This window comes from Apodemus sylvaticus, chromosome X, assembly GCF_947179515.1.
Source record: "Apodemus sylvaticus chromosome X, mApoSyl1.1, whole genome shotgun sequence".
Taxonomy (NCBI): Eukaryota; Metazoa; Chordata; class Mammalia; order Rodentia; family Muridae; genus Apodemus; species Apodemus sylvaticus.
Window position 1 is genome coordinate 42,352,539 of NC_067495.1, and position 72,089 is coordinate 42,424,627.

Sequence of the window (72,089 nt, forward strand, 5' to 3'; positions counted from 1 at the left end):
AATTGCTTTAATTGCTTCAAATGATAGAAGAGAGAAATGATGGCCACCGTTTTAAACATGTTTAACTATGCATGGATGAATAAATAAATCCAGTACTTTGATCTTAAATGTAGGAGATAAATGTACAGACACAGATAGAAACTGTATTTCAATAAATAATTGTATCAGATTGTTTTAATTGCTTTGAATTGTTTTAATTACCAAAAGGATGGTAATTATATCTTCAGTGGTATTAATGCTACTACAAATCCTCTCTTAGAAAGGACAAATTAGAGCAGGCGTAATGAAAAAAAAAGAGGCTGCTAAATTGAATCAATCAATTTTGGATTTCTGGGTTAAGGATTTGATATCTTAGGAGGGAGATTATGTATTTGTGTTAACAGGAAATGAAAAAAGTCATTGGACCCCTCTCAATGTAATATGGATCCAAAATGATAGGAAAAGATCCCTTGAATTTCTTGACTGCAGACCCAGAAGAAAAATTCAAGTAGACCAAACAGGACAGGTAATATGATTTGCTGATCTGTCTACATAATAAGAGCCCTCAAACTGGATGAAATATAAAACTGTCTGTAGCCAAAACTTCAGCTATACATAGCCAAGCCATACATAGTTAATTACAGTATCCTCAAAATTCATCATTCCATCCTTCCATACAGCAAGAATGAAGATTCATTTCAATTTGGTTATTGATCAAACTAACTCAAAATGATAGTTGTCTTTTATTTGTTCAAACTAGGAGAAATGGTAGCAAAAAATCATCCTTTACTGATATGAGCATCTTGCACAATTCATACAAATATCTTTATAGAGCTAAATATTCTTTATATGGTTTAAATATTACAGAATGAAATAAAGAAAATAAAGCTCTGTAAAGATTCATCTCAGGAGATGCTAAAAATACATGCTGTTCCTGCTTCCTCTGTATCTTGCCTCACAGGATTCTGTTTCCAGATACTTGCTTCCAGAACAGCTTCAGGACTGGCTGCTAAACCCCAATGATCTCTGTTCATCCAGCCTTTCAGATGGTTCCAGTCAGGAATTCAGTTATGCTCTGAAATTTCTCAGTATACAGAGAGTGGTCAACAAATGCTGTAACTAGCTTTCTTAATACTAACCATTTTTTTCTAATTTTCTTGCCCACCCCCAAATAAATTTTTCATAATAATTCAGCAGTAATATATAGAAAATTGTTGTCCCAATCCGCTAAGTTGGGGTGACTGGTTGTGTATATTTTGTGAATTATAGATATGTTGTCATTTTAAGGAATAATTTACAAATAATTATGATTTTGAATAGGGAGGAAAAAAATATAGAATGCTTAGACTCAGGGATTTCTGTCTTTCATTTCCCCTTTTCTCCTCCTCCTCCTCCTCCTCCTCCTCCTCCTCCTCCTCCTCCTCCTCTTCTTCTTCTTCTTCTTCTTCTTCTTCTTCTTCTTCTTCTTCTTCTTCTTCTTCTTCTTCTTCTTCTTCTGTAAAGGGAACGGGCTTGAAAAGAAAAACAGGGATGTGGTAATAAAGAAATTAGACAAATAGAGATGGGTTGTTAAATTTATACTTAAACATAGCATTTTATAACAATAATCTATATTGGTAGAAATCTTTATATTTTGATGCAGAATTGAAATTATATTTTCTTATATCAGTACAGAATTTGGGATATTGATACAGGTTTAAGGTATTCATTAATATAAATCTTTGTATATTGATAAAATATAAAATTACTTTTGTTACTCTTAGATAGGCATTTAGCAATATACAACTTAGACCCAGTCTTTTTAATAGGTAGTATTACAAACTGCTTAGGATAATTAAATAATGCAAGTTAATATTCAGATAGTAACCTCATGTTTATATAAGATTCTAATCTAGTTAATTAGAATAAAGTGTTTTTAGGGTTGATCAAATCGTAAATATCTAAAAATAATCAATGTTTAACAATTCAGTTATGCTATATATAGATATATGGTCTTCAAAAGTGTCAGAGATCCACAGAATATGGCATTTAAAACAATTTCATAAATAAAGAGTCTTTTGATCATGAGACTGTTCTGCTACTGACAATATTCCCTTTAAACTTCAAAGAAGATACTGAGCATCAATACCTTGATGTGGAGCTGCTTAAATTATGGTAAGCTAGCTCCTGGGCAAGAAATGGCATAATTTCATCTGTAGACAGAATGCTGTTGAAAAAGGACAAAGGGACACAGGATAGTCAACTGACAAACTCTTGCCAAGCCAGTGTAGGGTGGTCCTTTATAATTACTACTTCATTTAAGGTCTGTCAGATGTTCTGGGCCAGAGAATGAAGATAAATGTGCCAAGATTATAAGGAATATTGGGGACTGATGAGGCAGTCAATTTTCTCTTCCAGTTGTTTAAATTTTAGAAGCAACATTCCTCCAATATATATATATATATATATATATATATCTGACAGGGTTGACAGATAATCATAATTTCATAACTGAACTTAACATGTTCAGCATTAAAGAAGGTGTTCTAGATTTTAAAGGATGGTTTTCAGATGGCAATACAAGTTGAAATAAAGCATGATTTAGGTTCAGGATACTAAATTAAGTTAGGATAGATGATAAGATAATTTCTTTAAATTACCAAATATAATATACTGGATTTTATAAGTGTATATCATATATTCTATAATTTGCATAATTGTTATAATTGCATTCAGTTTATATCTGAGAGAAAATAGCCATTTATTGGACTGAAAGGGGGAATTGTTGAGGGTTTAATTATTACTGTCTGCTGTAATATTAAGTGCAGGACCCCAAGATCTGGGACCTTGCCCCCAAGTTACTTTGTATTGGTGAATAAGGATGCTAGATGCTGACAGAAAATAGCTGGACAGAGGAGATATATGTGAGGTTGAGGTCTTAACGAGTTTATGGGTTGATAAGGAAAGAAAGCCTCCAGGGAATAGAAGAACATGAAGGAGAAGAGAAAGAACTCCCAAGGTTTATCTCAGATGTTAAAACATGGCCATGTAGTAGACTGGCCATTTGAGGCTAAGAGCAGCCCAGATGAAGCACAATAAGTAATAAGAAGTTATGGATAGGGAGGTAGATTTATTAGAACATTGAGGGTAAAATGTTGTCAAGCTATTATCCTGCTTAAGGGATATTAAAATATAAAGGCTGTGTGTGTGTGTGTGTGTGTGTGTGTGTGTGTGTGTGTGTGTATCTTTCTTCCAGGAACATTAATGATTTTACAGCAGAAAAAATAGACCAGAGCAGGATTTGCTTTAATATTGCTTACTACACCCATCCCTGCCAGATTACAATTTCCATTTATTCTCATGGCCATCTGACTATGAGAATGTCCAAGGGACCTCCTATCCCTCACACTCCTGATCTTGTACTGTCTCATTACTCCATTTCTCTTTGCCTTCCGTCTCCCATGTATTTCTCTTCCTCCCTCTTCCTCTTATGACTATTCTAAGAGACAGCTAAGCATCCTCAATTGTGCCTTCCTGGGGAAGTATTGTAGGCACCAAAGGCTATAGGAACTGCACAGGAAGACCAACAGAGTCAACTAACCTGGACCCTTGGGGCTCTCAAAGTTTGAACCACCAACCAAAGAAGATCAAGGGCTGGGCCTACACTAGCCTGCACATGTGTAGCAGATGTACAGCTTGGTCTTCATGTAGATCCCTAACAACTGCTGTGGGTAATAACCCAAAAGCTGTTATATGCCTTGTCTAGCCTCAGTGAGAGAGGATGTGCCTAGCCTCTCAGACTTGATGTGTCTGGGAGGATAGGGGGGTGGCTCATACCCTCATAAGAGAGGGACAGGGGTAAGGGGAAGGGGGAAGGATTGTGAGAGGGGTGACTAGGAGAGGGCCAGTGAGGGAGATGGGAAATGAATAAAGTTTTTTTTAAGTAAGTCCTTACAGCAGAAAATGACAAAACACCACACTAATGAAATGTTGCTGAACTACATCACACAACACTATAATTTCTGAGGTTTAAATAAAAAGCTACTAGATTATCCCTAATTTTGAATGTTTCCTAATTTTGAAAGTTGTAGTGCTTCATTTATCAAGAATATTCAACAACATTTTTTAGCATAGGTCAACTATGAAATAAATGTTTAAAATTATAAGGTGTTAATTAAATGCAAATATAACTGGCTGTGATGATAACATTGAAATTTGATCACATGGCAAGAATTAAGGTAAGTCTGCTTTACTTATGTTTTTACATGCCTTTTCTAAATATTTGGTGCAATATTCAAACATAAAAAATATTAGATAATTATCTGTGAGTGCTGAATTCATAGTTGATAAAATATTTAAAACTTCTGCAAGTTCATAGCAGAACTTCACCAAAATTTACTTGTAAGAATCACAAGAATTAGGTATTAATTTTACAAATTCAGCTTCTTAAAATTGATGATGGTTATATATTTTTGCATGTAAGACTCATTTATTCATTTTCATTATGTCCAGGACCTCATATTAGAGTGAGTGAAGATAAAAATATAGGTGGGACCAACCTGTGATATTAGAGAAGTTAAGGTTAAAAGCTAATGGAGAGAACCATTGAACTCCAGTCTCATGTGTACTATATACACAGTCCTTATTTAAAAAATAAAATCAAATTATAAAATGAATCCAAAGCAAATATAACTTTTCTTATGAAGAAATCGTAATTTCCATGATACACAAAGTCATGTGTTCATAAGAAATGAATCATTTTAAAGTTTTTTTCACAATTTTCATCTTTGAGGGTCTTCTTTTCAGAGCTGTGAATGTGACTAAATAAGACTGCAGATCAAGCCTCCCAGTTTCTGTCTGCAACTAGAGACAGTCCTCTGCTGTAGGGTTCCATACCTAGGTGGTACAGAGACATAGCTAACCACCCAGGAATACAAACAAGCCTATAAGTAAAGGGAGAAGCACCACTGCTGCTCAGAGGAACCTGCCTGGAACCATCAGGACACAGGAACTAAGGGGTTGCTTGGAACAGGAGGCTCCCAATTTCCATCTGCACCCAGAGCTGATTCTGGGTCACAGAGCTACATATGTAAATACTACCAGGAGATAGCTGGTCTCCCAGGAGTGCCTACACACCTGCAAGCACAGAGCCTACCCTGTACCAGAGCTCTCCATATCTAAATACCTCCCAGAAAGAACTTGTCTCCCAGAAGTACTGACACAGACGCTTGCAGGACAGACAAACCACAGTCAAAGACAGGAAGACTGGCTAACACCAGAGATAACCAAATGGCAAAATGCAAGTGCAAGAACACAAGCAAGAGAAACTATTCTATTGGCATCTATTGGCATCATCAGAACACACTTCTCCCACCACAGCAAGCCCTGGTTACCCCAACACAACAAAAATCAAGACTAATTTAAAATCACACCTCATGGTGATGATAGAGGACTTTAAGAAGAACATAAATAACTCCCTTAAAGAAATACAGGAGATCATAGGTAAACAGGTAGAAGACCTTAAAGAGGAAACACAAAAATCCTTTATAGAATTACAGGAAAACACAATCAAACAGGTGAAAGAAGTGAACAAAACCATCCAGGATTTAAAACTGGAAATAGAAACAATAAATAAGTCACAAAGGGAGCCAACAGTGGAGGGGAAAAACTACAAAAGAGATCAGGAGTCATAGATGCAAGAAACCCCAACAGAATAAAAGAGATAGAAGAAAGAATCTCAGGTGCAGAAGATACCATAGAAAACATTGACACAACAGTCAAAGAAAATGCAAAATGCAAAAAGCTCCTAACCAAATACATCCAGGAAATCCAGAACACAATGAGAAGTCCAAACCTAAGGTTAATAGGTATAGAAGAGAGTGAAGAGTTCCAGTTTTAAGGGCTAATAAATATATTCAACAAAATTATAGAAGAAAACTTCTCTAACATAAAGAAAGAGATGCCCATGAACATACAAGAAATCTACAGAACTCCAGTAGATTGGACCATAAAAGAAATTACTCCCAACACAAAACAATCAAAACATGAAATGTACTAAAAAAGAAAGAATATTAAAAGCAGTAAGGGAAAAATGTCAAGTAACATATAAAGGCAGAACTATCAGAATTACACCCGACTTTTCACCAGAGAATATGAAAGCTATAAGATCTTGGGCAGATGTCATACAGAACATAAGAGGAGAAAAATGCTGGTGTAGACTACTATACCCTGCAAAACTCTCAATTACCATAAATGGAGAAACCAAGGTATTCCATGACATATCCAAATTTATACAATGTCTTTCAACAAATCAAGTCCTACTAAGGATAATATATGGAAAAGGCCAACACAAGGGGGAAACTACACACTTGAAAAATTAAGAAAGCAATATTATTTCAACAAACCCAAAAGATGATAACCACACAAACATAAAAATGATATAAAAAATGACAGGAAACAACAATCACTATTTGTTAATATCTCTTAACATCAATGGACTTAATTTCCCAATAAAATGACATAGACTAACAGATAGGATACATAAACAGGACCCAGCATCTTGCTGCATACAGGAAACACACCTCAGTATCAAAGACAAATACCTCAGAGTAAAGTGCTGAAAAAAAAATTCCAAGCAAATGGTCCTGAAAAACCAGTTGGCGTAGCTATTCTAATATCAGATAAAATAAGCTTTCAACCAAAAGTCATCAAAAAAGATAAAGAAGGACACTTCATACCCATCAAAGGAAAAATCTACCAAGACGAACTCTCAATTCTGAACATCTATTGTCCAAATGTAAGGGCACCTACCATCATAAAAGAAACTTTACTAAAGATCAAAGGACACATTGTACTTCACACAATATTTGTTGGGGACTTCAATACCCCACTCTTACAAATGGACAGATCAGGGAAGCACAAAATAAACAGAGACCTAGTGAAACTAACAGAAGGTATGGACCAAATGGATTTAACAGATATCTATTGAACATTTCATCCTAAATCAAAAAAATATACCTTCTTCTCAGCACCTCATGGTACCTTCTCCAAAATTGAACAGATAATCAGTCACAAAACAGACCTCAACAGATATAAGAAGATTGAAATAATCCCATGCCTCCTATCAGATCACTACATTTTAAGTCTGGCCTTCAATAGCAACAAAAAAACAACAGAAAGTCTACATATACACGGAAACTGAACAACACTTTACTCAATGATCACTTGAGTAAAGAAATAAAAAAAAAAAAGAAATTAAAGGCATTTTGGAATTTAATGAAAATGAATGTACAACATAAGCAAACCTATAGGACACAATAAAAGCAGTGCTAAGAAGAAAACTCATAGCTCTGAGTGTCTCCAAAAAGAAACTGGAGAGTGTGTACACTACCAGCTTAATGACACACCTGAAAGACCTGGAACAAAAAGAAGCTAATACACCCAAGATGAGTAAACAACAGGAAATAATAAAACTCAGGCCTGAATCAACCAATTAGAAACAAATAAATAACAACAACAACAAAACTATATAAAGACTCAGTCAATCTATGAGCTGGTTCTTTGAGAAAATCAATGAGATAGATATACTCTTACCCAGACTAGCCAGGTGGCACAGAGACAGTATCCAAGTCAAGAAAAACAGAAAAGTGAGACATAACAATAGATACCAAGGAAATCCAAAAATATCATTAGTTCCTACTAGCCTTTACTCCACAAAACCAAAAATCTGGATGAAATGGAAATTTTCCTAGACAGATACCAGGTACCAAAGTTAAATCAGGATAAGATAAATTATCTAAACAGTCCCATAACTTCTAATGAAATAGAAGCACTCATCAATAGTCTCCCAAACAAGAAAATCCCAGTACCAGATGGGTTCAGTGCTGAGTTATATCAGAACTTCAATGAAGACCTAATACCAATACTCTCCAAACTATTCCACAAAAAAGAAACAGAAGGAACACTACCCAATTCGTTCTATGAAGCCACAATTACTCTGATACCTAAACCAAACAAAGAGACTGAAAAGAAGGAAAACTTCAAGCAATTTCTCTCACAGATATTGATGCAAAAATACTCAATAAAATTCTCACAAACTGAATCCAAAAACATATCAAAATGATCATCCATCATGATCAAGTAGGCTTCATCCCAAGGATGCAGGGATGGTTCAATATAAGGAAATCCATCAACATAATCTACTACATAAACAAAGAAAACCACACACACACACACACACACACACACACGATCATTTCATTAGATCCTGAGACAACATTTGACAAATCCAACACACCTTCATGATAAAAGTCTGAAAACATCAGGAATTCAAGTCCCATGCCTAAACATAGTAACAGCAATATACAGCAAAATAGTAGCCAACATCAAACTAAATGGAGAGAAGCTTGAAGCAATCCCATTAAGATCAGGGACTAGACAAGGCTGACTGCATTCTCCCTACCTATTCATTATAGTTCTCGAAGTCCTAGCCAGAGAAATTAGACAACAGAAAGAAGTCTAAGGGATGCAAATTGGAAAGGAAGAAGTCAAAATATCATTATTTTCAGATTATATGATAGTATACTTAAATGACCCCAAATATTCCACCAGAGAACCCCTAAACCTGAGAAACAACTTCAGCAAAGTGACTGGATATAAAATTAACTCACATCGGTGGCCTTCCTGTAATAAAAGGATAAAAAGTCTGAGAAAGAAATTAGAGAAACATCTCCAATAGTCACAAATAATGTAAAATACCTTGGTGTGTTAATGATCTGTATAACAAGAACTTCAAGTCTCTGAAGAAAGAAGTTGAAGATCTCAGAATATGGAAAGATCTCCCATAGTCATGGATTTTAAGGGTTAATATAGTAAAAATAGCCATCTTGCCTAAAGCAATCTATATATTCAATGCAATCCCCATCTAATTTACACCTCAATTCTTCATAGTGTTGGAAAGAAAAATTCTCAAATTAATCTGGAATAACAAAAGAGCCAGGATAGTGAAAGCTTTTCTCAATAATAAAAGAACTTCTGGGAGAAATCAGCATCCTGGACCTCAAGTTGTATTACAGAACAATAGTGATAAAAAACTGCATGGTATTAGTACACTGATAGGTAGGTAGTTCAATGGAGTAGAATTGAAGACCAATCAATTAACCCACACACCTATGGTAGCCTGATTTTTTACAAAGGAATTAAAACCATTCAGTGGATAAAAGATAGCCTTTTCAATAAATGGTGCTCATTCAACTGGTGGTTTGCATGCAGAAGAATGCAAATAAATGCATTCTTATCTCTTTGTACAAAGCTCAAGTCCAAGTGGATCAAGAACCTCTACATAAAACCAGGTACACAGTAACCAATAGAAAAGAAAGTGGGGAAGAACCTCATGCACATGGGCACAGGGGAAAATTTCCCAAATAGAACACCAATAGTTTATGCTCTAAGATCAAGAATTGGCAAATGGGACTTCATAAAATTGCAAAGGTTATGTAAGGCAAAGGACACTGTAACCAACAAATTGGGAAAAGATCTTTACCAAACCTCCTTCTGATAGAAGGATAATAGCCAATATATACAAAGAACTCAAGAAATTAGGCTCCAGAAAGTCAAATAATCCTATTAAAAATGGGGTGCACAGCTAAACAAAGAATTCTCAACTGAGGAATGTCAAATGGTTGAGAAGCACTTAAACAAATAGTCAACATCCTTAGTCATCAGGAAAATGCAAATCAAAACAACCCTGAGATTGCATCTTTCATCAGTCAGAATGGCTAACATGAAAAACTCAGGTGAGAGCAGGTGCTAGCCAGGATGTAGAGAACGAGGAACACTCTATTATTGGTGGGATTGCAAGCTGGTGGGACTGTACTCTGGAAATCAGTTGTGTCATTCCTTAGAAAATTGGACATATTGCTATTGGGGGACCCTGCTATAGCACTCCTGGGCATATACCAAAAAGATATTCCAACACCTAAGAAGGACACATGCTCCATTATGTTCATAGCAGGCTTATTTATAATAGCCAGGAGCTGGAAGGAACCTAGATGTCCCTTAACAGATGAGTGAATACAGGAATGTGGTATATTTACACAATGAAGTACTGCTCAGCTATTAAAAATAATGACTTCATTAAATTCTTAGGAAAATTAATGGAACTAGAAAATATCATCCTGAGTGAGGTAACCACATTACAAAAGAGCACACATGGTATGCACTCACTGATAAGAGGATATTAGCCCAGATGCTTGTCCTACCCAAGATATAATTCACAGACAAAATAAAGTTCAAGAAGAAGGTAGTTGGATATTATGGTCCTTCTTAGATGGGGGAAGAAAATACTCATCGGAGGAGATATAGAGACAAAATATAGATCAAAGAGTGAAGGAAAGACCATCCATAGAGTGCCTCACCTGGGGATCCATTCCATATACAATTACCAAACCTAGATACTTTTGTGGATGCCCACAAGTGCTTGCTGACAGGAGCCTGATATATCTTTCTCCTGAGGGGCTTTGCCAGCACCTGACAAATACAGAAGTGGATGTTTTCAGGCAACCATTGAACTGAGCACAGGATTCCCAATGGAGGAGTTAGAGAAAGGACCCAATGAGCTGAAGGGGTTTGAATCCCCATAGGAGGAACAATAATATGAACCAACTTGTACCCCTAGAGCTCCCAGGGTCTAAACCACCAAAGTGTACACATGTACAACTTTTTTTTTTCATCTTCCGTAAAATTATGGCCTTTTCTTGGTCCCTTTATAATTTTCTGACATGTATTAGTATTCTAAATGAAACACACTTATCTGAAGGTTTAAAACTAACAACTACAAATGAATGCAAACAAAAGATATTTGTCTTTTTCAGTTTTATTTAACTGAACTCAGAATAATTATATCCATTTCCATCCATTTATTGAGAATATCATAATTTATCTTTGCTTAGTAGGTGAATAATAATCCATGTTTTAAAAGAACACAGCTATTCATCATTGGATGGACATTTATGATGTACCCACTTCCTGGGTATTGTGCATATGGCATCAATAAACATGAATGAGCAATAATCTCTGTAGTCCTTTGTATGAATACCCAAAGAGTGGTATACCTGAATAAAGTAGTAAATTATTTTCAACGCTTTGAGATTCTTGCTGATTTCCATAGTGAGATTCTTGCTGTTTGATGAGACAGGGTTTGCCCATATCTCCCAGAATTTGTTCTTACTTATCCAAGACTATTTTGCCCTAAATTTTGAGCTTTTATTCTTGGCCATAAAACCCATTTTTATGAGAGAATAATTTCATACTTCAATTACTTTTCACAAAATTAAAGTTATTTTACATTTCTACCTCTGTATTTCAAGAGGTAAGAAGTTAACTAAATATAAGACACACATTATTAAAAGAATGAAAAAAATATACTAGAGAGTTCTCAGGGTTCTTTATTTGAATCCACCATACTTAGGATAATCTATACATACAGTAGTGCAGTAGTGAAAGAGTTATTGTTATTTTAGCTTAATTTTCCAAACTCTTCAACCTTAGAGCAATAAATTATTTATTTGTTTGCCTTCGATTCTACTTACCAATTGTTTACCCGAATTCAAAATATTATAAAGATATTAATAAATTAATAAATGGAAGCAAACTTGTCTCTAGATTGAAATATGTAGTAACCAAAACTCTAATAACAAACATATTTTTTATAAATGGGAAAATATAAATGTTAGAATCACCCACAAAATACTATATTATACATATACTTGAAAATTTTGTGAAGGAATTTCTAGATATCACAAATGATGGTACTATAGCAGAAAAAAATATAAAAGAAGTAAATGTAGAAATCAAAGAGTTAAGGACTCACAGAGAAATAGAGGTGAGTATCACTACATGAACTTTTAGTGGTAATGTAACTTCTAGATAGTTTCAAGTATAATAAACCAGAAGTTTTAGGTGGTGGTAATAATATTTCTTGAGTAAGGGATTAAAGAAGGAACTACATTCCAAGTTGGGAAATGAAAAGTGATAAAGCAAAAGTGGAGAATTCACATTATTTCCTAAAGAAATTTGTGGAGAGCAAAAAAGGCCTTGTGCACACAGAAAAGCACCAGAGAAGACAGGAACATTAAACACAGCTCACCATTTCAACAGAATGAGATGTGTAGCTGTTCTTCCTAGAGTAACAAGAATGATGTAGGTTTACAACCTGGTGATTTTTTGCTGTTTGATGAGACAGGGTTTGCCCATATCTCCCAGAATTTGTTCTTACTTATCCAAGACTATTTTGCCCTAAATTTTGAGCTTTTATTCTTGGCCATAAAACCCATTTTTATGAGAGATATCATTTCTACTTTATTTCAGTCTAAGTGACTTCTATGTTATCATAAGGCCAGGCCAATTCTGACACCCACAGACATTATGCTTACGGCAGTCAATCTCCCTACACTATAAATTGTGGGTACTTTCTCAAAGTCAACAGGGTCCTTTCTTGTGAAATAAGGCAGATTTACTTTGTAATGAATCCAAATGTAAATATGTCTTAAATTGTTGTGCACTTGGAACTGAGTCAATTGCCATCTGAGTCAGGGTTTGTATTCTTGCACAAAAAAAATCATAATCAAGAAGCAAGTTTGGGATGAAAGAGCTTCTTCACAGGGCAGGAATTTGAAGGCAGGAGCTGGTGCAGAGGCCATGAAGGGGTGCTGCTTACTGGATTGCTTTCCCTCTCTTGCTCATCTTGAATTCTCATAGAATCCAGGATTACCAGACCAGTGATGGCACCACCCACAGTGGGCTGGGCACTCCTCCTTGATCACCAATTGACAAAATAATTTAGAGCTGGTTCTCATGGAGGCATTTCCTCAAGGGAGGCTTCTTTCTCTGTGATAACTCCAGCTTATGTCAAATTGACACACAAAACCAGACCATATAACTGGTATCTGATTTCATTATTCAAAATCATGATGTGCTTAAATACTGCTAAATAAAATGATCTAGGCCAGACTCTGGAAGTTCTGGTCCAGCACTGGTTAATTGCTGGGATTCACAGAGTTTCTTTCTTACCTCAGTCTAATTGCCCTGCCCCACCTGCTGCAAAACCTGCAATGAAATCACCACAGAAAGTAGAGATATAATAGACATGAAAAGGATGAGAACACTTTCTGTAATGATAGGGATAATAGTGGGACAAGTTCAGGGAAGATGGAAAATAGTTTTGAAGATGTTAAATCACTTAAGTGAAGATTTCTTGATATTTGGGAGGGGTTAAACAAGTAGTGTGAAAGTGACACTGTCATAAGAATCAGATGAATGAAGTTTTTGGAAAAAAATATCACAATATATTGAATGTATGGTTCAAATTGAAACATCATCATCCAAAAGGAATATTCTTTCAGTATGGCAGGAAGAACAAAAGCATGTATCTCAAGCAAATTATAGAAGGGTCAGGAAGATGAAGGACATTCCTGGTAGCTTTTGTTAATAAATGTCCCACAATCCTTACACAGGAAGTATTTCAAGGTTATCTTACATTCCTTTCCTAGTCATGTCATAACTATAAAATGTTAAAGAGAGTAGCCTGAGTTTTCATAATTAACAAAATAGACTTACCTTTTAAGTGGACTATATTTTAAAAATATCATTCATCAAAGATTTTTCTCATTCAGTACAATGATTAAAGCATCAATCAAAGTGATGTGTACATGAGACCTATTCCATTTGATTTTTGTCTCTCTTTTATGTTCATATATCTCTATTACTGACAGAACATTTGTGTTTGGACAGTATACATTCCATCAATCTACCTGTTTATTCTTATAGCAGTACTAACTCCTATCCCTAGGATATCTTCAAAGCAATGTACAATATATACCATGATGATTATTATAACTATTTCTCAAAACACTCTACTTTTTATTTTAAGATAGTTTCAGCATATATAATTGCATGAATTTGGCTTCAACTTTTATTGTTTCTTTGCCAGTTGACTTTAAGCTCTTGAAAGTTATGAAGAAAACATTTATTTAAGAATGAATACTTAGCTTATCATATAGAACATGTCATATTTTAAGATTACATTAAAATTCTATTGAATAAATTATAGAAGGATTAAAACAGCATGTTCTGCTTTGAAATTGAGCTATTTAAGCCCAGAAATTTGAAAAATTAGGGATCTATATGCGCTTAATTAATTTACTATAGTTCACTGAGCTGAGTTTTAAAGACAGGATTCACGTTGATAAATATTCATATTAGAATTTGAAATTCACAAGGTTTCTTTTAAGTCTATCTTTCTAGAGATCTTCGTGAGATTTCCCTCTTTCAGAACATCACCATTACCCTTTAGCCAAAGAAAGATGGCTGTAGTATACAGAAAGACTATTATAGCATTAATCTTCTGCAGTACTCAAATTTTCAGTGCTACAGTGAATTATCAAATGCTGAATATTTTACAATAAAAAGACATCTTGTTTATCTTATTTTTTGAGGCAGAAAGTTTAATATTTGGTGGCCTCGTTGAGATGAATAGTGGGGAAGGAACTTTTAAATACATTACTTCAAGAACGATAGCCACATGGCAAAAATTAATATTGAAAAAAGCGATATTCCCACTCTATGTACACAATAATATCCATTTTTTGTAATCTTAACAACAGAGGCTATATCACCACAGCTTATAAACCACAGAGGAAAGAGAAACAATTGATGACTAGTGGCCTGTTAATACAAAAAAGGAAACATATCCATTAAACTTTTAAAAAGCATTGGCAACATCTTATTGAGAAATAAAATTGATCAGTTCTTATTTTTCCACTCTACATATTTGGGAAATGGCATCATTTTTCCAAAGACATTAAATTACTTTATGTAGTTCACTTACTCTTTGTTAGTTAAAGAGAAGGAACACATTTGAGTACAGTATGCTTACACAGTTCAGCAAAATAGCAAACATGGAAAGAAGAGAGAAGTATTTTTAAATTAATTTTTTCATGTGTAACAGAGTTTTAGTTAAGTATCTAAACAAGATAGTAGTTGATAACTTTTCTCAGTAAAACGACGAGGCATTTGAAATGAAGAAAAGCTCTTTTTGTTCTTTTAGTTTTAAAAATTTCAGGGCAATATAAATTAATTTCAAGAGTAAGTGAAATGTAGCTTCGGCCACAGCGCCCCATTGCCAAGCGGTGCAGGAAGCCAGCTGTATACCCAGGGGCCAGCTAGGAGAAGGCAACTTGCACTAGTGGGTACGGCCCTGCAGAGCAAAGGATCCAGTCTGGAGGCCTCTGGTGGGAGCCTTCCTCTCTCCACCTCTGGATCCGTAACAGCCTTAGCCACAGTGCCCTGTCTCCAGGTAGTGCAGGAGGCCAACTATGCACCCAGATGCCTGCTGGGAGGAGGCAGCTTGCACTGGTGAGTCAGGCATTGACAAGACCAACTAACACCAGTGAGAACTAGATGGCAAAAGGGAAACATAGGAACATTACTAACAGCAATCAAGGAAATATGGCAGCATCTGAAACCAACTCTCCATAAACAGGGTGTCCTGGATACGCCAACACACCAGAAAAACAAGATTTGGATTTAAAATCACTGGTCATGATGCTGTTACAGGAACACATGAAGGACATAAATAAATCTCTTAAAGAAATTCAGGAGAAAATGGATCAAAAGTTAGAAGCCCTTACAAGGGAAACACAAAAATCATTAAAAGAAATTCAGGAGAATATGGGTCAAAAGATAGAAGCCAATAAGGAGGAAACACAAAAATCACTTAAAGAAATACAGAAGTTTGGTCAGCAGGCTGAGGTCATGAAAGAGGAAACACAAAAATCTCTTAAAGAATTACAGGAAAACAAAAACAAGCAAGTGAAAGAGCTGAGCAAAACCATCCTGGATCTAAAAACAGAAGTGGAAGCAACTAAGAAATCGCAAAGGGAGAGAACTTTGTAGATAGAAAACCTTGGGAAGAAATAAGGGGCCATAGATGCAAATATCAACAATAGAATACAAGAGATAGAAGAAAGAATCTCAGATGCCGAAGATACTATAGAAACTATTGACTCAACAGTCAAAGAAAATGCAAAATGCAAAAAGCTTGTAACCCAAAATGTCCAGGAAATCCAGGACACAATGAGAAGACCAAACCTAAGTATTATAGGCATAGATGAGAAAGAAGATTTACAACTTAAAGGGCCAGCAAATAAAATTATGGAAGAAAACTTCCCTAACCTAAAGAGAGAGATGCCCATGAATATGCAAGAAGCCTACAGAACTCCAAACAGACTGGACCAGAACAGAAATACCTCCTGTCACATAATAATCAAAACCCCAAATTTACTAAACAAAGAAAGAATACTAAAGGTAGTAAGTGAAAACGGCCAAGCAATGTATAAAGGAAGACCTATCAGAATCACACCAGACTTCTCACCAGAGACAAAGAAAGCTAGAAGATGTTGGGCAGATCTCATGCAGACTCTAAGAGAACACAAATGCCAGGAAAACTACTATACCCAGCAAAACTCTCAATCACCATAGATGGAAAAACCAAGATATTCCATGACAAAACCAAGTTTCCCAATATCTTTCCACAAACCCAGCCCTACAAAGGATAATAGGAGGAAAACTCCAATACAAGGAGGAAAACTTCACCCTGGAAAAACGCAAGATAGTATCCTTCTTTCATCAAACCCAAAAGAAGATAACCAATCCAAAATAAAAAATAACATAAAAAAATGACAGGAACTTATAATCACTATTGCTTAATATCTCTTAACATCAATGGACTCAATTCCCCAATAAAAAGACATAGACTAACAGACTGGATACTTAAACAGGACCCTACATTTTTCTGCATATAGGAAACACACCTCAGTGTCAAAGACAAACACTACCTTAGAGTAAAAAGCTGGAAAACAATTTTACAAGCAAAGGGTCTCAGGAAAGAAGCTAGAGTAGCAATTATAATATCATATAAAATTGACTTTCAATATAAAGTCATCAAAAGAGACACTGAGGGACACTTCTTGCTGGTCAAAAGAAAAATCCACAAAGAAGAACTCTCAATCCTGAACATCTATGCTCCAAATTCAAGGGCACCCTCATTCATAAAAGAAACTTTACTAAAGATCAAACCACACATTGCACCTAACACAATAATTGTGGGTGACTTCAACACTCCACTCTCCTCAATGGAAAACAGAAACTAAACAGGGACACAGTGAAACTAATTGAAGCTTTGGACTAATTAGATTTAACATACATATATATATAAAACATTTCATCGTAAAGCAAGAGAATATACCTTTTTCTCAGCACCTCATGGTACCTTCTCCAAAATCGATCATATAGCACCTCATGGTACCTTCTCCAAAATCGATCATATAATTGGTCACAAGACAGACCTCAACAGATACAAGAAGATCGAAATAATCCCATTCCTCCTATCAGATCACTATGGAATAAAAGTGGTCTTCAATAGCAAAAACAAAACAAAACAAAACAAAACAAAACAAAACAAAAATCAACAACAACAACACCAAAAAAACCTAGAAAGCCCATATACACATGGAAACTGAACAATATTCTACTCAATGATACTTTTGTCAAGGAAGAAATACAGAAAAAAATCAAAGACTTTTTAGCATTTAATGAAAATGAAGACACAACATACAAAAATATATGGGAAACAATGAAAGTAGTGCTAAGAGGAAAAATCAGCCCTGTGTGCCTCCAAAAAGAAAATGGAGAGAGCATACACTAACAGCTTAATGACACACCTGAAAGCCCTGGAGCAAAAAGAAGCTAATTCAACCAGGAGGAATAAAATACAGGAAATCATACAAAGACTCAACAAAACCAGGAGCTGGTTCTTTGAGAAAATCAACAAGATAGATAAACCCTTAGCCAGACTGACCAAAGGGCACAAAGACAGTATCCAGATTTACAAAATTAGAAGTGAAAAGGGAGATATAACAACAGAAACTGAGGAAATTCAAAAAATCATTAGATCCTACTACAAAAGCCTATACTCAACACAACCTGAAAATCTGGAGGAAATGGACAATTTCCTAGACAGATATCCGACACCAAAACTAAATCAGGATCAAATAGTTGAACTAAACAGTCCCATAACACCTGAAGAAATAAAAAGGGTCATAGAAAGTCTCCCAACCAAAAAAAGCACAGGACCAGATGGCTTCAGTGCAGAATTCTATCAGACCTTCCTAGAAGACCTAACACCAATACTCTTCAAACTATTCCACAAAATAGAAATAGATGGAATACAACCCAGCTCATTCTACGAAGCCACAATTAAGCTGATAACAAAGCTACACAAAGATCAAAGAAAGAAAGAGAACTTCAGGCCAATTACATTTATGAATATCGATGCAAAAGTACTAAATAAAATTCTTGCCAAGTGAATCCAAGAACGCATCCAAATGATCATCCACCATGATCAAGTAGCCTTCATCCCAGGGATGCAGGGATGGTTCAATATAAGGTAATCCATCAATGCAATCCACCACATAAACAAACTCAAAGAAAAAAAAACATATGATAATTTCATTAGATGCTGAAAAAGCATTCAACAATATTCAGCATTCTTTCATGCTAAAAGTCTTGGAAAGAACAGGAATTAAAGGCCCATACCTAAACATAGTTAAAGCAGTATACATCAAACTGGTAGTCAACAACAAACTAAATGGACAGAAACTTGAAGCAATCACACTAAAATCAGGGACTAGACAAGGCTGTCCTCTCTCTCCATTGCTTTTCAATATAGTACTTGAAGTTCTAGCTAGAGCAATTAGACAACATAAAGAGGTCAAAGGGATTCAAACTGCAAAGGAAGAAGTCAAATTATCACTATTTGCAGATGATATGATAGTGTATTCAAGTGACCCAAAAAAACTCCACCAGAAAACTCCTACAGCTGATAAACACTTTCAGCAAAGTGGCTTGTTATAAAATCAACTCAAGCAAATCAGTTGCCTTCCTATACTCAAAGGATAAGCAGGCTGAGGAAGAATTTAGGGAAATGATAGCCTTCACAATAGCCACAAACAATATACAGTATCTTGGTATGACTCTAACCAAACAAGTGAAAGATCTATACGTCAAGAACTTCAAGTCTCTGAAGAAGGAAACTGAAGAAGACCTCAGAAAATGGAAAAATCTTCCATGCTCATGGATTAGCAGGATTAATATAGTTAAAACGGCCATCTTGCCAAAAGCAATCTACAGATTCGATGCAATGCCCATCAAAATCCCAACTCAGTTGTTCACAGAGTTAGAAAAAGCAATTCTCAAATTCATCTGGAATAACAAAAACCCAGGACAGCTAAAACTATTCTCAACTGTAAAAGAACTTCTGAGGGAAACAGTATCCCAGACCTCATGCAAAACTACAGAGCAATAGTGTTAAAAACTGCATGTTATTGGCACTGTGACAGGCAAGTGGACCAGTGGAATAGAACTGAAGACCCAGAAATGAATCCACACACCTATTTTCACTTGATCTTTGACAAAGGAGCAGAAAACATCCAGTGGAAATAAGATAGCCTTTTCAACAAATGGTGCTGGTTCAAGTGGAGGTCAGCATGCAGAAGAATTTGAATTGATCCATCCTTGTTTCCTTGTACTAAGCTCAACTCCAAATGGATCAAGGACCAACACATAAAACCAGACACACTGAAACTAATAGAAAAGAAACTGGGGAAGACCCTTGAGGACATGGGCACAGTGGAAAAGTTCCTGAACAGAATACCAATAGCATATGCTCTAAGATCAAGTATTGACAAATGACACCTCATAAAATTACAAAGTTTCTGTAAGGCAAAGGACACTGTCAAAAAGGAAAAATTGGCAACCAACAAATTGGGAAAAGATCTTCACCAACCCTATATCTGATAGAGGGCTAATATCCAATATATACAAAAAACTCAAGAAGTTAGACCCCAGGGAACCAAATATCCCTATTAAAAATGGGGTACAGTTCTAAACAAAGAATTTTCACCTGAAGAACTTCGGATGGCAGAGAAGCACCTTAAGAAATGCTGAACATCATTAGTCTATAGGGAAATGCAAATCAAAACAACCCTGAGATTTCACCTCACATCAGTCAGAATGGCTAAGGTTAAAAACTCAGGAGACTGCACATGTTGGGCAAGATGTGGAGAAAGAGGAACAGTCTTCCACTGTTGGTGGGATTGCAAGCTGGTACAACCACTATGGAAATCAGTCTGGTGGTTCCTCAGAAAACTGGGCATAACACTTCTGGAGGGGCCTGTTATACCACTCCTGGGCATATACCCAGAGGATTCCCCGGCATGCAATAAGGACACATGCTCCACTATGTTCAAAGCAGCCCTATTTATAATAGCCAGAAGCTGGAAAGAACCCAGATGTCCCTCAGTGGAGGAATGGATACAGAAAATGTGGTATGTTTACACAATGGAATACTACTCAGCAATTAAAAACAATGAATTCATGAAATTCTTAGGCAAATGTTTGGAGCTGGAAAATATCTTCCTAAGTGAGGTAACCCAATCACAAAAGAATACACATGGAATACGGTCAGTGATAAGTGGATATTAGCCCAGAATTTCTGAATACCCAAGACACAATTAACATATCAAATGATTACCAAGAAGAAGGAAGGAGAGGGCCCTGGTCCTGGAAAGGCTTTATTCAGCATTGTAGGGAGTACCAGGACAGAGAAATGGGAGCAGGGTGATTGGGGAATGGACGGAGGAAAGTGGGCTTATGGGACTCATGGGGAGGGGAAAACCGGGAAATCAAAACTCATTTGGAATGTAAACATAGAATATAGAAAATAATAAAAAAATAATAAAAACTAAAGTTTCTTAACTATAAATACTTCTATGTACACACCAAATTCATTAGACATCAACTAGGAAAGTCAATATACTTAATAAACCATATCCCAACAACAGTCTGAAGACATAGATCAGTATAATTTGAGTTTCCATCTAAGGTTCAAAAACAAAAAACAATAAAACATGTCCTGAAGCTCAGACTGATCAAGAAATTGAAGCTAAACTTCATAAAAATCAAGAATGTGAAGAAGAATAATACTTTTGTCAGAATATACAAAATCCCGATAATCATGTGAGGACCAAATTGAATATAAAAATAATAAGATAAAAGTGTGAGATAATAGGAATCAATACTGGCTTTGGCTTTGTGAATTTAATGGGAGAGATGAGGTAATATAGAGGCAGAAAAATATTTAAATACATATCCCTTGGACTTTTAAAAAGAGAGTTTAGAACAAATGGAAGAAACAGAAGAATTATAAGCAATTAAAATGTTGAGCTGTCTCTTAATTGTATCTATCACTGGGAAATTCCATTGTATTATAGCAACAGTATTCTAGCTTTAGGAAAGAATAACTATGATTCTGATATAAAGAAGTGAGTGCTCTAAAGTTTATATGTAACACTGAGACCTTTGTTCCTAAGAATAAGTTCCTCCTGACATAATCCAGATCTCCTTGTTTATAAAGAACTACAGAGGAAGTATGAGATGAAGTATCAGTATAAAAACTCTCAAATCAAATAAGACAGTGTCAAAAAGATGCAGCAGACAGCTTGATCAGGATCTCAGTGTATGTTTGTGCAACAATGTGGGCAGCGAGGAAAATAATGAGAGCAGCTAAATTTTACAGTTTTTATGAGTGTAAAAATAAATCTATGATTTTCAAAATTGATTTAAGAGTTAGAAAAATAAGATCACTTTCCTTGACAGGTGACATGAAAGGTAATTTAGCATTATATACTATTTTCCAACTCCTATTATAAAAATGCAACAATGTCATTTGCATAGCAGTGGCATAAGCCATAGGCAAAAAATGTCTGGAAAACAACTAAATATATATTTTAGATAAAATTAGGAAAATTTTAATATAGTGAATAATTCCTCAATGTTAATTTCCTTATTAGGACTGTCATAAATATATTATACTTATACATAATATATAAAGGGAGAAATCATGAATATACAGGGATAAAAGATGATGTCTTTATTGTCACTTCATATTATTTTATTAAAAAGCAACTGCACTTATCTAATGTGACAGGGAAGAAAGACAATTGTGGTGATACAATGATATTTTGGATGTTCCATTATCAATCATATTGGTGTTTTAGATTTTCTTAAGGTTACAAGATTTTATAAGCATAAAACAAAATACAACTTAATATCTTTGTTTTGTTATTTCCAATTAAGTGTCCATTTATGAAGCATAGTAGGGCATAAAATGATTTACTTTCTAGTAGTCTTCAAATAATAAGGATCTATGAAATATACATTTAAAGATAATTGTATAATTTAATATCAATATTGCAGCTAATCTTTACTGTAAATTTGACCGGATTTAGAATCACCATGGATACACTCTGGATTTAACTCTGAGGTACATTCTAAGTTGTTTTATTTGAGAAGAAATGGCCTGTTCTGACCATGTGTGACAAAATTCTGTTAGCTAGTGTCCTGGACTAAATTAAGAAATAAGAGAATAGAAGCTGTGCAGTAGTACACATGTCCACTGTTTCCTGATTATTGGTTCTACTATTATGAATCTTGCACTATGGTGGGCTGTATCCTCACATTTTAAGTGGAAATTAATCCTTACTCAAATAGTTGTTCTCACTATTTTGGTGTAGCAATTGAAAAATAGCAAATATATGAAAAATGTTGCATATAGTGAACATCAGATCATGATATATATCTCATTTTTAGTTCTTTTCATTGTTTGAACTTTGTTTTGAGTATTTTTCTTTCCTTTTTATTGATTATTTTATTTATATTTCAAATATTGTCCCCCTGCCTGGTCTCCCCACTGCAACCCCACCACCCAATCCCACCTCTCCCCAACCCATGTACTCACTCCCACCTTATTTCTTTAGCATCCTCCTTTACTGAGGTAACAAGCCTTCACTGGACCAAGAGCCTATCATCTTATTGACATCTTCTGCTACATATGTAGTGGGAGCCTTTGACCCAAACATGTGTACTCTTTGATAGGTGTTTTAATCCCTGGGAGCTCTGCAGGGTCTGGTAAGTTGATACTGTTGTTCTTCCTATAGGGTTGCAATCTCCTTTTGCTGCTTCAGTCCTTCCCTATCTCTACCATTGGGGTTCCTAGGCTCAGACAAATGATTGACTCTGAGGCTTTGCATATGTTTTAGCCAGGTGCTGGCAGAACCTCTCAGAGGACTGCCCTGCTGGGTTTCTGTCTGCAAGTCGTTCATGCCATCAGCAATAGTGTCAGGGTTTGGTGCCTACAGATAGCATGGTTCCCAAGATGGGGAGGCCTATGTATTGCTTTTCCTTCTACCACAGCACCATTTTTGGTCATGTAAGGGATTTTCTATTGAGTTGATTTTGTCAAAGCATCAGCTCTTGATATTATTGATTCTTTGTATTATTTTCTTTGTTTCTACCTGATTGATTTCAGCCCTGATTTTAATTATTTTCTGACTTCTACTACTCTTCCTTGTGTTTGCTTCTTCTACTTTTTTCTTTTAGAGATTCCAGGTGTAATTTTAAATTGCTAGTATGAGAAATCTCTAACTTGTTTTTGGAGGTATTTAGTGCTATGAACTTGCCTCTTAGACCTGCTTTAATTTTGTACCATAAGTTTAAATATGTCATGACTTCATTTCATTGAATTCTAGAAATTATTTAATATATTTACTTCTTCCATGACCCAGAGCTCATAGAGCAGACTTGTTCAATTTCCATCAGTTTGTAGCATTTCTGGTGTTTCTGTTGTTGTATGTCCAGCTTTAGTCCATGGTGTGCTGATAAAATATAAGGCATTATTTAATATTTATGTATCTGCTGGGACTTTGTGACTGATTATATGGTAAATTTTAGAGAAGCATCTATGAGGTGCTAAAAGAAGGTATATTCTTTTGTGTTTGTGTGGAATAGTCTGTACATGACTATTAGGTATATTCTTTCATAATGTCAGTGTTTTTCATCATTTCTCTGTTAGTTTCTATCTGGATGATCTGTCAATTGGTGAGAAAGGGATGTGAAAGTCTCCCACTATTAGTGTGTGAGGTTTGGTGTGCAATGTAAGATTTAGCGATGTTTCCTTTAGAGTAGTAGTTGCCCTTGTGTTTGGGGCATAGATGTTCAAAATTGAGGATCAGCACAAAGATGTTGTGTTCTAAAGGCACCCAATATACTACCTTGTACTGGCAGCCAACCTTGTCACATATAAGAATCTACCAGGGGCTACCAGCTTTGAAGATATGAAGTCATCTTGGAGAACATCAGAGGCGTGAAACTGTGAGAAGCCATGAGAAGTCATTGGTGATGGTACAACTGAACTGTCAGTTGAAGTCTCAGGATTGATGGGATCATGAAGAGATGTTGTTGCCTGGGACCATAAAGAAAGCCCAGGATATACAATTGCTGAAAGTGAAGCCCAGTTCTAGGAGGAAAATTTGAATTTTTTGAGAAGCCAGGACCATGAAATTGCCACCAAGGAGAGGAGGAGTTATCAAATGGAACTTGCTGGAGCCTATGTGACAAATTGCATATGTTTTGGCAGGTCCTTTGTAGGAATCAATAAGATCTGGCATGGTTCCTAGAAGTCTGAAATATACAATGTTTGAGTTTGATTTTGCTTTGGGTATGATTGTAATTATGCCCTTATTTTTCCTTCTTATAATAAGAAACTATTTAGCTTATTTTAATTTTGTAAGAGCCCATACTTGAGAGACTTTGAACTTTTAAAGAGACTTTGGAGAGCTTATAAAGAAAATGATTTAAAATTAATTAAACTCTTGGGCTGATTCAGAAAGGAAAGGTATGTCTTAAATGTGATAATATTTTTGTGTCAAGTTGACAAAGCATTAAATTTACTGGATAGTTTTGTCTATGTGACATAAGCTAGGGTAATCTGAGAGGTGTAAAATTCTATTGAGAACGTGATTCTATTAAAATGGACTATAGTCAGGTTAGGCTGAATGGTATTTTCTTAATTGGTGATTAATGTGGGTAGGCCAAGCTCACTGAGTTTTGTGAAAGAAAAAAATGACTGTATAAAGAGGGAGCCAGTGAGCAACACTCACCCATGTTCTCTGAATCAGCTCCTGCTTCTGGGTTTCTGTCTTGTTTGACTATAAACCATTTCTCCCCAATGTTGCTTATAGTCATGGGATTTTTCAAACCATTTGAAACCCAAAGTAAGACAATAAATGAAAATCATCCATTTAATATTATAATAATTTATTTATCTGAGTTCCAGGAGTTAAAATAGAAATTCTGTGTCATCAGGATTTATTATATGTTTGCGACAAATAGGACAGGTAGAGTTGTCAGACAGCCACTGATCAATACATTTATCATGATATTCATGAAAGCAAGGTAGTACACGAATCTTACTGTTTTGTATATATGGTGTAAGACAAATACTGCAGTCATTTAATCTATCATTTTCACAAAACATTTTTACTGGTAAAGTATTAATCTGTTCTTTGGTAAGTCCTTTTGGGTGGTTATTATGAATATCATTGAAGTTTGAAAAATCAGGCAAAACTGGCCAAGAATCACTATCATTAGATATTTCTGGGCTTGTAACATGTACTTCATGACTGGCCTCAAAAGGTGGGCAATGAAATAAAATTAATTCATTAATTTCTTGATTAATGAGCGAGGTGTGTGGTGAATTTATACCATTGCCAATAGTATTATCACTAGTACTAGAAACAGGTAAAAACTGTTGACTTAAACTTAACAAAGAAAGCAGTGAGTAATTTGTATTAGATTTACTGGTATAATTTGAATTAGAGCTAGAAACATAACTAGAACTACAACTGGGACCAGAATGAACTGTTCTATTATTTTGACTTGACAATGAATCAAAAGATTCTAAGTCAGTCTCAGTTAAATTATCATTTACCTCACAAACTCTTGTTATGATTGTCCCTGATTCTCCACAAGGACCTATAGGTACTGAAAAATTTGAATTGGTATTTAAAGTTTCATCATCAGAAGTCATTTCAGAATTTGGTATACCTGCCTGGTTAGAATAGGAAGAGATGTCTGTGTGTTCTTTTTGATCATTTCTCACAGTGGTAAAGTTAGTTGGTGTTACAGATGTAGACTGACTTCTATTAGTAGTACTCCCTGTCAATATGTGTTCTTTTGTTGGAAAAGATGCAAAAAAGTATAGATTTTTCAACTCAGATATGGATAAATTATCTCTCAGTGGTAAAAATGTGTGGCTATTAGAAAAAATGTAAGCCTTATCCTTCCTAAGATCTTCAAAATTTTCAGGTGATAAACTATGATGAGGTCCCACTAGTGACACATCCTTGGTATCAGGAAGTAGCCTACTTTCAACTGTTTCTTCAAGTATCAGAACATCTTGACTCTTGCTTCTAGTGCTTATATCTTTACTAAATTTGTCTTCCATTAAAACTTCTTTTATATTTCCTTCTGGTAGAAATGGAATTATACATGTTGACTCAAGTTCTTGATGGTCCATTTGCTTCTGGATTTTCCTATTACTGTCCTGACAGCTAAGCCCTGAAAGGTCATTTTGTGGATTTGTGTTCCCTTTGTTAAAGGTGAATATCATTCCTTCAGTGATATCATTATTGCTTGGGTTACTTTGACTTTTTGCTGTTTCAAACCCACACTCCCTGTTCCCCATTTTTGTTCTCTTTTCAGATTGTTGAAGGGAGTTAAGTTGGTCTCTTTCAGAATTACCACTATGCAGAAAATATGCAGTATTTGCTCCACCTGTAAATATAAAAAGCACATTATTCAGAAAGAAATTGTCAAAGTTAGAATGTATACTTTTTTAGCAGTGCTTCAAAAGAGGGTGACAAGGGACACCTAAAGATTTAGGTATTTTAATCTGAATTTGATTCAGATTTTATATAGAATAAATACAAATACAAAGCATAAAAATCTAAATTTACCAGGAAAGAGAGTTTCAAAACTGCCTTTGAAATAACTTAGCTGATTTTAGATAAGATTATAAAAAAATTAAAGTGAATCAGAGGATATTTCATTTATTTTCAGAATTTTATATATCACCATGCATAGGAATAGAATAAAAATGCTAATATAACCAAACAAAATACCACTTACAATTCTAAAACAAAGAGTTTTTTTTTTTAAATTTTACTTATGTTATATACATGTGTATGCATCTATGTCTGTGTGTGTGTATGTATGTAGTAAATATGTTCAGATTCCTATTAAAACCAGGAGGAATCAGATCTAGGGTCCTAAACATTTGTGAGATACCGAAACTTGGGAAAGAAATTGAACAGAATTCCTCTGGAACAATTAAATGTTATTTTAACTGCTGAGTTATCTTTATAATCTTCTAAAAATTCTGTACTAGATAAAACACTTGCATCAAAGTTCAATTATTTTTTTAAAATATTTATTAGTGAGTACATTTATTTCTAGGCTCATGAATTACATGGTTTTATTGAAAATTTAAGAAGCAAATAAAGCATAATAGCAGGCATTAATTATATAGCAATACTTGCTATTGCTTCCTGAGGGAGAAACACAAATAATTGGTTTCAAGTAGAGTTTTAAGTGAAATGCCAACAATATTGGGAGACACATGATTGAGTTGGATGAGACTGTGTGGTTAGATGACTAGAAGCATTCTTAGCCTTGTCACAATGGATAGAATAAGCATATCCACAGGTACTAGCCATCATCAAAATCAAAATTGTTTTGCTGACATTAGTGGATGGCCCCAAGGAGGAAAATAGAATTATGCAAAATTTCCTTTGTTGTTATAGATGTTCTTTTATGAATTTTCAAAAGAAGTACAAGCAAGCAACAAATACATGGAAAATGATGAATATCATTTGCCATCAGGATGTAATTGAGTATTAAAATTATATTGAGATGCTCTCTTAGTTATTTCCAATAGTTTAGTACTATTAATAATTATAATAATATTTGGTTTCCAATTTACAATCAAGAATAGCTAAAATAATACAGGATTGTCTCTATATATCTTCTATCATTTATAATGTATGAACACAATTCTTGTTGGAAAAGCCAAAAAAAATTAAACCCTACAATTTGCAACTTAAATCTTCCTTTATGCCAAAAAAAGTTTGTCTTGCTATAATTTCACAGCTTCTTTCACTGTCAAAAGAGACAGGTAATATATTATACAGACATTTCCGTAATATTGAATTTGGAAAATTCAAATGTTACTAACATTTATTCTTCTCTGAGATGTATCATACACTGTCAGCATTTCAGGTTCAATTTCCGTTGATAAATATGATTTTATTATTGACTCAGAGTGTGGATGCTCCATTTGCCTTTTTTTATTTTCTATATATTTTCCTGTAAAATCTGTACAAATAAGTGTTTTGTGCAGGCAATATTGTACTCTACTGACATTGGGGATGATTGAATTATTGTAATCTCTTTCTGTCCAAGGTTGTTTTCTCAGTTCACTATCTGTCATCTTTTAATAATATAAAAACCAGATTAGCCAGACTCTTAAAAATATTTGCCAGAAGCTGGAAAGAACCCAGGTATCCCTCAACAGAAGAGTAGATGCAAAAAATGTGGTATATATACACAATGGAGTACTATTCAGGCATTAGAAACAATGAATTCATGAAATTCTTAGGCAAATGGATGGAGCTAGAGAACATCATACTAAGTGAGGTAACCCAGACTCAAAAGATCAGTCATGGTATGCACTCACTAATAAGTGGATATTAACCTAGAAAACAGGAATACTCAAAACATAATCCACACATTAAATGAGGGACAAGAAGAACGGAGGAGTGGCCCCTTGTTCTGGAAAGACTCAGTGTAGCAGTATAGGGCAAAACCAGAACAGGGAAGTGGGAAGGGGTGGATGGGAGAACAGGGGGAGGGAAGGAGGTTGATGGGACTTTTGGGGAGTGGGGGCCTAGAAAAGGGGGAATCATTTGAAATGTAAATAAAAGTATATCAAATAAAAAACATGTGAAAAAATAATATGGAGAACATGCTACAAAGGATTGCCTATACCTGTTACCATCAAATAGCACAAGATTGGAAAGGAGCTCCCAAATGGCGATAAATACTATAACTGTGCTTTGATATTTTGCTACAAAACAGTAATAGCAAGGGGCTAAGTGGATAGCAGATCATACTACATCAAGGCTTGGTATAGTTTCCAGAGTCTAACAGGGATAGTAGGAGAGCAGCTATCTGATAAAGTAAGCCATGGCAGTAAAACAGTTGTCAGCAACAACAACAACAAAAAGTGACATGTTTGTCCTGAAAGACTCATTATCACTAGGGGCTGTGAAGAGATTCAAACTTAAATGTTTGTAGATGAAACTGAAGAAGAACAATACAGTTGAAAAATTTAAACAGTGTACTTGTTACCAGAAATTTTGCAGGGGAGAGGTAGAGAAGAAAAAAATAGTCCCTTGTGGTAGCTACGGGAGCAGACAAAGATACGAAGACCAAAGAAAAAAGTAATAGAATATAAAACATATGTGTAAAAAGAGAACCCTACATGCATTACTGCACAAATTTCAAGTCCAATAAGATATAAATTTTGGAGTCTACATACTGTAAAAGTGTGCAAAGAATCCTTGATTTTTGTATTTTATAGGAATAACTGTAAGATGATATTTTCAATATGGATGCTTAAACAAGACTGCATAATTATCTCACCAGTACATATGTCAATATGAATAGGGTACATCTATTAAGAATCCACTCATACATGAAGAGCAATAGGCAGCCAATGGGTGCTGAGAGTATATGAATAGTGAGTTTCCTCTAGAGATGAGACTCTCACTATAGTTCATCCATTCTATAATTCAAAGTACATATATTTTTTTCATAAGCAACAATAACTTTGCTTAGCAGGTTATTATATCTACACTACAATATTTAAAGGAATAATCTTGAATTTGAGAAGAATTCAGAGATACATGAGAGGAGTTTCAGTAAATAATGATTGGTGGAAATGATTTATGTACAGTATACTAATGTACAAAATTGTAAAACTAAAATAAACCTATTAGAGGTTTATAAAAGAAGAAAAAAAAAAACAGACTCCTGTTGATGAAATAACTAGGTGAATCCAACAAAGGAAAATGCCTTCTTTCTGAACAATCTACCATGAGAACCCAAGGCAAATGACATGGTACTATTGCTTGGATCCTGGTGTTTAGACTAATTATACTTGGAGATATAATTCTGAATGACATTAGTGCAGTTTTCCATTTGGTTGAAATATAGACTGAGCTAGGATACAGTGAAACTAACTTCCCAGCTGAGTGATAAGCAGAAGCATTTGTGCAAAGATTGTAGGGCCTAACTCTTGCCAGAGTTAGCTTGATGATTCCATTTTCCAGTACCTAAAGATGTAAAAACACCTTTAATTATTAAGTCTACTGTGTAACTTACCTCACTGTTTGTGAGATGAGAATATAAGGGTTTTGTGATATTTTATTATGGAAGATACAACCAAGGTCAATTTCTTATGGGTTCAAGAAACTCATATGGTCAAGTAATGTGTATTATAGGTAAGATAGAATATTAGTTTTGTAATTCAACTTATAGAATTATGTAATTTTTATTATCCCATGGAATTATTTATAGGGTGCTGTCTAACATTATTTTCATATTTGTCATCTTCACAAAATATCGCTACTGTAGAGATTGAAAAATGAAGTAATGTTTATAGTCTTAAAATCATTTGACTATGTCATTTTGATAATGTTTTTAACATGAATTTGCTATAGTGAAATAAAAGTTAAAGTTCATATAACTATCTTACATTATGCACTGCAGATTTCAGTATACTTTTCTGGTTTTATTTTAAAGAAGAAAGAGCTGGATAGCTTACAATAATTGGTAAGCATATCAAGATATAAGTGGTAAACAAAGAATTTTGCTGTGGCTTGATTTTCAAAATTCCAAATCAATGTGATTTATGCAATATATGGAATCCTTGAAAAGTCAGTATATTTTAATATCCTGCAAAATAATGTTGCTTAAATTTGACATAAATTTAGGTTATTTTCTCAGTTAATACTTTGGTTAGTGGGATTTGTTGTTGATTTTGGTTTTTTTTTTCTTCTGTCAACTTGTCTGAAGCCAGAGTCATCTGGGATACCAAAAGGAGCAATTTCCTTTACTTCTGGCAAAAGGGGCATATCACTCTCCAATCAATATGTGCTACTGCTGATTTTCATTATATTAAGGTAAATGCTAACCTCTAGGATCCTTCATTGTCTATGGACAAATACGCAATTCTTCCGGTCCTTTTCTCCCCAGGATACTGATCATACTTGTAATCAGTCTATTCTCACTGTGCTGTGCATCTTCTTTAGAAATTCTCACTATGCTTTCTCTATTGTCTATCTGCTGCTATTTTCCCATCTCTCACAGATCTTTCTGGCCACGGCCAGAATGCTGTCCATGTTTCTTCTACTTTGCCTTTATTTCTCAGTTTTGTACTCCTCTAAATGCTTCTGACTCACTCTCTCTCTCTCTCTCTCTCTCTCTCTCTCTCTCTCTCTCTCTCTCTCTCCCATTCTCTCCCTCTCTCTCTCAATGAAATAAAAAAAAACTTTCCATACCATGAAACAATCATGTTATCACTTGATAAAACTTACTTTCAATCTTTGGACTTTGTCTTGAATTTTGTGGGGTTTTTTTACTTGTCTGACTTCTGGCAGTGGGACCTGCCATCAATGTATGAGTTGCAATTCCTTTTGATATATGTGGCTTTTCAAATGTAGAAATGTGCTGTACATTTTCCACTTGCCTCTGGTTGTTCTCCGTATTTTCTCCCCCAAGAAGTCCTACAAAATATAAATGGTCATATTTTAGAACTTAGGTCTCATAATTATCAATCCTGATATTATTACTGCAAATTTCTCAGGATTGTTTCAGTCCAAAATGGGCATTGTTTTTGTTTTTCTTCTCATATAACTTCAAACTGTTCTATAGTAATTGGCTGAAAATTAATAGTATCACTACTAAATATATCTTTATAGGATCTTCTTTACCTGTTATTACAAAAAGGGAAGAAGTATGAAGGAATTCTAAATATCAAACTCATCATAAAATATTTGTCAAAAGCTTTATTTTATAAACTACATGAACCAGGATCTCTGCCTATATTTTATGGCTGTTAGCTTGGCATTTTATGGGACTCTCAAGAGTGGGTGTAGGTGTGTCTCTGACTCTTTTTCCTGTCTGGAGAACATATTCCTCCTATTGGGTTGCCTTGTCTAGTCTGGATATGCGTTCTTTTGCCTTTGGCCTTTTCTTTTCATTTTAAAGGTATATCTACTTTTTGTATGTGAGTACACTGTTGCTCTCTTCAGACATACCAGAATAGGGCCTTTTTTTCTTTTTGTTTAAAGATATATTTAATTTGTGTATGTGAGTACACTGTTCCTGTCTTCAGACACACTAGAAGAGGGTAATAAATTCCATTGCAGATGGTTGTAAGACACCATGTGGTTGCTGGGATTTGAACTTAGGACCTCTGAAAGAGCAGTCAGTGCTATTACCTACTGAATCATCTCTTTGGCCCCTCTTTTGCCTTTTCTTACTATATCTCATTTTATCCTATTTGGCTGTTGTCTTTTGGAGGCTAACTGTTTTTTAAAGAAAAACAGAGGGGAAATAGATCTGGTAGAGAAGGAAAGCATGAGTGGAGCTAGAAGAGTTTAAAGAGGGAAAACTATGGTAGAAGTGTGTTGTATGAAAGAAGAAACTATTTAAAAAAAAACAGTGAAGGAGAACATAAAGAATTAGCTATGTCATGATTATGTAATACTTTCACAATCTAATTTGGCAATATTAACTGTATGTAAGTAAAGAGTAGGATAATACTAATTCATATTGGTAAGCTTAATATTTTCTTGGATAAATTTAGGAATTTCTTCAAAAAAATGAGAAAATATATTTTAAAAATATCCCCTTATGTATACAACTCTATAGGAATTATCAAAATATAATTTCTTTTAGTTAATGGTAAAGATACTAATATGAGCAAACAAATATATTGTAGTTAATATTTAAAACTAATATTTTAGTTCAAATTTTAATTTTATCTGATTTTCACTATTTATACTTTTATATTAGTTACATATATTTTTAATTCTAGTGTACATTTAATAATATATGTAATTTTGCTAATGCAGGAGATTGCTTTAAGTGTCTATTGTAGACACCAGAATTTTTAAAAAAATATCTCACATGTTTACTAGGGATTTGAAATTGTAATTCACATCAAATGAGTATGTAGATCAATTCTGATATATATATATCATCCTATTAGAAAATCAAGCTATTGGAGTAGACTAGTGAAAGCAAGTGTAAAGTTAAGCAACCACTGGAATGACAACTCCATACATGGGGAGAAGATAATTATGAAAAAAAGAATAGTCAGAAGAATCTGGAAGAATCAAATAGAATTCACCAGGGCAATCTCTCCAGAGAAGAGAAAATAACAAAAATAATTTAAGTCCTGATAGTTATAAGAGGTTATGCTGAAGCGGGAAAAGGTTTAGTTATCTGAAATTGCTTGGGAAGTAACATAGTAGTGAAATAGTGTGGGAGTAGAGAAGGACCAGAAGACTACTGTCGGGGCTGTGTTATTCATAATAGCTATAAAGTGCCAGAGAGCAGAGGAAGCCTAGAAGTTAATTTTAGGGTTTGACATGTAACCACATGTATATGCCAAAGGAAGTAGCCCTTTCTGCCTGATGGAAACTGATGCCTAAGGAATGCTAACTGTAGGTTTACATCACTCCTCTAGCAATTCCTTTACACTCTATCTTGAGTTAAGTCAAGACTATCATTTTGGAGTTTTTATAACATTTGAGGAATTTTGGTTCTCCTTGAGCATGAAAACTAGTAGTCTCTTCATTGTATGCATTTAAGAGCCTAGGCAAGGAATGAAAGTATTTTGCTTAACATTTGTTTGATTGTAAGATTTCCTTCTCACTGGAAGCGAAAAAAATCTTGAGGTTAGAACAAGTTTTCTAAACATAATAAATAACGACATTTTGTGTCAGATGACTTTAATTTTAAGAAGCCATTTCCTATGTCAAGTGATATTTGGTAGCACACATAGTCTCCACATTGTAATAAAGTAGTATCTGTACTAGAACCCTCAATTGTGTCAATACAATCATTTATAAAACATTAGGATATACCCAGTAGAGACAAAGATCATTGATCTCAACTGAGATGTACTAGTTAATGATATTTTATTGAATAATACTGTATTTATGACTTCTCAAAAAGTTAAAGGACAAATAGCATATTAAAATAATGAGTAATTTTAAACATTGGTGGGTGCATATTCAAAGTATACTAAAATGCCCTATCAAGCTATTTGTAGTGATTACCACATAAATATGATGTTTCCTTTATTCACATTAGGTAGTTATCTGGAGAATTTTCTACTGAAAAGACATTCTTTATTATAGAAAATTTAAAAATATTCCTGATTAGTAACTTACTGAATTTTAAGCCTCTTATTGTATAATTCTATCTGTAACACAGATAGAATTGTTGTGGTAACACAGAAATCTCATGTCATGAGACACAAAAATTTACAAAATAGTTCTATCAGTGAATTTTGATGTCACTTGTTTTCAGTCCATGTTCTATCAGTCAACAGTTTTGGGCTCTTATTTCTTTCATCTTTCCTTTAGTGGGTGCAACGGAAATCATTGATTTGGTTATATGTCCTTGTGATATGTATGTCTTTGAAAATTTAGATTCAGATTGTAGATTTTCTACTTGCGTTTGATTGGATTTCAAATTATGTCTTGTAAAATTACATATAAATGACAAGTGCTCACTTTGTGGGCATTGATTTTTTTGAGTAGAATTCTCACTATCTATATTCTTGACTTTGGGATCTAAATAACTATATTGGAGAGCATCGTCAATTATCGGGATATATTTCTAATCATTCTTTGATAATTGAGTATAAAATTAACACTCTTATCCATAAGTGACCCAACCTGCCAGTATTTCATAACTAACAAATTTGTCCCACATTTCAGAACCACTTGTTTAGGGTTTTTCAACATGTCAGATTGGTATTGATGATAAAAATGGAATTCTTCTATTTTTAAAATTATAATGCTGACATTGAAAGTCATGAAAATGGCAAAATTATATTATTAAATATAAAACATGTCAATAAATACTAAATGTTCACCTCATCCCATTTATAATAAAAATAAACTCAACTGATTAAATTCACAGAATCATTACATGCCTGGGGAATATTTTACTGAAAATATCCATAAAATATGCATCATAGAAGGAAGCTCTAAAAAGTCGAAATCAGGAGTTATTAGATGTTTTGTTAATAAGGTGGTGGTGCTAACCAGTTTGATACTAAGTTACACCCGTTACATCCCAGTTGAATCTGCCCACCATCCCACTTTGGTCTGATTGGATCACAGGCTGAAGAGTAGGATCCACCCAGGTGAGAACCTACAAAGTGGAATCTTCCTGAGGCACAGCCAGCAGAGGTAGATACCATGACCTTCATTGTCTGGGCCACAGCTCTTCACACTTTCCCAAAAAATCAAGCTGCTATCAGCATCACATAGCAAACACCAGGGAAAATAAGATGCCTAATGGACAGTGGAAGAACACAACGTGGCAGTACCAGAGTCCAAGTATCCTGCTACAATAAATACTGTATATCCTAATGAAGTTGAAAGAGAAGAAGAGGATCTTAAACCTTATAAAGACGATTGAAGCTATTAAAGAGTACATGAAACAGAAAGACATATTCAAGCATTTAGAGGCATTTGAAAGAGGAAGCAATATAAAGAAACTCAGAAAACAAAAACAAAACAGGTAAACGATAAACCTGTCTAAGAACTGAAAAAGGAAATAGAAACGATAAAGAAACCACACACTGAGGTAATCTGGGAGCAGGAAAACCTAGGAAAGAGAACAGGAACTACAGACATAAGCATCAGTAATAAAACACAGGAAACAGAAGATAGAATCTCAGGTGTATAAGATACGATAGAGAAACCAAGATATTCCATGTCAAAACCAAATATAAACAATAACTTTACACTAAACCATGCTTACATAGGATACTAAAATGAAAAATTCCAACAAAAGGAGGCTGACTATACTCAAGAAAACATAAAAAAATATTTCATTCCATTAAAACTAATTGAAGAGAAACATACCCACACACTTAGATACACACACTCAACCACCACTATCATCAAAATAACAAAAGAAGCAATCAGTGGTGATTAATATCTCTTAAAAATCATTGGACTCAATTCCCAAGTAAAAAGTCACAGTGTAACAGAATGGAGGTGTAAACAGTATTCACCATTCTACTGTATAGAAGAAACAGATCTCAGTAACAAAGATAGATCTCATTATAAAGGCCAAGAAAAAGGTTTCCTAAGCAAATAGACCCAAGAAACAAGCTGAAGTAGCCATTTTAATGTCTATTGAAGTAGACTTTCAACATAATGTAACAAAAAGAGAAAAAGGACAATTCACACTCATCAAAGAAAAACATCCATCAAGAAAACATCTCATTTCTCAACATATATACTTCAAACACAATGGTATTTGTAAAAGAAACATTAATAAAGTTTAAATCACAAATCAAACTGCACATATTAATAGGGGGAGACTTCAACAACCCATTTTCACTAATTGACAGGTCATCAAGACAAAAGCCAAACAAAGAAATAATGAATCTTACAGAGGATATGGCTCAAATGGACTTAATCGTTATCTATAGAATATTTTACACATACATAAAAGAATATGCCTACTTCTCAGCACTTCATGGAACCTTCTAAATTGACCATATGATCAGTCACAAAACAAGACTACATAATAAAAGAAAACTGAAATGACCCCTTTGATCTTACCAGATCACCATGGATTAAAGCTGAACTTCAACAACAAAAGAAACAACAAAATCTACTTGTTCATGGAAACTAAATAACTTTTTTTTTCCATTTCAGGGAAGAAATACAGATATCAAAGACTTACTAGAATTCATTGAAAATGAGGTGCAACATACCCATACTAATGGGATACAATTAAAACAGTGCTGAGGGGGAAAATTCATAGCACTAAGTGCCTTCATAAAGAAGTTGAAGAGGTCTCATATTAATGAATTAAAAGTATATCTGAAGGTTCCAGAAAATAAAAGAGTAAAAAGAAACAAATACACAAAGGAGGAATAGACAGCAGGAAATAATGAAACTCAGGGCTGAAGTAGTCAATTAGAAACAAAACTATACAAAAACAAAACAAAACAAATAACTCGTTCTGTTAGTAAACCACCAAGATATAAAAACCCTTAGTCAACCTTATTAGCATTCTGTCGAGGCTCTGTCCCAGTTACCTGGCAACAGTCAGGTATGCCTGACTCACTATAAAAGAGGCCTTTTGCCCCCTCCTTGCTATCTAACCCTCTTAACATTTTATTCTCTTATGCTCTGTTCCTTCTGTTTCCATTCCTCTTCCTCTACCCTCATCTCTCTCCACTTGTTCCTGGCCAGCCCCCCCTTCCACCCTCTCTCTTTCTGTCTTTCTCTACTTCTACTCCTTCCTCAACTCCCATTCTCCATACTATATCTCTTGTATTTCTAGAGCCTCAAGGAGAAGGGATGCATTAGCATGGGCCCACTCAGGCACTCCATTCTACTTCACCATACTATGCCTCTATAAACATATCCTGTTTTTTCTTTCTTTTTTATAAAATACAACAAACACATGAAAATGCAGAGAAATAGTACCAAAATTAACAAAAATCAGAAATGAAATGGAAGATATAACAATGGACAGTGTGGAAATTCTAAGAATCCAAAGCCTATACTCTACAAAACTGGACAGTCACAATTACATTGATGATTTTCTAGACAGATACTAATTACTAAAGCTAAACGAAGATCAAGTAAACTATCTGAATAGTCCTGTAACCCCTAAGAAAATAGAAGCAGTCGTTAAAATCTCCCAAACAATAAATATAGAAACAAATAAATAAAAATATTAACATGCCATAGGCTAGATGATTTCAATGTAGCATTTTACCACCCTTTCAAAGAAGAAACAATATAAGTAGTCCTCAAACTATTCCATAAAATAGAAACAGAAGGAACAATGCCAAACTCATTCTCTGAAGCCACAGTCACCCTGGTACCAAAAGCACTCAAATACTCAAAGAGAATTTCAAGCCAATTTTTCTCATGAACATTGATGCCAAAATACTCAAAAATACTTATGATTTGAGTCTTTATCACAGGGATACAGGGTAAGGCAATTTATGAAAATCTGTAAATGTAATCCATAACATAGACAAACTGAAAAAAAACCTGCACATTATCAACTCACTAGATGCTGAAAAAACATTTGACAAAATGCAACACCTCTTATGATAAAAGTACTTCAGAAATTAGGGAAAAGATGCATACCTAAACATAATAAAGGTAATGTATGGTAAGCAAATAGACAACATCAAATTAAATAGGAGAGAAACTGAAAGCATTTTGACTAATATTGGGAAAGAAAAGGATGTCCACTCTCCCTCTATCTCTCTAATACAGTACGTGAAGTTCTAGCTAGAGCAGTAAGACAACAGAAGGAGATGAAAGGGAAGATGTCAAGTTGTTGATATTCACAGATATGATAGTATAAACAAATTACTCTAAAACATCAAACAGAGAACTCTTGCAGCTGATAAACTCCTTCAACAAATTGTCTGAATACAACATTAACTCAAAGAACCAGAAACCCCATCCATACAAGCAATAAATGGGCTGAGTAAAATGTTAGAGGGACACTACCATTCATTATAACCACAAATTATATAAAATATTTTGTTGTTACTCTAACCAAACAAGAGAAAGACCTGTATGACAACTTCAAGTCTCCTAAGAAATTGAGGAAGTTATCAGAAGATTGAAAGATCTACCATTTTCATGGAATGGTAGAATTAGTGTAATGAAAATAGCCATATTACCACAGGAAAATTATAGAACAGTTTTCCTAATGAACATATACACAAATATTAAAATAATTGCTGATTTAATGAAAATTACTTAAAAACTGTATACTGTGATTGAACCTAATTCATTATAGATATATAAGCATGTTTATATATATATATATATGCAAATAAAGAGCTAAAATGTACCACTTAGACTACTGCGGAAATAATTTGTCATCTCAATACATACAGAAAAGGCCTTTGACAGATTTCAAAATCCCTTCCTGATGACAGTATTTAAAATGCTGTATATAGAAGGAACATATTGCCAAATAAAGAGTGCCACACATGACATAATATATAATAATATATAGTAAGTGCAAATACTATATAATAAGTGTGGGGAAATCAGAAAATATTTTCCTCTAAAATCAGCAATAAGATTTTGATATCAACACCATAATTTCACAAAATCCTAGAATTGCTCTTATAGAATATATGATGCTATATTTTAAACATCCAGAATTTTACCATAAAACTCTGAGGTAAACATTTTCAGAAAAAAGAACCTTTTTATATATTGACAGTGAAGGTGCTGCTAGACAATCAGGGTGAATAATTCCACTTACAATCTCCTCTAAAGCTACCAGAATATCAGAAATAACATTGAGCAAGAAGCTAAAAGGCCATTACTTTGAAAAGTTTATAACACTTGAAAAAAATCAAAGGAGAATCTATACTTTGACCTATGATGCCTCGTGTAGTGCTTTCCCTAATAAACTTGTGATCTTCCTTAAGGTTTTTTAGAAATTGATAGGAAACTTCATCCTGAGCTAATCCATATTTGTTATCTCTGGAGTGCTATACTTTGATGCTCTTCAAATTAACCTTTTGGTCTTGTTGAACAACTGGAGCAATGACTGTTAACCCATTTAAAAAAAATCAAGAGCTGATTTTTAATCTTCTTGACTCTTAAAATAACCATTAGTAGCAGAATTCAACAGTGTTAATTTTGCCTCAGAAGTGGTTCCTCCTCATCCAAGTTTCTTTCACCTCTATGGCTCTCAGACTAAGGCAAAACTTTCCTACCCAACTTGTAGCACAGTGCCAACAAAGAGGAGGTTCTTATTGTCTTTTGTCTTTTTACAAAGTGGGTACCAAATGCTTATTAAGTTTTATTTCTTACTAAATCAGAAAGTATTTCCATGTTACTGTGGTATACCAACCACTGTATATCACTGGTTTTCAACCACCTGTGGTTGTTTCATTAGACCCTTTTAAGTTCTAGTGTGTTCCAGTTATTTTAGGCTAAAATTATAGGGATTAGTGCTAGTTGTACATTAAATAGGCCATATGCTTCAAAATACCCCCCCAAGGTAATAGTAATTATATGAAGCAATATTCATTTTCATATGAATAAGAATTGACTTTTCTCCTTGTGAATGTTTCCAATCATATCTGCATCTGCCATATAGCATAATAATTAACAATTAACTAGGGTTAGAAATAATTCTCTTCAGTTGTGTCCTCTAATCTTTAAAATAAAATAAAATATTAATGTCTATCTTATTCTATCAAATATGCTCAAATTTGATAAAGAATTTAAATTGTTTCAAATTTGCTTTTTGGATATGGGGAAATTGCAGAGCACAATGAAGTGTGTTGTGGGTTCAAGCATGAAATGCAAGAAAAATTTTTATTTCTCAGCACAAAACAGTATATATACATGAATAACAAACAAAAAAGTAAATAAATACATTCTGTGTCAGGTCTCCAAGTCCTTATATTCTTCTTGAAAGCATGATTTTGCTTTTATTTTATTTTCTCATAAATATTGTAAGTACTGAAGCAGAACATTAAAATATTATAGGCACTTTAAATAAAGATGTATAGTCTAGCTATGATTGTTAATTTCTCCCAGGATATACCTAGAGGAGCATGAAAAGTGTCAAAATAAACAAAAAACAAAACCTAAACGGTGATAGCATTAATAGACATGCTGATATAGTAGAGGGAAATCTCAAGGATCCTAACCCCTAGACACAGTACAATAGGCAAGTAATGAATTCAGAAAGATCTATGTTCTCAGGGAAGAGATCAATACCAAATGGTCAATCCTGAAATCATACTCATATAAGCAATACTAAAGAACTCAGTGTGTCACATGAATATACTTATCTCTTTATAAGTAGATGTATTAATAATTGTTAAAGAAAATATGTCATGAATTTGAAAAGTTGTAAGGGTAGGAGAGTATAGGAAAGCCTGGAAGGAGAAAATGGAAGTGGGGAAAGATTGTAATGGTATTTTAATTATGATGTTACTGATCTGGTATTGTGGTTTTAGTGCAGCCAAGTTTTCTTTGGAAAAAATAATCCTTATTTACAATACCATTTTACTTTTAAGATTCATTAGTATTATCAACTCCACTTACATGTTTTTAAAATTTTCTATGGAAGGTTCTTTAATATGAAGACACTTTGGTACTGCATTATTTTATTTATTTAGTAAATCTTGCATAAACCAACTGAAGTACTTTCTTTGATACTAAATGTTTTGTCAAATGCTGAAGTAGTCTGCATTCCCAATGTAGATTCCATATGAGGAAAGTAATGCATACTACCAAAATGTATAGTGTTTTTACTTTTGCATTATGTATAGGCAAATAAGTGATATGGGCTATGTAATAGAAGTTGGAAAATCTTCCATAAAGTTATTACAATCAAATCTCAATCCAGAATTGTAACTGTGAGTTTTTATATAGAGGATTTTGTAATTATGCATTTGCATGTGTTGGGGAAATAACTATGTCTGAGTCAAGCAATGATCTTGAAAGGACTTCACTCATTTTGAAAACTCTTCTAAACTGGAGGCTTAAGATAAGAATGTGAAATTGATTCATTAAGAAATAATTGATTCAGTCCATAATTTGGGTTTTGGTATTATTCGATCAAAATAATAGACATAGGTATATATTTTATTACTATTTGATACAAAATTATTACTATTAACCTGCTTAATATCTACTTAACCTATTTATGTCAGTATTCTTCTTTGCCAAAGAGAATCAATTCACCTACAAAATATTGATTTGTTTGGTTTAGTACAATGGAATCAATTGTCCTAATACAAGAGAGGGATATAGAATAAGCCATATCTAAATAGCCATTTTCATTGCTAGTAATGATCACTGGCTTAAGCATGACATAAGTTAAATTAAACATTAAATCTAAGCTCTCTGTCTCAGAACTCAGAAGCAAGAAGGGTTGGGACAACTAGACTGCCCAGAGCTCCTAGGGAATAAACTACTAACCAAAGAGCACACATGGAAGGACCAATGGCTCCAGCTGCATGTGTAGCAGAGGATTGCCTTGTTGGGCATCAATGGGAGGTGAGGCCCTTGGTTCTGTGAAGGCTCGATGACCTAGTATAGGGGAATATTGGATATGGAAGTGGGAGTGGGTGGGTAGGTAGGGAAACACCATCATATAAGCAGGGGGAGGAGAGATGGGATAGGGAATTTCCAGAGGGGAAATCTGGAAAGAGGATAGCATTTGAAATGTAAATAAAGAAAATATCTAATAATTTTTTTTCAAAAAAAATGTTTTTTTTTCCCTCTCTGTCTGCCTACCATCACAATTCTTTCATCCACATTGCCAGCCCTGTAGTAGAGCTTTTGGGAGGGTCTGCACTCCCACTTTCCTTCTCTGGGCACTCTGCTTACAGTGGTCCCATCATCCCTATATTTGCTGAATCCATTAATCAACCATTCTAGTCTACCTTCTTCCCTTCTGTGAGCACTTATACTGAAAAACACTTTCTACACTACCAGTGAGCATACTTGGCAGGACCTCAGGTCCACAAATGATATTGGTTTTCTTGTTGTTGTTTTGTTTTCATTCTAGATGGTAATATCTGCTTACAGGTGTCCTTTCTCCCACTTCAACTTCAATTACTCTAGAATCCCACTCCTGATTTAGACCCAAGGTTCTCATAGTCCTTTCATTCCTATCTCTCCATATGATTCTTTGCCTTATTGCAACCTTCATATAGGATCTTCTCTTCCTACCATAGCTCTGATTCCATATCGGTACTCACCTTTAAAGTATCAGCAGGATCCCCTTAATTCTCTCCTGAAGCCCCTGTTAGCTTTTTCTCCTAATTCGCATCTATTCATGTTTGCCTCCTACCTACCCATAGAAGAACCCTCAACCAGGCACCCTAATAGATTCTATGAAATTACAATGGGATGAAATAGTGAAAGAAATTCCTGACATGACACTAAAATTGAGAAAGAAATAAAATTACTAAGGAAACACAAACTCAGATAAAACTGGAAATGGAAAGCTTAGAAAATTGAACAAGCCCCTCAGAAATAAGCTGCACCAACAGAGGCTTAAAAGAGAGATTCTAAGTTGTTGATTCCAAGGCAGAAGAAATGTATGTACCCGTTAAAGAAAATGTTAATCTAAAAATATCCAAGCACAAAACATCAGGAAATATGGGAAACCATGAAAATATCAAATCAGTGACAATAGTAATAAATAAAAAGAAATATATCAAAGGCACACAAAATATTCTTACAATCATAGAAGTAAATGTCACTAACTTTCAAAGGAAGTTGTGTATCAAGGGACAAGAAGTATATAGAACATCAAATAGACTAAATCAGAAAATAAAGTTCTTTTGGAACATGATAATTAAAGTAACAACCATAGAAAACAAAGGAAGAATATTAAAAGCTGTAAAGGAAGGTGACTGAACAAGTATTACATGAAGGCAAACCCAGAGTAGCCTGGATCAGTTCTTCAAATGCAAAGAAACAAAAGATACCAGATTTGCCTTCTATATTCAGTAAAACTATCAATCACAATAGACAAAGAAAACAATATCTTGATAAAAACCAAGTTTATACAGTTATATATCTGACAAATTAAGCTCCACAAAAAGCCTTAGAGGGAAAAGTTCAACCCAAACTGGTTGTTTAATTCAATAAAATACAATTAATAAATAATCTCTCGCCAGCAAATAAAAAGATGGGAAGATGTGTGTGTGGGGGGGAACCCAAATAATAGCAATAAAATAGCAGAAGTCAACAAGGACTTGTTATTGATAACTGTAAATATCAATAATTCATCAGTAAAAAGACACTATCTAACATATTGGATTATAAAAACAAGAACCATCCTTCTGTAGTACCCAAAAAAACACCTTAACATCAAAAATAGATATCTTTTCAGGACAGAAGGATGAACAAATATGTTCCAACCAAATGGACCCAAGAAGCAAGCAGGTGGAGTTATTTTAATATCTGATGAAAAAGACTTCAACAAAACCTAATCAGAAGAAGTAGAAGAAACTACATACTCATCAAAGACAAAAAATCTCTACCAAGGGGATATTGCAATTCTAAACATCTATATACCAAAGTCAAGGGTACCCAACTTCATAAAAATATGCTACTTCAGATAAAACTGTATATTGTCATCCTTACAGTGAAAGTGGTTAACTTTAATACCCCACTCTCACCAATAGACAGGTCTTCTAGGCAAAAACTAAACATAGAAATGCTGTAGCTAAATCACATCACAAATCAATTGAACTGAGCACAATTTTATATAGCATTTCAACTGAGTTTGTCAGTAGCTGGTGGAACTTGTTTCAAAGTTAACCAAAACTTAAACCCAAAGGAAGCCTCAATGATTATAAGACAATTTAAATAGCACTTTGTATCCTACATAACCACCAGAGATTAAAGCTGAGTAACTAGAACAGAAACAACAAAATGTTTAACAACTCATTAAAATTGAGCAACTTACTGCTGAATGAAAGTTAGCCAAGATACTATTTAAGAAGAAAATTAACAGCATTTAGAATTGAATGAAACTGAAAACACAATATAGCCAAACATATAGGACACAAGGAAGGGTGATCTAGAGGAAAATGCATATTACCAAATACCTACATAGAAAAATTTGAGAGATCTCATATTAGCAACTTAAGGCCAGACATTAATGCTCTTAATGAAAAATGAGAAATAACATCTCAAAGGAAGAGAGAATAATAAATAATCAAACATAGTTCTGATATTAATCAAACAAACAAAACAATACATTCAATGAAATGAGGAGTTGATTCATTGAGAAAACCAGAAAGAATGATAAACCCTTACCCAACCAACCTAAAAGGTAGAGAGTCAATATCCAAATTAATAGAATTAGAGATACAATGGGGGATATAAAAAACAGCCACCAAGAAAATCCAGAGAATATTAAGGATATATTTTAAAAATCTGTTCTTTATCAAACTGAAAATCTGAAAGAAATGTATAAAATTTCTGACATAGAAAACCTACTAAAGTTAAATCAAAAGTGAATAATCAGTTAAAATAGACACATAGCCCTAGTGAAATAGGAGTAGTGATGAAGCCTCCCGACCAAAATAATAAAAAAGGCTCAGAAGATAGATTTAGCACAGAATTCTACTTGGATTTCAAGGTAGTATTGCCAATACTCATCAAATTATTCTACAAAGTAGAAACAGAAGGAACACTGTCTAATTTTTTTTTACAATTACCCTGATACATATACCATGCAAAGAAACAATAAAGAGAGAAGACTATGGGCCAATTTCTCTTATGAACACAGATGCCAAAAATTCTCAAACCAGATCCTTCCAAATTCCTTTCAACGAAATCTAATGACATATAAAAATATTATTCAAGACAATAAAGTAGGTTTCATACCAGAGTTATGGTGGGAAAAAGTAGCATGAGATGATTAAATAGATGGGAAGAGGAGAGGTTAAGGCAGGACTTAAGTGTAGGAAGAAAAGACTAAAATGAAGGAAAAATTGAGTGGTCATATGGAAACCTTCTATAGTAAAGGCTTCTTAAAAACATACTTATATAAAAGTAGTACAAATGTAATCACCAAATAATGGAATGACAACACCCCACTAGATATCTTTTACTACCAAGTGAAACCTTTAGCTCCAGTAATGTCTATTATCTAACTCAGTTCTTACCAAAGGGGACCCACAGAAACTCCAAAACAAATCAGATTGTTATCCACAAACTGATACTAAAAGCCCTATGGTTGAAGACACAGAACTCATTGAATGTGGAGAAATCAAACTGGTGCCTCTTAGAGATTTTCATCACTACTGATTAATGCTCATTGTACTAGAAGGTACCCAGCATGGTACTAAAGGAAAAACTAACCCAACAAAATTTTTATCTCTGAAAGACAGAAGATGCAACAGTGGCATACAAAGTTTGGGAATAACAAAACACTATTTGATGGGATTTAAGGTCCATTCTGTAAGTGGGAATCCATGCCTGATGCTGTTCAGTTGCCCAAGAACATAAGAGAAAAGAAGGGTAGCAGAGTGTAGATTTGGATGGTTGAAGAGGAACTTGGAGATTTTGATGGAGAAGAAACCAAAATCATAATATATTTTATAATGATTCTCTTTTCAGTTTTGAAGATGTGTGGATCTAAATACATTTCTGATCCAGAAATTTTATAACGGTAACCATGAAATAAAGAATAAGTAAGATGGACACTTGAACTAGTTTTAGCAAATGCAAAGCACAATAAGTAACAGTTCCAATAGCACTTTTAAGCTCTAAATTAAACAATGATCTTTACTGGAAATGGCACCTTATTAGCCAAATATACTTCCTCAGTAGGTATACAGTTGTGTATAATACTTACAAATAGATATCAATATTAGTATGGTGCTTAATATATAATATAAGAAACTAATTCTAATATCTTTGTACAAATGAATGTTTCAGTTATTTAGAGCACAAAATATATAGAAAAAATTTTATGGGATGAAGACTATTAAGGAATTATGCCAAATTACCAAGTTTTAGATAAGAACTACAGACATTGTCATGGGAGGTTTCAAATGATGCTAATACTCTATTAGCCTTTTTAAAAACTGAGCAGCTTATGGGATTTTCAGGGGAGGGGGGACCAGGAAAGGAGACAACATTTGAAATGTAAATAAAGAATATATCTAATAAAAATATTTTACTTCAAATGACTAAATAAGAAAATATTTCAACAATTTATAGGAAATTTTAATATTCAAATAACAGCTATAAAATTAAATAAAAACCATGACAAAGGTTTACAATAAAATCCTGTGCAATATATCATTCTTTTATACTTCTATTGAATTTTACCAAAACCTCTCTCCCTTTACCTTCATGTTTCCTAGTACTCAGAGTACTTGTTGAGGAATTTTTAACTTATTTGTGCTTACCTCCTCCTGCAAGATATTTGGAGGCACTCTTACATGAAGATTTTGATTTGTGTTTCTTCTTTTTTCCTGAAAGACGTCTGGACGTTGTACAGGCCCTGTTTTGCAGCTGTTGAGTAGAAACTGAAGGCTGGGTCTTGGATCTTTTGGTTGATGCCGATCTTCTGGTCAAGATATTACAAGATTGAAATTTGGATTCTGAGTGGTTTGAGGAAGATCTGCTGTGAGATCTGGTGTGGATCCTGGTGCTGGAAACATGCTGCCTTTCACATTGGCTCTGAAATAAATGGTTTTCTTCCTTGTATCGGTGTTGCCTTCCCTGGCCACAATCATGTCGAGCATAATGTGGATCATCACCGTGCACCATCTGTACCCTCAGTTTACAACCATCCAGTAAAGAACCATTCAGAGCATGTACGGCATCCTTGGCATCACATTTGTGGTAGAAATGGATGAAGGCAAAGCCATAGTGCTCTTCAGTTAAGTGATTTCGGGGGATGTATACATCACCAACTGGCCCATAATTCTCGAAGACGTACTTCAGGTTACAAGATGAAGTGTGGTATCCCAGGTTTTCAACTTTGACGGAGGACATTCCATTTACATTAAGAAGATCATGAGAGGACTGCATGGTCCTTGATAGTTTTGGATCTTCTGAATTGAGCAGTTATTAATGGAAAATACATTGAATCTGTAAGCAAAGAAAAACGGCTATGAACATTTTCTCTGGTTCATTTGTTCACGAGGCTTTGACCGTTAGATTTCAGTTATTCCACCTAGACATTCTAGAATGGTTGACATAGCCCCACTGATTCATAGAGCTGAAATGATTTAAGAAATAAGAGTAATTTAAATGAACTCCAGTATTTAAAAAAAAAAAACAGTTATTCTATGTTTATGAGTGTCTTCACACTGGAAGAAGGAATCTGTAGAGATTGCTGTGGCTACCACATGGTTGCTGGAACTGAACTCAGAACTTCTGGAAGAACAACTAGTGCTCTTAACTGTTGAACCATTGCTACACCACACATGCTTTCCAGTTTAAAGACGTCATATAATCACAACACAATTCTTTTTACTTTTCCAGCATCAATGCAGACATGTAGCATCAATAAATTGAATTATAATTGGATTTATTTAAACTTAACATAACTTTTAGCTTCCATTGTTCTCAGTCATAAAGTCAAAAAGTCATAAAGTCATAAAGATACTAAAGTTCTTATTCCTTCCATTCTATACTCTATATAGCAACAATATGAAAGAAGAGGATTATGAATTAGAAAATATTTTTTCAAGAGGGGAGAATTAATGATTTATTTTGTCCAAAAATATTCTTTTATTTTAAATTAAATGAAATGTATTTGTTTTATTTATTTATTTTGAGATAGAATTTCTTTACGTAACCCTGACTTTCCTGTAATTCACGTTGTATATCATGATGGCCTTAAATTTAAGGGGATCCATCTGCTTCTGTTTCCTAAGTACTAAGATAAATGACCTGTGCCCTCAGGCCTGAACCCCAAAATAATTTTTTACAGTATTAGGAGGTGAACCCAGATCTTCACACATTCTAATCAAGTGTCATTGGTGTACATATTTGAAATAAATATATTCAAATAAAATAAAAATAAATACAAAGACAAGTAAAATCTACTGAAAAATATAAACCACTGAACATGTAGCTTTCTCTCATTTTGGACTCTACGAATTTCTAAAATATTTTTCATGATTTTGTATCAGCTACACCAAATTAAATTATTAACTCTTTCAGCTAAGCACCAATACTTCTGGACAGTGAAAATGATTATTATTTTGTTTAAGTTTAGATAACACCATTCTTTCAAATGATGGTGTACATACCTAGTGACAGTTCAAAAATGATTTTACAAAGAAATCAGAACGTGGAATCAATAACTTGTTCGTTTTACTTTGCATCCAACACTCTTGGATTATTAATGAAAATGAAAGAGTATTGAGAGAAATATATATATATATATATATATATATATATACACATACATACACATATGTGTATGTATGTGTGTATGTGAGAGAGAGAGAGGGAGAAAGAGAGAGAGAGAGAGAGAGAGAGAGAGAGAGAGAGAGAGAGAGAGAGAGAGAGAGAGAAAATTTAAAGAAATAAGCATCTAATGCTTTACAGCACACTGTTTACTCTATCCAGATCCCTTTTGTAAGTTTTTGATTTTATAGATAGGATCATTTTAAAATTATACTCATAAGGAAATTGGAAGCTCCCGTTTCAAAATGGAGAAAGAAAAGAGTAATTCAAGCACTCCAGAACACTGGAGATCTTAACAGGGAGTTGGCAATAAGAGAAAAACAAAATTTTCTGAGCTAGAAATAAAAAAAAAATTGTGCCAATTCAGTAGTGAAACTCCATATATGCATTGAGTGTGTTAGGCTGGGGAATGACACTTCAGATTCTGAAATTCCTGCAAGTGTCTGAAAAAGGAAATTTTTGATTTGGGCCTTTGTGGATAAAAGAAGGAAAAGTATGAAAGGTAAAACAGTATGAAAGCAGATAGGCTTAATGGTGAGTTTTCAGGCAACTACCTCATATGACTATATATATAGACTATATATATATGTGTCTGTGTCTGTGTGTGTGTGTGTGTGTATGGGTGCATATGTATATATGTATATATGTATATATGCATATATGTATACATGCATATATGTATATATACATATATTCATACATGTATATATGCACATGTATATCAACATTTGTATATGTATATATGCATTCATACATATATGTAAACACATGCATATATGCATATATGTACATAGCATATGTGTATATATGCATATGTGTATATGTGTATAGTATATGCATATCTGTATGTGTATATGTGTATATGTATATATGTGCATATGCACATATGCATATATTTGTATATATGTATGCACATATATGTGCATATATGCATATATGTATATATGTATATGTTCATATGCATATATATGTATGCATGTATATATGTATATATATGCATGTATGTATGCATGCATGCATGTAAACATGCATATATGTATGTATGTATATATGTATACAACTATATGTGCATATATATGTATGCATATATGTATATGCGTATATGTATGTTTTTATGTGTATATTTGTATATGTGCTTATATACATATATGCACTTATGTATTTATGTATGTGTGCTTATATGTATATAGCATATATGTACATATATATGTATATATGTGTATATATGAATTTATGCATATATGCATATATGTATGTATGTAAACATGTATATATGTGTATGTACATGTTTACATATATGTATGTTTATAACTATGTATGTGTATATGTATGTGTCTATGTACATATCGATGTATACACATATATAAGTCTATATGTATACATGTATAGATTTATATATATGTATACAGTTGAGTTTATTTCTCTAATGTATTTTCATTTATGTGTTCATGTGAGCATCTGGGTAGAATTATATGCCCCACATATGTGTATGTTCTCAATGAGGCTAGTGAATATCAAACTGTCTGACCTGGAATTACAAATAGTTGTAAGCTGTCCAATATGGGATCTGGAAGCTGAAACCAGGCCCTCTATACAAGCACTATGTGCACTTAAACACTGTTCAGCCCCATTTCTTATCATGTTTTACCATTCTTATACCATATCTTCAAGAATAAGATTTTTAAACCTCATTTCCTTTAGAATTATAACAACATTATTTACCTAACACAAGAGGTCTATGCCCTTGTACATGTCGGGTGAATATCTTCTATTTACATGTGAAATGTATAATCAGACAGTGACAAATTTTAAAAGGAAATACTGACCATCGCCACTTATTAAAATTAGAAGATGTCAGCATCCTGGTAATCCTATGTTTCAAGGAGTATCTCCAACAAGGAAGACATCCACTGTCTATAACTTCCATGCAGCAAACTATATTTTGCATATGAAATTGATAAATATTTTTATGTGGCTTAAATGTTGCCAATTTTGTTGAATAAAAAAATGGTTCTTCTCTTTTTTCCTCACTTTGGTGTCATTGATATATTCCACTTAACTGAATTTTGTTTATGAGTATTCTATGCATTATTAAAACATCAAGAAGCAAAGAAAGACACAGGTTTTCAAGCTAATCATAATAATCAGAGAACTTGTCTAATAGTGTACTATTTCTCATTTCCTCTTTCCTTGGATTCTTGTTTCCATTAAGAAATCTTAAAAGATTTTTAGTGGCATGCCTTTCTTGAACCTATTCATTTAATAATTTCAATGTATTTCTTTAGAGAGCTTGCTATTATAACCAACTTGTCTCTTGGGTGTTGGAATAGTATATTAATTATAATAAACATTTACACACTGTTGGTTCTCTCTTATTACATGAGCTGAATAATTCCCAATGTCCAAGAGCTTTAATTTACTGAATCATGCATCTGAGAAATGAATGAGAGATTGCATGACAGTGGAAAAATATCAAGTCTATTTCTTAAGCAAAAAGTAGAAGCATTTCTATAGTCAAAACAAATATAATGAAGAAGGAAGCAAAACTAGTGAGAGCTGTGAAAGGGAGAGAAAATTTAAACAATCTATATTCATCATTATTTCTTTCAATAGAAGAGTTTTTATTAAAGCCGATTTTCTTCAGAGGACTCTCATAACAATAAGTGAGAATTTATAGCTGAAAAACTAAGGGGTAAATAGGTGTGAGGCTTTTCCTTGTTCTTGTTTTTTGTTTTGTTTTTGTTTTTGCTTTGTTTTTGAGATGTAGACCAGGATGGATTCAAAGTCAGAATAATCTGCTTGTCTCTTTCTCCTGAGTGCTGAGCTGAAAAGTATGTGTAACCAGCCCCAATGTGGTCAATAGTTGGAAAGAAAAGACTCCTCCTATCAGCTTTGTAGTAATTTATAGTATCTTATGTACACAAATGATTATTTTACATTGATAAATAATGAAGACATGTTATTCACATGTATTCTGATGCTTTCTGTTTTAATTACTTTTGAAAAACCTCAAAGTTATAATGTACTCTGTTGGTTTTAGGAATCATGTCAGGGCTAATTTTTAAAGGAAATCATCATGGTATTTGTTAAAAATAATAAACATTTTATTCAGAGGACTTACAATACACAAACAAGTAAAAATTTATAACCAAGAAATAATGCAAATAATTAAAGACTAATATCAAACTATAGGACAAGTAGCCTTCTGGCATTTTGGTGAATCAACTTATTAGAAGTACTGTTGAAAGAAGACCAAACTAACATGACAGGAAAGGGGTAGATAAAGGATTTAATATCAAAGATGGTCAGATGAAATGAGATGAAATGAGGAATTTGATTAGCTGTCAAAAGTTAGGGACATATGATTTTAAATTGACCAATTAGAGTTCTTGCTCAAATTCAAAGAGATGACGAAGTTCATATATATGGTAAGTAGTAGTCAGAAAAGTAATCAGAAAACTTTAGTTATTCACGGTCAGCAGTAACTTGAAATCATTAAAAAGAACATTTTAGAAAATAACCTGTAAGTTTTATATTGTATGCTTTGCTGAGAATGGGAAAAAAATCCCATGTGATCATGATGTTGAGAATGGGAATGATATCCTATGCAGTCATGCTCTCCCTTATTTAAAGCATGGATTTCTCATTTATTCAGTGTATCTGGGCTGTATATATAATATAATATTATATTATGTTATATTGTATTATACATATATGTATATAATAATTGGATATATGATCTGTACTATGCTATTGCTACATAATGATGCCTAAGTGACTCAATTTTTAAAATTATTATATAGGCAGCATATCATGCTATATAACCATAAAATGTGGATACAGCACAATATATAATTTTAAAGAAAATATTGTCTTTGCCACAATATATCATTATAATTGTTTGATTTTTATTCTGTTGCAATTGAACATTTAGTGTGTCTAATTTACATACTATTTACTGTAAAATGTATGTATATATGATAAACATTATTCATGTCCATCATATTTGTGAATTCTATATTTGTGGATTCAACCAACAAAGTTTCAATAATAGTCAGGAAAAATTATCTGTTCTGAATATATGAATATAGAAAGAAAACTGTATACACATAAAGGTTACAGCTTGGTACAAAGTCTATAAATCTGCTGGGGGTGATGTCTTACAATGTATGTATCTATTTATGAGAAATAATCAACTTATTTTAAATGGAAGTCATTTTTATTTTCACCTTAATTGTGTCTTTTCTTTAGTTAATTGTTCTGTTAATATCTTAGGATGCTAGACAACATTGAGTTGATTTTTTTTCTGTCAGAATTTCAGATGTTATGTTATAATGCACTCATTTTTATACTCTCTAAAGTATAGAAGGCAGAAGTACTAGAAAAGAAGAAACTACTTCTTAAATGTAATAGATGTCCTTAAAACACTCACACATAGGAAATAGACTTCTTTCATTATTCCAAAGTCATTAAGCTTGTGAGATCAAAATAAATGTAGGGATAAGGAATAGTCAGAAAAGTTCTAATTCCAAGAATGTACTTTTAAGCTCCATTAAAAAAACAAAAAATATCTGAAAATTTAAAATGAAATTATAAATGAAATAATTTTTAACAGGCTAAAAAATAGAATAGTAGTCATTATTTCCTAAATTAATATTCATATTGCCTCTTTGCAACAAAAATACCAAAAAGCAAAAATCAATCCTCCTAGCTCCCTCTGGTGTTTATAGATGGACTATACTTTTCCCATTCACTTATGCTATCTCTCTAGACAGTTCATAGTATCTGCACTGAAATAAGTTTTTCCAACAACATTCTCCATTCTCAAGTAGAAATTAAAATATTTTTGAGGTACTGGAAAATTTATAACATACTTTCAATACTTATTTGAAAAGGTGCATCATTCATTTTTCTTTCATTTTGGATATAGTATTTCTAGGTAGAGAAATATTTGTCATATATTTTGAAAACTTTTTCTGAAGCTACTTATATAGAGTATATGGTCTATAACCCTAAAATTAACTCATCATTAATTTATCTAGCAGTTGTTTACAGTTTGATATGTTAAATATCACAATAAATAAAAAAAACTTCAATTTTATCTCATTCAGACTTAATAGGGTCATATGTGGAATAATTATGCCACGAATTACATTATTATCTTAGCCTTGGTAATAAGTTGGATGTACTGAGATAGTAATGAAAACCACTGCAGGGGATTCTTCACAATAAATGAGTTAAATAGGCAAATTAAAATCAACCATCTTAATTTGTTCCATATAAAGTACACTATGGTTTTATCAGTGAGATATATGATACCATTAAAGTAATACACATATATGACTTGGCTTTATGAGAAATAAGATAATCATGAGAGTATGTTCTCTTTAAAACATAAGAGGAACACTACTCCACTCCTGGTGGGATTGCAACCACTCTGGAAATCAGTCTGGTGATTCCTCAGAAAACTGGTCATGTCACTTCTGGAAGATCCTGCTATACCACTCCTGGGCATATACCGAGAGGATTCCCCAGCATGTAATAAGGATACATGCTCCACTATGTTCATAGCAGCCTTATTTATAATTGCCAGAAGCTGGAAAGAACCCAGGTATCCCTCAACAGAAGAGTGGATGCAAAAAATGTGGTATATCTACACAATGGAGTACTATTCAGCCATTAGAAACAATGAATTCATGAAATTCTTAGGCAAATGGATGGAGCTAGAGAACATCATACTAAGTGAGGTAACCCAGACTCAAAAGATCAATCATGGTATGCATTCACTAATAAGTGGATATTAACCTAGAAAACTAGAATACCCAAAACATAATCCACATATCAAATGAGGTACAAGAAGAAAGGAAGAGTGGCCCCTGGTTCTGGAAAGACTCAGTGAAGCAGTATTTGGCAAAACCAGAACGGGGAAGTGGGAAGGGGTGGGTGGGAGGACAGGGGGAGAGAAGAGGGCTTACGGGACTTTTGGGGAGTGGGGGGCTAGAAAAGGGGAAATCATTTTAAATGTAAATAAAAACATATTGGAAAAAAAACATAAATATAATGTTAATATGTAACAGAAAAAAGAATACAGTAACTAGGGACTGGTGGAGTTGGGGTGGTGTGGGGACATCCTTTTGGAGATGGAGATAGAAGGTGTGGGATGTGGAACAGTTCTGGAGTGTAAAAAAGATTAAAGTATATATATAATGAAACTTGAGTTGTAGCTTAGAAGTTTGGATTCAGTGTGTATATAAATAAAATTTACTAAAGGTTTTGATTTACAAATATTTAAGATAAAACTTTGTGTTTGAGAAGGAATATATTTAAGGTATAAGACACAAAGACAAACAAGAATATGTTTTTTGATGTTTTATATTTCATTTGTTTTCCAAATGTCTATGAATTTGAGACTTGATTCCCAGCCTCTTCTTGACACCTGAGTCTCAGGCTCGCAGTATGTGTATGAAATATAGGACCTTAACAGGTAGGCCTAATATGAGGTCCTCAAATCAATTGAGGGTAATATAGCTATTTTGCAGCAATTATGATTGCTCTTGTGGACATCTTAAGTTATTTTTGAGAATGAGTTACTTTAAAACACCAAGTATTAAGGATCAGTTTGGCTTCTTGTTTTAAGATAAGATACATACTTCTTTTTCTACTTGTTTTCCACTGTGATGTCACTATAATGATACTTATAGAAAAGAGACTGGTAAGCTTCTCAGTGCATTGAAATTAGACGATATAATGGTGGTCACAGTGGAGACACTTTTGAGTGTAGTGGTCAGTGCCAGTAAACAAAAACTGACTTACAAGTAAAGTCATTGTCATTTGAAAATTCAGTGAGGCAGATTTTTATACATTTTAAGCTCTGTATTTATTTCAAATATAAAAATGTAGAAAATATCAAACTCAACATATTTTTCTATGCAATTGCAATGTCAATTTTATATATCATAGTCAACCAACTTTTATCTAGTTTTGTGTGAATGGTGATTTTTTTTTCCAGGTGACGGCTAATTTCAAACACTTATAATAAAGACTACATGTGTCATTTACTTCCTTCTCCCTAAGTTTGTTTAACAAAATATTCCAGAGAATCATCTTATATGGAAGCTAAGTATGATGTTTTAAGTTTATTCTCTGCTTTGTTGATATTGGGCTTGAGGCAAAATAGTTCATAATATTGTGAGTATAATGTATAGAAAATTACTTCTTTTGTTGATGGAGGTAAAAGAAGATCTCAGTATTCCCTTTCTGCACTTTCTTACAATGACATAACATCCTTTCATTAGTCCCACTCTCAAATGTTGCACAATGCCCCAAACTCCAAGTTCCGGAGACCATTTACACAGGGATCTCAGGAGGATACTTAGTTGAAAAATGCAACTTCCTGATTTAATCAAGAATGATTCTGGATTAAAAGTAACAAACAAAACAAAAATAGCCTTTCATAGGTAATTGTTTTACTTTTTTTTCCCTCACTACTCTTGACATAGCTCTGACTAGGAATTCTCCTTTGTCAGTTGTTTTCCACACATCCATTACAATGTTCAGTAATTGTCTGAGTATATTTCATACAATTTCTGCTAGTCCTTTCTCTAAATCTTCAATTTTCTTCCAGTTTCTGAAAAATTTCTGGCAGTCATAAATAAGACCACTTGTGAAGATGCTATTACATAGTATCAATCATGAGTTACCTTAAAGGTGACAATTACAAAACATCAGCAACTATAGAAAAAAGGGACAAAGGAACATCACATACAAAATACACTTTACTCAGAGTTTCCTTTGTCCTATTTGAGATGAAGTTGAAAATTTATTACAATATCCGTAATAATATCACAATAAGTTTTGGGACTGACTTTATAAGACAAATTAGAGGTAAAATATGTATAGAAAAACCACCAACTTTACAGACTGAAATAAGAGTAACATATTTTTTACAGTTCAGGATACCAGCGATCCAAAATCAAAGTTCTGGAAAAGTTGTATCTTTCTCAATGTTCTCACCAGTAATTCAAAGTCCATTTCATAGATCCTTGTAGTGTCTTAAAAATTGTTGGTTTGCCTTGGGTTGTGGCAGCATGAACCCACTCTTACTGCTTTCCCATGGCCTTTACATTACTCTTGTGTCTGGAAACATGCATCTAAATTCCCTTTGCTTTTCTCTCATAATGATACCACATAGAAATATAGTACCTACTTAAATTCTAAAATTATTTCACTTTTGAAGCCTTCAAATTAATACTGAAAGGCTCAGATATCATTTAACCAAATAAGTCCACATTCTATTATGACTGGTCTATATGAGTCTTATAGAGATATGACAGAATCTATTATTCCTAGTTTTCATTATTTGGATTTTTTTTAGTGAAACCCACATAGAACTGAGATGTATATAATTTCCAAATACACTACTAAATGTTGTTCTGGAAAGAAAAATTCTGTACACTACTTTTTCCTGAGATACTGTTTTATATTTTCAGAACAAAACTCAGAGAGCTTTTAAAATAACCAAATTTTAATAAGGATTTGTTGTTCCTCAAAATTGAATTTGTTTTGTAATTGATAATGTAAACATGTATAAAATATCATAATAAAATGAATAATGTATGCTAACAAAACTGTGAAAGAAAACTACAATCAAACATTCTATAAGTAGATCCCAACCCTGATTAATCTTAGTAGAATACTGATTATGCTACTACTTATTGTTGAATCTCAAAATGAGAGTTAATTATATTTGTAAATAATCAGGACCTCTTTGACTCAAATTAATGTTTCTAAAAATAATTTAAATTTAAAAATGAAATAGTTATATTCTGTATCTTGAGTCTGTCTCTTTAATGCCAAGTTTAATATTTGATGTAAATTAAAGATTCAATAAAAATGAATATAAATGAGTTATAGAATAAAATATATGAAAAATGAGTTTAATATATTAAATTCCAACTTCTCAGACCATAAAATACTGAGACACCTCAGGCAAATCTTCCAGGTCGAACATATGATATATTTTATAATCCTATTGCTTCTGATCCTTTCCATATATTATACAGTACCATTGCTCCAACATTGCCATTACTATGGTGTTAAATGTTTAAAAGTAAGACAATAGGAAATATTCCTTCTCTTTCATTACTCCTTTTCCTTTTCTCCTTTCTCTAATGGTTGCTGAAGTAAACCCAGGAAATGACAAATGCTATGAGAAACAATCACTCAGTGAGCTACTTTTAACAAACATGTCTCACTATTTTGTGTTTTCTAAGTAATGAATACTAAAGTTGTTCTTTGACAATTAAAAGGGAAAGCTTGTTATGCAATTATATCCATTTTTTCTTTCTTTCTCATTTTTCAAACTTTCTTAAATGAGCTTTTGGAGGCTGTGGACATATGCCTATTTTAAAACCCCTTTCTTTTTGCCTGAATAGCTCTTAACAGCTGTGGACATAATGCTTATAAAGTTCTTCCCCCATTTTCCATTGTCTTTTCCCTCAGCATTTTAGCATTGGGTCAATGCTACTCTACTTAGTCCATATCCTCTAGCAACTATTTTGCTCAACGTATAGGATACCATCTTTTTCCGTTTTCTTTGAAGCTTCGCGAAAACAGGGTCATCTTTAGGAGCTAGCACATTCTGATCAATGCAACATCCCAATGACTCTCATACACCCTTCACACAGGTCCACTTTCCATATTCTTGCCTTCTTGTTTTGAGGTTGACTGAGTTTAACCATGACTGTTTGCATTACCATGTGTTTTGAACTATCCAGTGGACCCTGGAAGGCTACTCATGTGATGCATTATAAAGAAAATGAGTGCGCCTCCCCAGAATTATACAGCAATTATTGCTTCTGCACGGAAGTGTAGGATCCCAGGCATGGCCCTATATGTGATTTATACTTGAGTGCCTCACTCTTGTGCAGGCTAATGGTAGGTACTGTGGATGTTGTGTGATCATGATTGCATTTGCTATACCATTCTCAGAAAATAAAGTTTCCGTGTTTCAATCCCTAAGTTAAAGTTATTTGAAATTCAGAAATAAAAAAATAAATACAGAAATACTGTCCAGAACACATTTTCTGATTACTCTTCCAGAATATTTGAGCTTAGCAGGTCTTTTCTGATTAACAGCACTCTATTTCTTAGTCAATGATCAAATACAACTACAACTCCTGTATCAGTATCAGTATAACTTGTGGGATATTAGACCCATGTTTAATTTAAGATCAGAGATTGAACTGATTATCAAGCTAACTAACATTTAAATCAGGTATAATGTTATAAGTTTAATAGTTCCTCAACCTCATCAGTCACTTCGCAAACAAAACAAAACAAAACAAAATCAACCAAAAACAGTAAATGTTCTTTGGTTTAGAGATAAGTCACATACACAACAAATCTAACATGTACTGTGAGCACCACCCAGTGGCAGAAAGATAGACTACAAAATTTGTATTTACATTATTTGCAGTTGGGTATTCCAAATGCTGTATCAAGGAAAAAAAGGGGTGGTGGGGGGGATGGGGCAGAAATGGATGAAATCAACTTGTATTAATTTTGGGCTATGGTCAACACTTATAAAATTAACTATAAGGCTGAAAAAATCAAAGAGATAATAAAAATAAATTAAAAATTGAAAGCAATTCTGTAAAAACTAAGTCCTTTCATTGTTTATATGGTATATTTTAACTCATCCTCTTTTCTCTACCCACTTAAATTTTTGTCTTCTTTTGCTTTATTTAAACTTAGTAAGTTCAGTTTGTGTTGTCCATATATAATTCTTGGATTTGTGGGTCTTTGGGGGCTAGTCATATTGGGGATTACATTACATTCATAGAAAACAAACAAACAAACAAAATAAACACACTATACCACTATGAGTAGCTATCAAATTGCCAATGGCATGTTGGTTAGAGAAAAACAATTTTTAATGTTTATTTTAAAAGAATGTAAAACTGCAGATATGGAGGGAAATCCAGCATCAGAGAGGGCCAATTCTGACCTATCTCCTCCATACTCCATTTGCCAGGTGACAGCTATCCCTGTATCACTGAAGCCCCGTTGCCACTCAAGAAAAAACAAAGGCAAGATACCCATACCCTAATCCCTTGCTTAATGGGTCTTCTGGCAATCACAGTAGATGTGGCATCTTCCCTATCACCCTGTGCTCCACCTTCTATTTTTTTGAGCTCTGCAGCCATCAAGGAACATCAGCTCTTCCTGCCTCTCTGGAGGACTGCTGCCTCCCAGGATAGTAAGTGGCCTGAAGCCATTAGGCACTACCACCTCTACCTGCATCCCTGGAAGCCTTCTGCAAACCATGACAATCATCTCTACTTACATTCCCAGAGGCCTGCTACCATCTAGGCCTATCACTTCTGCCAACACTAGGGACAAACTAAAGGCAAACTAGAGTTGCTTATAATATCCAAGAGCTTACAAAACACAAAATAGTTTGATGAGAAAAGAAAATTTTGTTGGCACATAATAATCAAAACAGTAAATGCATAGAACAAAGAAAGAATATTAAAAAGCTTTAAGGAAAAAAAAGCCAAGTAACATATTAAGGGAGATATATCAGAATTACACCTGAATTTTCAACAGAGACTCTAAAACCCAGAAGGGTCTGTCCAAATGTTTTGCAGAACCTAAGAGATCACAGATGTCAACTCAGACTATTATACCCATAATAATAATATGATATAAAAATAATAAAAATGATAAACTTTCAATTATCATAGTATAATATATATAAATATATATAATATATATAAAAATATATATAAAATAGTATAATATATATAAATATATATATATATAATATATATATAAATATATATATAAAATAGTATATTCAATGAAAAACTGAGTTTAACCAATATCTTTCTGTTAATACAAATGCACAGAGATTACTAGAAGAAACTCTACCACAAGGAGGGGAACTCATCCCAAGAAAAGGTAAGAATAGCTTTACACCAACAAATCCAAAAGAAATGTGTACATGAGTACACAGGCACACACACACACACACACACACACATACACACACACACAAACACACACACGAGATCACACAGTACCATCATCAACATAAAAATAACAGTAATGAATAACCATTGGTCATTAATTTGTCTCAAAATCAATAGACAGAATGTGCCAATAAAAAAACACAAGATAACAGAGTGACGGTCTAAATAGGATCCATCATTCTACTGTATATAAGAAATAAACCTCAGTAACAAAGATAGAAATTCCTCAGATTCAATGGGTGGCAAAAAAGGTTTTTCATGAAAACAGTCGGAAAAAACAAGCTTGAGTAGCCATTATATATATTTTTTTCTTTTTTTATTCGATATATTTTAATTTACATTTCAAATGATTTCCCTTTTTCTGGCTTCCTACTCCCTGAAAGTACCATAATCCCTCTTCCCTCCCCCTCTTCCCCCCTCCACCCCTTCCTACTTCCCTGTTCTGGTATTGCCCTATACTGCTGCACTGAGTCTTTCCAGAACCACGGGCCACTCCTCTGTTCTTCTTGGACATCATTTGATGTGTGGATTATGTTTTGGGTATTCCAGTTTTCTAGGCTAATATCCACTTATTAGTGAGTGCATACCGTGATTGATCTTTTGAGACTGGGTTACCTCACTTAGTATGATGTTCTCCAGCTTCATCCATTTGTCTAAGAATTTCATGAATTCATTGTTTCTAATGGCTGAATAAGTACTCCATTGTGTATATATACCACATTTTTTGCATCCACTCTTCTGCTGAGGGATACCTGGGTTCTTTCCAGCTTCTGGCAATTATAAATAGGGCTGCTATGAACGTAGTGGAGCATGTATCCTTATTACATGCTGGGGAATCCTCTGGGCATATGCCCAGGAGTGGTATAGCAGGATCTTCTGGAAGTGAGGTGCCCAGTTTTCGGAGGAACTGCCAGACTGATTTCCAGAGTGGTTGTACCATCTTGCAATCCCACCAGCAGTGGAGGAGTGTTCCCCTTTCTCCACATCCTCGCCAACATCTGCTGTCTCCTGAATTTTTAATCTTAGCCTTTCTGACTGTTGTAAGGTGAAATCTCAGGGTTGTTTTGATTTGCATTTTACTAATGACTAATGAAGTTAAGCATTTTTTTAAGATGCTTCTCCACCATCCGAAGTTCTTCAGGTGAAAATTCTTTGTTTAACTCTGTACTTCATTTTTTAATAGGGTTATTTGGTTTTCTGGAGTCTAACTTCTTGAGTTCTTTATATATATTGGATATTAGCCCTCTATCTGATTTAGGGTTGGTGAAGATCTTTTCCCAATTTGTTGGTTGCCGATTTGCCCTTTTGATGGTGTCCTTTGCATTACAGAAACTTTGTAATTTTATGAGGTGCCATTTGTCAATTCTTGATCTTAGAGCATAAGCTATTGGTGTTCTGTTCAGGAACTTTCCCCCTGTAGCGATGTCCTCAAGGGTCTTCCCCAGTTTCTTTTCTATTAGCTTCAGAGTGTCTGGCTTTATGCAGAGGTAGGGAAATGACCCCCTTCACAATAGTCACCAACAGTATAAAGTACCTTGGGGTGACTCTTACCAAACATGTGAAATATCTGTAATAACAAGAACTTCAAGACTATGAAGAAGGAAATGGAAGAAGATCTCAAAAAAAAAAAATGGAAAAACCTCCCATGCTCATGGATCGGCAAGATTAATATAGTTAAAATGGCCATTTTACCAAAAGCAATATACAGATTCAACGCAATACCCATCAAAACCCCAACTCAATTCTTCACAGAGTTAGAAAGAGCAATCCTCAAATTCATCTGGAATAACAAAAAACTCAGGATAGCTAAAACTATTCTCAACAATAAAAGAAATTCTGGGGATATCAGTATCCCTGACCTCAAGCAATACTACAGAGCAATAGTTTTAAAAACTGCATGGTATTGGTACAGTGACAGGCGGGTGGATCAATGGAACGGAACAGGATTGAAGATCCAGAAATGAACCCACACACCTATGGCCACTTGATCCTTGACAAAGGGGCTGAAAACATCCAATGGAAAAAGGATAGCCTTTTCAAGAAATGGTGCTGGTTCAACTGGAGGTCAGCAGGCAGAAGAATTCGAATTGATCCATCCTTGTCTCCTTGTACTATGTACCCCATTTTTAATAGGGTTATTTGGTTTTCTGGGGTCTAACTTCTTGAGTTTTTTGTATATATTGGATATTAGCTCTCTGTTGAATGTAGGGTTGGCTAAAACTATTCTCAACAACAAAAGAAATTCTGGGGAAATCAGTATCCCTTACCTCAAGCAATACTACAGAGCAATAGTGTTAAGAACTGGATGGTATTGGTACAGTGACAGGCAGGTGGACCAATGGAATAAGATTGAAGATCCAGAAATGAACCCACACACCTATGGCCACTTGATCCTCGGCAAAGGGGCTGAAAACATCCAATGGAAAAAAAAGATAGCCTTTTTAACAAATGGTGCTTATTCAACTGGAGGTCAGCATGCAGAAGAATGTGATTTGATCCATCTTTGTCTCCTTGTACTAAGCTCAACTCCAAATGGATCAAGGACCTCCACATAAAGCCAGACACTCTGAAGCTAATAGAAAAGAAACTGGGGAAGACCCTTGAGGACATCGGTACAGGGAGAAAGTTTCTGAACAGAACACCAATAGCTTATGCTCTAAGATCAAGAATTGACAAATGGGACATCATAAAATTACAAAGTTTCTGTAAGGCAGACGACACCATCAAAAGGACAAATCAGCAACCAACAAATTGGGAAAAGATCTTCACCAACTCTATGTTTTATTTTCTACATTCTTTGTTTACATTGCTAATGCTTTCTTCTTTCCTCGTTCCCCCCTTCTCATCAGTTTCATAAGCCTTCTTCCCTCCTCACATTTCCCAATCACCCCACTCCCATTTCCCTGTACTGGTATTCCCCTACAATGCTGGATCAACTCTTTTCAGATATAGGGCTGCCCTCTCTTTCCCTCTTCTTGGGTATCATTTGATGTGCTAATTGTGTCTTGAGAATTCAGAGCTTCTGGGCTAATTAATATCCACTTATCAGTGATTGCATTCCAGGTGTATTCTTTTGTGATTGTGTTACCTTACTTAGGAAGATATTTTTCAGTTTCAAATATTTGCCTAAGAATTTCATGAATTCATTGTTTTTTATTGCTGAGTAGTATTCAATTGTGTAAATATACCACATTTTCTGTATCCATTCCTCTGTTGAGGAACATCTGGGTTCTTTCTAGCTTCTGGCTATTATAAATAAGGCTGCTATGAACATAGTGGAGCATGTGTCCTTATTGCATGCAGGGAAATCCTCTAGGTATATGCCCAGGAGTGGTATATCAGGGTCCTCTGGAAGTGTCATGCCCAGTTTTCTGAGGAACCATCAGACTGATTTCCAAAGTGGTTGTACCATCTTCCTATCCCACCAGCATTGGAGGAGTGTTCCTCTTTCTGTACATCCTCGCCATCACATGCTGTCTCCTGATTTTTTTTTTTGCCTTAATTGCTTCATTTATTGTAATCAGCTACACAACGAACTGAAGACAAGCATGTACAGATTTCAGAAGCTTTACCTCAGCATATTCTATGTGTGACACTGGTGCTTTGGGAAACCACCCTGAGTCCACTGAACAGCTCTCACTACTGCCTCCCAAAGCTTGAGATGCATGTCATTGGAGTTACTTTATTTGTATATTTATTGCATATTTTTCACTATTATTCTTTAGGCTCCAACATCTAAAAAGTGTATGTGGAAGATTACCCTTCCATCTCCACTGCATCTTCTGTTTCACTTGACCAAGTCTAGCTGTGTTCTTAATACCTAGAATGTACCCACCAGAAGGCTCAAATCTCAAATTTCCTTTGAGCTCAAATCTCCTTCTGATCTAGTTCTCCATAGGGACATAACAACTTACCCTAGTTTCCATGAATTCAGAAACTTCCACATCATATTTCAACAGAAATTCCTTTTTTTTATTCGATATATTTTTTATTTACATTTCAAATGATTTTCCCTTTTCTAGCCCCCCACTCCCCGAAAGTCCCATAAGCCCCTTTCTCTTGCCCTGTCCTCCCTCCCACCCCTTCCCACTTCCCCGTTCTGGTTTTGCTGAATACTGCTTCACTGAGTCTTTCCAGAAATTCCTGGTTACTTTCATTACTCTACAGAAAACTTGCTTTCTGTAAAATACTCCACTAGATGAAGTAAAGGAAGTACAGCAGTGAAGAACACATGGCTTAAGTGAAAGCTGCAGTCTATGCTCAATCAATTACTGTTCAACAAAGAACATAGCAAGTAGAAGAACACATTAAGCACTCTGAATTTCTTCTCCTCCTCTCAAGGTAAACCTTCTGTCCCCTTATTTCCCATCTCCTTGTTTTTTTCCTTGTTCTGAGAGTCAAACTGAATTAATTGAGTAAGAATCCTACCAATTGATCAATTGTAGGAGGTCTAAGAAGACAAAATAGATGTGCTCCAAGGAGTCACTAAGAGGCCCAGAATCTCCTGCACTGTGCCTTCTGTCTTATCAAAGTCAGGGAACTATCATGCCCATGTTTTAGGTCCATGTAAAATAATGGCTTTTCCATTCAGACAAACAAACAAACAAACAAACAAACAATAGCAAACAAGTTGTACATTCCATTGGTAAAACTCTACTAAGAAGACCTTAATCAGAGACAGGTATCAAGGGACTCTGGGAAATTCCATCTATGGCTGTATGGCTATATTATTATTATTATTAATTTTCTAAGTTCTTGGTTTACATTCCAAAACGCTTTCCCCTTTCCCAGTTCCCCCCTCCCCATATGTGCCATAAGCCTTCTCTACACCCATACTCCAATAATCTCCCTCCTTTTTCTCTGTCCTGGTACTCCCCTACAATGCTCGATCAGGCATTTCCAGGATCAGGACCCTCTCCTTACTTCTTCATGGGAGTCATTTGATGTGCTACTTGTGTCTTGGGTATTCAGAGCTTCTGGGCTAGTTAATATCCACTTATGAGTTATTGCATTCCATGTATATTCTTTTGTGATTGGGTTACCTCACTTAGGATGATATTTTCCACTTCCAACCAATTGCCTACAAATTTCATGAATTCATTGTTTTTAATTGCTGAGTAGTATTCAATTGTGTAAATATACCACATTTTCTGTATCCATTCCTCCATTGAGGGACGTCTGGGTTCTTTCCAGCTTCTGGCTATTATAAATAAGGCTACTATGAACATAGTGGAGCATGTGTCCTTATTACATTCAGGAGAATCCTCTGGGTATATGCCCAGGAGTGGTATATAGCAGGGTCCTCCTGTAGTGTCACGTTCAGTTTTCTGAGGAAACTCCAGACTGATTTCCATAGTGGTTGTACCTTCTTGCAATCCCACCAGCAGTGGAGGAGTGTTCCTCTTTCTCCACATCCTCGCCAACACCTGCTGTCTCCTGAGTTTTTAACCTTAGCCATTCTAACTGGTGTGAGGTGAAATCTCAGGGTTGTTTTGATTTACATTTCCCTAATGACTAATGATGTTGAGCATTTCTTAAGGTGCTTCTCAGCCACCCGAATTTCTTCAGGTGAAAATTCATTGTTTAGAAGTCCACCCCATTTTTAATAGGGTTTTTTGGTTCCCTGGTGTCTAACTTCTTGAGTTCCTTGTATATATTGGATATTAGCCCTCTATTGAATGTACGGTTGGTGAAGATCTTTTCCCAGTTTGTTGGTTGCTGTTTTGTCCTTTTGACAGTGTCCTTTGCCTTACAGAAACTTTGTTATTTTATGAGGTCCCATTTGTAAATTCTTGATCTTAGAGCATAAGCTATTGGTGTTCTGTTCAGGAACTTGTCCTCTGTGCCCATGTCCTCAAGGGTTTTCCCCAGTTTGTTTTCTATTAGTTTCAGTGTGTCTGGTTTTATGTGGAGGTCCTTGATCCACTTGGAGTTGAGCTTAGTACAAGGAGATAAGAATGGATCAATTCGCATTCTTCTGCATGCTGACCTCCAGTTGAACCAGCACCATTTGTTGAAAAGGCTACCTTTTTTCCACTGGATGTTTTCTGCTCTTTTGTCAAAGATCAAGTGACCATAGGTGTGTGGATTCATTTCTGGGTCTTCAATTCTATTCAATTGGTCCACTTGTCTGTTGCTGTACCAATACCATGCAGTTTTTAACACTATTTCTCTGTAGTATTGCTTGAGGTCTGGGATATTGATTCCCTGAGAAGCTCTTTTACTGTAGAGAATAGTTTTAGCTATCCTGGTTTTTTGTTTGTTTGTTTTGTTTTGTTTTGTTTTGTTTGTTTGTTTGTTTGTTGGTTGGTTTTTTTTTATTCCAGGTGAATTTGAGAATTGCTTTTTCTAACTCTAAGAAGAACTGAGTTGGGATTTTGATGGGGATTGTGTTGAATCTGTATATTGATTTTTGCAAGATGGCCATTTTAACTATATTAATCCTGCCAATCCAAGAGCATGGCAGATTTTTCCACTTTCTGAGGTCTTATTCGATTTCCTTCTTCAGAGACCTAAAGTTCTTCTCATACAGATCTTTTATATGTTTGGTTAGAGTCACACCAAGATACTTTATATTGTTTGTGGCTGTTGTGAGGGGTGTCATTTCCCTAACTTCTTTCTCAATCTGTTTATCCTTTGAGTATAGGAAGACTACTGATTTGCTTGAGTTGATTTTACAACCAGCCACTTTACTGAAGTTGTTTATCAGCTGTAGAAGTTCTCTGGTGGAATGCTTTGGGGGGGGGGTCACTTAAGTATACTATCATATCATCTGCAAAAGTGATAATTTGATTTCTTCCTTTCCAATTTGTATCCCTTTGACCTCCTTATGTCTAATTGCTCTAGCGAGAACTTCAAGTACTATATTGAAAAGATATGGAAAGAGAAGGCAGCTTTGTCTAGTCCCTGATTTTAGTGGGATTGCTTCAAGTTTCTCTCCATTTAGTTTGATGTTGGCTACTGGTTTGCTGTATATTGCTTAACTATGTTTAGGCATAGGCCTTGAATTTCTCTTCTTTCCAAGACTTTCAGCATGAAAGGATGCTGAATTTTGTCAAATGCATTTTTAGCATCTAATGAAATGATCATGTGGTTTTTTTCTTTGAGTTTTTTTATGTAGTGGGTTGCATTCAAGACATAGACTAATAGACTGGATATGTAAACAAGACCCTACATTTTGATGCATACAGGAAACACACCTCAGTGTCAAAGACAAACACTATCTTAGAGTAAAAGTCTGGAAGAGGAGTTTACAAGCAAATGGTCTCAGGAAACAAGCCGGAGTAGACACTCTAATATCAGATAAAATTGACTTTCAACCTGATGTCATCAAATGAGACACTGAGGGACACTTCTTGCTGGTCAGAGGAAAAATACAACAAGAAGAATTCACAATCCTGAACATCTATGCTCCAAATGCAAGGGCACCCTCATTCATAAAATAAACTTTACTAAAGCTCAAAGCACACATTGTACCTAACACAATAATTGTGGGTGAATTCAACACTCCACTCTCCTCAATGGACCGATCAAGAAAACAGAAACTAAACAGGGACATAATGAAACTAATTGAAGCTTTGGACCAATTAGAGTTAACAGATATATATAGAACATTTCATCCTAAAGCAAAGAATATACCTTTTTTCTCAGCACCTCATGGGACCTTCTTCAAAATCAATCATATAATTGGTCACAAGACAGACCTCAACAAATATAAGAAGATCAAAATAATCCCATGCCTCCTATCAGATCACTATGGAGAAAAAGTGGTCTTCAATAGCAACAAAATCAACAGAAAGCCCACATACACATGGAAACTGAGCAATACTCTACTCAATGATAACTTGGTCAAGGAAGAAATGCAGCAAGAAATCAAAGACTTTTTAGAAATTATTGAAAATGAAGACAGAACATACCCAAATCTATGGGGCACAATGAAAGCACTGCTATGAGAAAAACTCATAGCCTTGAGTGCCTCCAAAAAGAAAATGGAGAGAGCATACATTAGCAGCTTAATGACACACCTGACAGGCCTGGAACAAGAATAAGCTAATTCACCCAGGAGGAGAAGACAGGAAATCATCAAACTCAGGACTCAAATCAATCAAGTAGAAACAAAGAACCATACAAAAAATCAACAAAACCAGGAGCTGGTTCTTTGAAAAAATCAACAAGATAGATAAGTCCTTAGCCAGACTAACTAAGGGGCACAGAGACATTATCCAGATTAACAAAATTAGAAATGAAAAGGGAGATATAACAACAGAAATGGAGGAAATTAAAAAAAAAATCATCAGATTCCACTACAAAAGCCTATACTCAACACAATTGGAGAATCTGGAGGAAATGTGCCAGGAGCCATCCTCACTTAGAATTCAATGCCAAGAACTCTCCATACCAGGAGCCATCCCCACCTGGCTCTCAATGCCAGGAGACCTCGATACCAGGAGTCATTCTCACTTAGAACTCCATGCCAGGAACTATTCCTACGTAAATCTTAAAACCCGCTCCTTTTGAAGTTCATCTGTAGATAGGTTACTGTAGCAACCCTTTTCTACTTCACTGCCTCAAGACCCCCCTTTTATCATGCCAGAATTCCAACAGCAATAACTAGCTTTACCAGAAATTATGAAAAACAGTTTCTTAGAAATGATTTCAGCCCCCCTGAGATTGTTCCCTGCTTTACCCCTCCTAAACCTTGTATGCTTCCCTTTATACTGACTTGTGTGAAAATTAAAGTTTGACAGCTTGATCAGAACTAGACAGGCTGTCCAGCCTCTCTCTTGTCTTGTCACCCCATCGCCTTTCTTCTAGGTGGCCTAAGGAACCCTGTTGACTGTCCTGTGGGTCGGGAAACTCTGGTGCCCAACAGTGAGGTACCTGTGGAGCGATCTAGAGAAAGGAGGTCGTGGATGAAGGAGGAGGCCCCTCCGCGTATGGCTCCCCCGAGAGGAGCAGATTTGGTGGAAGCACGGTTGACCTGCCGGTGCTCTTGGCCAGGGTTAAATCTCCACAACAACTTCGTCTCAGAAGGTGAGACCCCGTGGGGCAAGCTTTTACTCAACAATCCCTGTTCATTTCAGAGATTCAGGAATCTCTCAAGACACGGGGCTGGGTTAAGAAAAGGAGATCTTAGGTACTTCTTTGAGAACACTTTAGGGTCTTAAGTATTATGTTGGACAAATTGTCCCTGATTCCCAGAGGAAGGAACCACAGATAAGAAAACATGGGCTAGAGTATAAGATTACTATGCAACTTTTGGTCAGGGGGGAAAAAAAGTTCCAGTTACTGCCTTTAACTACTGGTCTCTGAATAATGACATTATTCAGAATTCTTCCTGCTTGCAGGATCTACTTCTCTGAAAAAGCGCTCATCCGGACACTGTCTCTGTGCTCTCTTACCCTCGCGCCTCTGATAGATATGGAGGAAGGACATTTAAAACGTTCTCTGTCTATGTCTGCTCTTTTCCCTAATTTCTCAAAAAAAACCAAAGTCTATCCTTCTTTACAAACTCTGAAATCTAGTCATAATTCAGGTGATGACACTCTATCTTCCGGGGAGGAAGCCAACTTGGAGGAGAAGCTGCCAGCAGGGGAGCCACTGAAAAAATTTCTTCTCTCCACCAAATGAAAGCAGCAAGGAGCAAATAGCCCTCTTAAAGGAGCTACGAGACTCAGAGTGACAAATCTAACTTCAAGATTTATTTCAAAGACAAATTGCTAAAAAAAAAAAAAAAGCCACAGCCAAAACAAGCCCCTTGACTTTAAAATTTTAGAAAAATTAAAGTCCGCAGTCACAGCCTATGGGCAGACTGCACCCTTCACTTTGGCACTTAGAATCTTCCACAGAGTGCTGGCTCACACCTGAGGAATTTATACAGCTTACCCAAGCTAAGTTCGCTGGGGGAGAATTTATTCTTTGGAAGTCAGAGGCAACTAAAACGGCCAGAGAAATCAAAAGTAAAAACCACTCACGGGGCAGAATGTAAGTCCTAGACTGTAAAGAAATTCCTGGGCTCTCCTCCCCTCCCACCTCTCTCCACATGGTCAAGGCCAGTCTGTACTTATCTACACACACTCTCTGCCTTTCTCTATCTCCATTACCCCATTTACTCTCATCCTCCATCCTGAATAAACTTTATTCTATACCATGTCTGTGTGTTTGCCTTGGCACCCCCCTTCCCTATCCCCCCATATATCACATTCTTTAAACCTTTCTCTTTTTATGAACCCAATAGGGGTTAAAAAAGCAGGGCACTACAGAATAACTATCAGTGGTTGCCATGGTGTCTCCCCTCCCTTCTCTGGCAGAATTCCCAGAAGAAAAAAAGATAAGGAGTTAACTCTTAAACAAGAGAAAAAGCAGGTTTCAGAAAAGCAGTTTTTCCATGTGCAGGACGTGGTATCAAAAAAAAAAAATCATTAAAAACTATTTCAAAAATCTCCTGAAAAAAAAATGGGAGACATCCTATTTCCTCTCTGAATCCTAATGGAGATATCCTTAGTTCTGGTTAAGATATTTAGATCTCTTTGGGACATCAAGTTCCATATCTGTCTGTTGTCTGTCTTTGGTGCACCAAAACCTGTCCATATGTGTGTCAATTTGTTTGTCTATTGTTTTGATTGGCTGAATGATTGTTATGTTTATGTTATATGTTGAAAAGAAAAAAAATGGTAAAAAAAAAAAAAAAGCGTTATCTACTGGTAGTCCTGACAGTCTGCAATTTACACAGAGGAAGATGATTAAAGGTGCCTCACATTCTTAACTACGAGTTAAACAC

The 72,089-nt window shown here is 34.6% G+C and overlaps 1 protein-coding gene across 1 annotated transcript; it reads right to left on the minus strand.

The window, feature by feature from the left end:
- Positions 1-25,249: 25,249 nt before the first annotated feature.
- On the minus strand, positions 25,250-47,885 carry LOC127674816 (E3 ubiquitin-protein ligase RLIM-like). The gene is made up of 5 exons (XM_052170557.1): positions 47,258-47,885; positions 31,629-31,817; positions 28,205-28,335; positions 27,246-27,291; positions 25,250-26,745 (listed from the first exon to the last, which is right to left on the minus strand). Exons 1-5 carry the CDS (start codon positions 47,883-47,885, stop codon positions 25,250-25,252), a joined length of 2,490 nt encoding a protein of 829 aa, XP_052026517.1.
- Positions 47,886-72,089: the final 24,204 nt, after the last annotated feature.

Excerpts from the sequence above, each read along its gene's own strand:
- LOC127674816 (XM_052170557.1), bottom strand. The coding sequence starts at position 47,885 with ATGCAGTCCTCTCATGATCTTCTTAATGTAAATGGAATGTCCTCCGTC. Across the intron at positions 28,336-31,628 it reads ACAAAGTCCAAAGATTGAAA|GAAAATATATAGAAAATAAA; the intron begins GTAAGTTTTATC and ends CAGATTTTACAG. Across the intron at positions 26,746-27,245 it reads AGTTTCGGTATCTCACAAAT|GTGGAGCAAATACTGCATAT; the intron begins GTTTAGGACCCT and ends TTATATTTACAG.